This window comes from Mobula hypostoma, chromosome 6, assembly GCF_963921235.1.
Source record: "Mobula hypostoma chromosome 6, sMobHyp1.1, whole genome shotgun sequence".
Classification (NCBI taxonomy): Eukaryota; Metazoa; Chordata; class Chondrichthyes; order Myliobatiformes; family Myliobatidae; genus Mobula; species Mobula hypostoma.
In genome coordinates, this window is record NC_086102.1 from 188,273,047 (window position 1) to 188,345,135 (window position 72,089).

Here is a 72,089-nt window from a genome sequence, read left to right on the forward strand (position 1 = left end):
GGAGTCGTCGGGGTTGCATCATGACAAGCTTTGCACCAGTCTGTTCCAAATATGATCAGTAGACATGTTTTATATATGCAGGGCTATCCTACAGAATCCTGCCTTGTCGCCTCACCGTGGTGTAGGAGCGACACTGGCTGAACATCAGTGAAATACAGAGGAGACTCGTTCTCTGGCAGGTCTAACCTGGCCGTGAAGGTGACGTTCCATCGGTATACTACTAGACTAGATCTAGTAGTAGGATCGTGGCTAGCTGAGTCAAGGAGGTAAGCATGCCTTTGCTACTTTGTAGGTTATGCCCCTTCAGGCAAAGGCTGCACCCGACGAGGACGCCGGCAGCAGGGCGTCTGATGGTGTCTGTGGCAGATGGATCCAAAAGGGTCAGTGGTACAGCCACCCCGATGGCATGCGGAGGAACCAGAGTGCTGGACAATGGACGGCATCGCTGTATTAGTTAGTTATCACTGCGGGGCAGCGTCCTTATCTGCTAAGTCTGTTACACTCCTGTGTACCACTTAGCATCAGATCTGGAAGCCCAGAGAGACTGGATGGTGGGGGCACGACACTGTCTTATTACTGTGCAAGGCGTGTAGGAGTAGTTTCCAGATGGTGTGGAAAGCCCTGTGGCGATGGAGGTCATGTGATGGCAGCAGGCTTGAGGAGCTGGAAGCTGCTAGCATGAACTCTGCACATAGCCGGCTCGCATAAGATGGTCGCTACCTTGTTGAGTTGCCTGCAGACACTAAGCTCTCAGCACAGTCAACATCGAAACTGAAGGACAGCCGAAGAAGAAGACGCAGGGCTCCAGGTTGCTTAGAGCACAGAAAGTCCAGCATAGGAACAAACCTGTCCACCAATTCTGTGCCAAACATCATGCCAGATGAATCTAAATCTCTTCTCTCTGTACATGAATGAAAAAGCCTACATAAAGTGGTGGATACAGGAAAATCAGTCCCCACCAATGAATATTCCTGCAAGGAGCACTGCCACAGGAAAGCATCAAGGACCCCCACTACGGCTGCTACGAGGAAGGAAACTGTGCCCCCTCACCTTAAATCAGGGGTTTCCAATCCTTTTATGCCATGGACTAAAACCATTAAGCAAGGGGTATGTGGACACCAAGTTAGGATATCCTGCCTTAAATGCACATTCTCTTGTATTTGACATTTCTACCTGGAAAAACATTTCTGATCGTCAACCTAATCTATGTTTCTCATAATTTTATAAACTTTTGTGAGGTCTCTCCTACCATAAACTTGTTTATCTGATCACATTTCGGAACCGGTATTGTGAGACAATGCACAAATTAATGACAATGTAGAATTACATTTCTGGATAATTCATTTTGTCTGTCTTGCCTGCACTTGAACCTGAGACCCACAGATCAAAGGTCAGAATTTTTGAGCAACCAAGACCATATCATGTTTATTCCTGCACTACATTTTAGGCAGAATGGCATTGCTGAGGTCAGTATGTTGATCCATTGTATTTTAATTAAATAGTAATTATTTATAATGAATAAATTGTTACAGTAGGGTGGCAAGGTGGCAGATTGGAGATATGTCTCTACCAAATGAGGCGTAAGGTGCTCCTTCCCTCCCCTAGCCTGCAGGTCACCCTTGGGCAAGGTGTAGCACCTGCTTAATCCCCCGATCAGGGTCACGTGAAGCCATGGAGCAGCTGGTGCATAGCACAAGTCCTGGTTATGCGACCACTAACGCCAGGCAGACAACCTCTGAAGAATATTGACAATGCTGGTGTCAACCATCTTGTAAAGACATTGCCCAGAAGAAGGCAATGACAAATGACTTCTTCAGAAAAGATTGAGATGAACTGTGAGGTCAAGTCATCTTATCATCCTAGGGAACTATTTAACAGGCTTACAGCAGCAGGGTAGAAGCTGCCCTTGAGCATAGTCACATGCTTTGAAGCTTTTCTATCTTCTGCCCGATGGAAGGGGGAGAAAAGAGAATATCAGGTGTAGTTGGGGTCTTTGATTGTTTTGTTTGCTTTAGTCAAACAGAAAGAAGTATAGACAGAGTCTATGGAGGGGAGGCTGGCTCCTGTGCTCTGCTGAGCTGTGCCAATAACTCTGCAGTTTCCTGCAATCACAGGCACAGCAGTTGCTATGCCGAGCCATGTATTAATAAAAATTGGTAAGGAACAATGGCAATATGCCAGATTTCTTTATCCTCCTGAGGACGCAGAGTCATGGCTGAACTTTTTGGTCATTGTATCTGTATGGTTGGACTTCTACAGACAATTGGTGATATTCCCTCCTGGGAACTTGAGTCTCTCAGACCTCTCAATCTTAGCACCATTGGTGTAAACGTGACCATGGAACTGCCCCATTTCCTGAAGTCAATGACATAGGAAAATGGTCTATAAAAAGTATTCACCCCCCCCCCCCGAAAGTGTTCATGTTCTATTGTTTCACGGCATTTAATCTCAATAGGTTTAATTTGGTTTTTTTGATGCTGGTCAACAGAAAAGACTTTTCTGTGCAAAGTGAAAACAAATTTCTACAAATTGGTCTAAATTTATTACAATTATTAAACAAAATAATTGCATAAGTATTCACACCCTTCATGTCAGTATTTAGCAAATGCACCTTTGGCAGCAATTTTTGAGAACGACCTGCTCGAGGCAGATTTACAGCTGTGCCATATTCTTTCCATTTCTTGGTGATTGACTTAACTGTACAGTGACTTGGAAATGCTCTTGTATCCATCTCCTGACTTGTGATTTTCAATAAACTTTTTGTGGAGTTGCTTGGAATCTTCTTTTGTCTTCATGGTGTAATTTTTGCCAAGAAACTGACTCACCAGCATTTGGACAATAGACAATAGACATAGACCTTCCAGATCCATGAGTATTTTTACTACAATCAATTGAAACACATTGACTGCACGCTGTGATTTCCATTAACTAATTATGTGACCTCTAAAACCAATTGGCTGCACCAGTGATGTGTCATATTAAAGGAGGTGAATACTTATGAAATCATCGTTTTATATATCTGTAATTAATTTAGATCACTTCGTAAAGATCTGTTTCACTTTGACACAAGATGTCTTTTTCTGTTGATCAGTATCAAAATATCCAAATTAAATCCACTGTGATTTAATATTGTAAAACAATAAAACATGATAAATTTATCGGCGGGGGTAAATATTTTTTATAGGCACTGTAGCTGGGTGACCGTCAGAAGAGGGAGAAGGGATAGAGGGGATAGGCAAGTGCAGAGCACCCCTGTGACTATGCCCCTCCAAAACAGGTATACCACTTTGGTACCCTGTTAGGGGTGGGGGCAGGAGGAGAATGATCTCTCTGAGGAAAGCCGCAGAGGACACGGAGTTAGGTGCTATATTAAAGAATAGGACTTCCAGGGTTGTGATATCAGGGTTGTTCTCCCTGCCACATGCTATTGAGTTTAGAAAGAGGAAAATCACACAGTTTAACACGTGGCTAAGGAAATGGTGCAGGACGGAGGACCAGATTTTTTGAATCATTAGGCTCTATTCCAGGATAGGTAGAACCAGTAGAGGAGAGAGAGCTTACAATTGAAATGGAGACTAATATCCATGTGGGAGGGTTTGCTGGTGCTGCACAGCTGGGTGTAGGGTATGTCACCAGAGCACCAAAGCAGATTGGGCTGTAGTTGTGGAGAAAGATATTATTGATGCACACAAGCATTGCAAGATTTCAATACCTTTTTGCTGGCTGGATGTGTAAGCACTTGGTTCATTCATTATCTACGAGATATCAGCAGTTAAGCAGTCATGGGCCACTATTTTTTCTGTCAATGATGAAGCACTGATCCTTACCAATGAACAAAGAGTTTCCACAAGACCAAGTGATCTCTGTCCCCTACCCTTTGACATAAGTTTATTTGTTTCAGAGGCAGATATCAGAACTCTTCTCAAGAGGGTGAACCTCGCAAGGTGTCAGACCTCGAAGGTGCATCTGGAAGGGCATTGAAAGCCTGTGCCAATCAACTGTTGGGAGTGTAAAGGACATCTCAATCTCTCACTGCCACAGTTGGAGGTTCCCTCCTTCAAAATGGCAACAATCATACCAGTTCACAAGACGAACAAGGTGAGTTGTCTCAATGACTATCGCCTAGTTGTACCCACATTTACTGTGATGAAGTGCTTTGAGAGCTTGGTCAACTCTTAGCTGAGGAAGGAGATGGATCTACTACAAGCCACAGACATAAAAGTTGCTGGTGAACACAGCAGGTCAGGCAGCATCTCTCGGAAGAGGTACAGTCGATGTTTCGGGCTGAGACCCTTCGTCAGGACAGAAGGGTCTCAGCCCAAAACGTCGACTGTACCTCTTCCGAGAGATGCTGCCTGGCCTGCTGCGTTCACCAGCAACTTTTATGTGTGTTGCTTGAAATTCCAGCATCTGCAGGTTTCCTTGTGTTTGCGGATCTACTACAATTTACCTCTCACCATGATAGGGTTAAGTGGAGGCAATCTGATTGGCTCTCCACTTGTCCACGAATCACCCCTGGACAATAGCAATTCCTATGCCAGAATGCTGTTTATTGATTACAGCTCGGCATTCAACACAGATCATTTCCAATCAATAAGTTCCAAAGCCTGGGCCTCTGCAACGGGATCCTTGACTTGCTTATCGGGTGATTACAGTCTGTGCAGAATGAAAATAACATCTCCACCTCACTGACAATCACCACCAGTACACCACGGAGATATGCTTCACCAACTGCTCTACTATTTCCTCACCCAAAACTGTAGTTGGGCACAGCTGAAAAGCCATATATAAATCTGCTGATGACACAATTAATGTTGGCAGAATTTCAGATGGTGACGAGAAGGCATACAGGAGCAAGATAGATCAGCTGGTTGCGTGGTATTACAATAACAATCTTGCACTTAATGTCAGTAAGACCAAGGAATTAATTGGAGTCCACAATTAATTGTGATCAGCAGTGGAAAGAGAGCAGTTTCAGGTTTCTGGGTGTCAACATCTCTGAAGGTCTATCTTCAGCCGAGATATTGATGCGATTACAAAGAAGGCACAACAGCGACTATATTTAGTCGGAGTTAGAGAAGATTTGGTATGTCACCAAAGACTCTTGCAAATTTCTACAGGGATGTGTCACAGAGAGCATTTTGACTGATTGCATCAGCATCTGGTATGGAGAGGCTCCTGCCCAGGATCAGAAAAAGATGTAGAAAGCTATAAACTCACCCATTTCCATTATGAACACAAGCCTCCCCAGCACAGAGGACACCTTCAAAGAGCAATGCCTTAAGGCAGCGGTATCCATTATTAGAAACCCCAATCACCCAGGATGTACCCTCTTCTCATTGCTTCCAACAAAGGGAAGGAACAGGAGTCCGAAGACAAACATTCAATGATTCAGAAACAGCTTCTTCTCCTCTGCCTTCAGATTTCTGAATGGACAATGAACCCGTGAACATAACCTTACTATTTTGATTGTTCTCTTTCTGCACTACTTACTTAATTAATTTTATATATTTATATAATTCTTATTGGAATTTATAGGCTTTTTAAAATGTTAGGTATTGCAATGTACTGTTGCTGCAAAACATAAAAATTTGTGACATATGCCAATGATTCAGATTATTTCCGTGACATCGTGTCCAAAAGCAATAACAGCATCAAGCAGGTGCCTAAGAAGTAGGTGGTAACCTTCCTCAATGACCATCAGTCAGTAGCACTTACATCCACTATGATGAATGTTTTGAGAGGTTGGACAGAGCACAGCTCCAATGTCAACACCAATGACAACATCACCAGTCACAGGGCAAATCAAAGGTGGTGCTGAATCAGCATACAGGAGTGAACAATCTGGCTGAGTGGTGCCACACCAACAACCTCATACTCAATGTCCGCAGGAGCAAGCAGCTGATTATTCACTTCACAAGGAAACCAGAGGTCCATGAGTCAGTCGTGAGCAGATGATCAGTAGTCGAGATGGTCAGCAACTTTAAATTCCTTGCTGTAATTATTTCTGAGGACCTTCCTGAGCCCAGTACGCAAGTGCATAGACGAAGAAAGCACAGCAGTGCCTCTACTTTCTTAGAAGTTTGCGAAGATTAGGCACATCTACAACTTTGACAAACTTCTATAGATGTGTAGTAGAGAGTATATTAACTGACTGCATCACAGCGTTTATAGAGACAACAATGCCCTTGTGTGGAAAATCCTACAAAAAGTCGTGGATAGCGCCCAGTGCATCAGGAGTAAAGCCCTCCCCACCATCGAGCACATCTACACTGAGCTTTGTTGGAGGGAAGCAGCATCCATCATCAGTGATCCCCATCACCTAGGACATGCTCTCTTCTTGGTTCTGCCATCAGGAAGAAGGTACAGAAACCTCAGAGGCCACACCACTAGGTTCAGGAACAGTGGTTACTCCTCAACCATCAGGCTGTTGAACCAAAGGGGATAACTTCTCTCAACTTCACTTGTCCTAATACTGAACTGTTCCCACAACATATGGACTCTCTTTCAAGGACTCTACATCTCAGTTTGTTGTTTTTTGCACACTGGTTATACATCCAGTTCGTGCAGCCTTTCATTGATTGAATTATGGTTATTAGACTTAATGAGCAAGTCCACAAGAAAATGAATCCCAGGGATGTATACAGTATGGTGATGTATGTAGTTTGTAGAATAAATTTATTTTAACCGTGTTTATTGTTGTCACTTATAATAATTTTTATGCTGTACAATGTGCTGTTGCCAGAAAACAAATTTCATGACAGATGTGAGTGATAATAAACGTGATTCGGATTTTTAGATTGTTTCAAAATGTTCTGGATAGGCACAGCTTCAGGTGGTGCTGGCAGAATGTAAAGAGAACAAAATAAAATTTCCCTGTACCTCCCCTCTTCTTCTATTAACCACTCTGGAATAATACCTCTTCTCGCCTGCCTATCACCTCCCCCCAGTCTCCTCCTCCTTCCCTTTCTCCCAAGGTCCACTCTCCAATGAGATTCGTTCCTCTCCATCCCTTTATCGTTCCTACCCACTTGGCCTCACCTATCACTTTCTAGCTATTCTCCTTCCCCTCCTCCCACATTTTAATTCTGATGCCTTCCCCCCTCCTCCTCAGTCCTGAAGAAGGGTCTTGAGCTGAAACATTAACTGTTTATTCATTTCCATAGATGCTGCTGAACTTGCTGAGTTCCTCCAGTATTTTGTGTGTGTTGCTGCAGAAATCCTTAAGTTCGAATTTGTAGAAAGCCATCTATTCAATATACCCACCTGTGATGCCGTTGTTAAAAATGGTTGAATGATATCCAGACTGTTAAGCATGTTGCACTTAAGCAAGAAGATATCTAAAAGGGAAAAGATTTATTTTGTTTACAAATCATGACCATTTAACCCATTGTGATTTCTCCAGCTGTCTTGTAAATAGATCGACTCCCAGACATTGCCTTGTAAATTTTCCTTCACTGTACATTCCCCTTCCGAAGACCATAGCAGAACGTCCCTCCACCACATTTGCATTCTAGGTTCCAAGCACAGGTTACAAATAAAATTTTGCTTGTGCAACAATTAATTTTCTCTCCCTTTATTTTCTACTCAATTCTAGTTCACAATCCCTTAACTAAAGGATAGTTTACCACTATGTAATCTGTCTCGAGATGCGCATCATTTATAATCCTCTATCAAATTTCCATTCTACCTCTTCTTTGCTAAAGTTCAAAAGTTCAAAGTAAATTTATTATCAAAGTGCATATATGTCACCACTTACAACCCTGAGGTTCATTTCCTTGTGGCTAATCAGAATAAATACACAATTTAATCAATAAAAGTCCATACCTAACAGGGTGGACAACAACCAATGTGCAAAAGCAAAAGAGGAAAATGAAGAAATAATAATATTATTAATAAATAAATAAATAGCAATAAATATTGTGAACATGAGATGAAGAGTCCTTGAAGTGAGTCCACTTCAGTGAGTTAAGTTGAGTGAGAGTCTATTTGTTGAGGGGTAATAACTGTTCCTGAAACTGGTGGTGTGGGTCCTGAGGTTCTTGTACCTTCTTCCTGATAGCAGCAGTGAGAAGAGAGTATGGCCTGGATGGTGGGGTCATTGATGTTGAATGCTGATTTCCTGTGACAGATTTCATAGACGTATCGATGATGGTTAGAAGTGGGCGAAGTTGAGAATCGAGGAGGATAGCGGTCCTACAATTGAGGATAGGGTCAGGTAGTTTAGTGTTAAGTTAGGGGATTGATCAGACCAAGTGGGGTTTGAATAAAGGGAGAGTGAACAGGGAACATTTCAATGATGGGGAAAGTGAAGTCTAGTGAAATTATAACTGTTCTTGAACCTATTGGTGAGAGTCCTGATGCACCTGTACATTCTTCCTGAAGGCAGCAGCGAGGCAGAGCATGTCCTGGGCAATGGGGGGCTCCGATCATGGATGTTGCTTTCCTGCAACAGTGTTTCATGTAAATGTTCCCAGTGGTGGGGAGGGTTCTACCCACGATGGGCTGTACCCACTACTTTTTGTAGGATTTTTCCCTTCAAGGGTATTGGTGTTTCCGCTGTAATGCAATCAGTTAATATACTCTCCACCAAACAGCTGTAGAAGTTTGTCAAGTTTTAGATGTCATGCCAGATCTTCTCAAACTCCTGAGGAAGTGGAGGTACTGCTGTGCTTTCTTCATAATGGAACATATGTGCTGGATCCAGGACAGATCTTCTGTCAAGAAATTAGAAGTTGCTGACCTTCTCCACCTCTGATCTCCTGGATGAAGACCTCCAGTTTCCTCCACCTGAAGTTAATTATCACCTCCATGTCCTTACACTGATATGGAGTGAAAGGTCACTGTTGTGGCACCACTGAGCCAGATTTTCAATCTCTCTCCGATATGCTGATTTGTCACTCCCCTTGATTCGGCCAATGACAGTGATGTCATCGCCAAACTTAAATATGGCACTGGTACTGTGCTTAGCCTCACTTTATAAGTATAAAGTGAGTAGAGCAGGGAGCTAAGCACACAGCCTTGTGGTGCACCTGTACTGATGGATATTGTGAAGGAGATGCTGTTGCCAGTCTGAACTGAGTGGCATTCGCAAGTGAGAAACCCATGGATTCAGTTACAGAAGGATAGCTCAGACCTCTCTAATTTATCCCTGTAACCACTGGCCCACTTCAGGAGCATTCCAATAAATACTTTTGGATCACCACTCATGCCATCACTTCCATCTAATGTGTTTTCCGATGGTTCCGAATTTTGAACCACTATTGATGACACTAAGGATTGAATGTGCCTTATCGACAGTTTACTCAAGCAAGTCCACCATTTTCAATGACTTGTGTAGATGTAATAACCAATTCTTCTTTTCCTACATCACTTTTACAATGGTGGTCTTTCCTGAATATTGTCTTGCTTCCTTCTTTTTGCCATAATGAAACATCCTCACAATTCTCTGCACCTATGCAACTGGCCATATATTCTGACTGCATTCTCTCACTATCCTCTTCACAGTTCATAATACTGCCAAATTTTGGTGTCACCTGAAGTTTTAGAAATTGTAACTTGTACTCCAGAACACTCCTCCCTCACCCTCCAAGTCTGGATGCTTAGTGTAGACCAAAAGTGACGACCCAACACCAATGCAGATGAATGACTGTATTCTCCTTTAGTTAAAAAGGCCAATCACCACAACTCTATACTCTTTTACTTGGTCTACTTTGTATTCATGCTATCAATGTGCCATTTATGCCAATGTGCTTCAAACTTACAATATGTCTGCAATATGGCACCTTATCAAATGCCTTCTGGATGCAAGCCAAGAACTTAGCAGCAACTAACAAGCCAGATTTAGTTAAAGATCTTAGTTTTAAGGTACACTTACCTATGTACAGAACTGTACAAGAGAAATATCATAGCCAAATAACATGATACGAAGTAGGACTTGCTATTTAAATATATGTACATTTTACCTAATTTGCTGCCTGCTGTTAATTTATGGCCCTCAATGCTTTTCCTAATCATAAACACCAGACAGCATGTTGATGCTGGAAATCTAAAGCAACACACACAAAATACTGAAGGAGCTCAGTAGGTCAGGCAACATCTGTGGAAATGAATAAACACAAGAGATTCTGCAGATGCTAGGAATCCAGAGTAACACACACAAAAATGCTGGAGGAACTCAGCAGGTCAGGCAGCATCTATGCAAATGAATAAGCAGTTGATGTCTTGGGCCGAGACTATTCATCAGGAGGGTCGTTCCTTATCTCACTCTGTTTCATGTTTATACTGAAACCTGGTTTTCAAAGTAAAGTAAAATATCTAAGAGTATTATTTTTTGAAAAATAATAATCGGTGTACATGATGCACAAACTCTTGTTGGACTTCCAGCTGGGTCCGGGTATTGATTTTAACTGACGTTTCAATGACAAACTCTGACATCTTCATTTGGAATGATGCCTAGGCTTGTCTAGTCTGGAGCTATATATAACCATCTCTCGTCGTCCGTCCTTCCTGATTGGTTAATCCTCAATCAATCAGGTTTCTGCTGTCCTACCTTGTTTAAAATTGTATTCCAGTTCTTACTTGGAGAGAGACCTTTGTCTCTGTTGAAATTCTTATTCACTAGTCTTATTTCAATGGTGTCCTTTTTCAGGGAGTCCCCAAAACCATTGGCATGGCACAGTAGTTTTGTGCCATCTAAGTCAATCCAGTGGTCATTGCGTATGAATCTATGGAAATTAATAGGGAGTCGATGGATCAGGCCAAGACCCTTCTTCAGGACTTGGAAGGAAATGGGATGATGCCAGAAATAAAAGATGGGAGGAGGGGAAGGAGGCTTGCTGGAATGTGATAGTTGAAGGCAGGTATGTGGGAAAGATCAAGGGGTGCAGAGGAATGAATCTGATAGATTAGATTAGATTCAACTTTATTGTCATTGTGCCGAGTACAGATACTAAGCCAATGAAATGCAATTAGCATCTAACCAGAAATGCAAAGCATAGTGTTCTTTACAAAATAACTGCGAATAAAAAATAAGTGCTACAGCACACAAATATAAAAGTACTGAGACAGTACAATATGGGTGCAATACTGCTTAGCGCTGTGATGTGAGGTTCAGCAGGCTCACAGCCTCAGGGAAGAAGCTCTTCCTGTGTCTGCTGGTGCGGGAGCCGAAGCTCCTGTAGTGCCTACTGGATGGGAGGAGAGTAAAAAGTCCATGGTTAGGGTGAGATGCATCCTTGATAATGCTTTTCGCCCTGCTCAGGCAACGTTTACGGTAGAAGTTCTCAATAGAGGGCAATTGGGTGCCAATAATCCGCTGGGAAGTTTTCACCACACGCTGGAGTGCTTTGCGGTCCGATACGGGACAATTGCCATACCACACTGAGATGCAGTTGGTGAGTATGCTCTCAATGGTACAGCGGTAAAAGTCCGTCAGTATCCTGGGACAGAGGTGAGCTTTCTTGATGCTCCGCAGGAAATAAAGGCTCTGTTGCCCCTTTTTGATCAGGATGAAGGAGTTCAGGGACCAGGTGAGATCCTTGGAAATATGGACACCTAAGGAATTTGAAGCTTGGTACACGCTCCACTACAGCTCCGTTGATGTAGATGGGGATGTGAGTGTGGCTCCTAGCATGCCTGAAGTCCACAATGATCTCCTTGGTTTTCTGGGTGTTAAGCGCCAGGTTGTTGTTGGCACACCATGCGGCCAGGTGCTGGACCTCATCCCTGTAGGCCGTCTCATCATCCCCTCTGATCAGGCCAACCACCGTGGTGTTGTCTGCGAACTGGATTATGGAGTTAGAACCATGTACAGGAACGCAGTCATAGGTGAAAAGGGAGTACAGAAGAGGGCTCAGCACACAGCTTTGAGGCACACCAGTGTTCAGGGTGAGAGTGGAGGAGGAGAGGTTGTCTAACTTAATTGATTGGGGTCTGTTAGTTAGAAAGTCCAAGGTCCAATTGCAGAGGGATGGGCTGATACCAAGCTGGCGAAGTTTGGCAATCAGCCTGGAGGGGATCACAGTATTGAATGTCGAACTAAAGTCAATGAACAGCATTCTGACGTAAGAGTTGGGGCTGTCCAGGTGGGTCAGGGCAGAGTGAAGTGCCGTGGAGATGGCATCCTCTGTTGACCTGTTGGTGCGATAGGCAAATTGATGGGGGTCCAGGGTAGTGAGCAGGCAGGATTTCAGTTGTAATAGAACCAGTCTGTCAAAGCACTTTGCAATGATGGGGGTGAGTGCAACTGGGTGGAAGTCATTCAGGCCTGTGGCGGTGGAATGCTTCAGCAATGGCACGATGGTGACAATCTTGAAGCTTGTCGGGACAACTGCCTGGGACAGGGACAGATTAAGAATGTCCGTGAAGATCTCGGCCAACTGCCCTGCACAGACTCTGATCTTAAGAGAAAGGGAAGTCGGAGGGGACCCAGGAAGAAATAGTGGGCAGGTGAGAAGAGGTAAAATATTCAGAATGAGGAATAGAGGAAGGGGTGGTAGGGTGGAGAAAATCTGTTTACCAGAAGAAATTGATGATCATGCCACGAGGTTGGAGGATAACCAGACAGATTAGAAGATGTTGCTGCTCCACCCCGAGGGTGGCCTCATCTTGGCACACATCAGAACATGAATGAGAACTGGAATTAAAATGTTTGGCCACTGGGAAGTTAAGTCCCACTTGTGGCAGATGTGAAATTAGAGAGACCAAGACAGACTGAATCACACAATGAAGATGGTGTTATCTGAATTAGGCCATATTAAGAACGTTTGAGGTGGTCCCTGAAGACAGAAAGCGAAATATGACATACCAGAAGCTCAAAGCATGGCATCTTTTTTTTTCCAACTTGACATTTTATGGCTTTCAGGACTCAACATTGAATTAAACAATCTCAGGTGACCGGCCATCCAGCAGTCGCACATCTCCAGTGTTCAGATTGTGTCACTCGTTCACAGTTCATTGTCTCCCAGATTTCTGCCTTCGCTTCAAATAGCATTCATTACTCAGGAGCCTTTACCATCCTACAGTAAAGTAAGTACAGACTCAGACCTTTCTTGAGTACCATAGTAGAAGGTGAAAGTGGAACCTGCAATCATTTGCCAGCTGGACATCTGAAAAGTACTTTATAAAAAAGTGTATGATAATTGTCAATTATATTAAATAATCATCCAGATTTCAATAAAAACAACTTGATTTCATGTTTATATGTCTCAATTTAGGCTCCAGTTTCTACCATAACTCAGAAATAGTTCTTAAAGTCATAAAATACTTTCTGTATGCTTATATGCATTGTGTGTTACTTCCCTACCCCAATTTTGCCAGGTTAGGCATGACAGTCCACATTATTTACTTTTAAATCCCCTGCTTTGTTGTCCAACATCGAATTTCCCTGATACCATTTCTATAAACAAGGATGTTGTCGGGTCAGAAGGAGCTGAGTTATAAGGAAAGATTGGATAGGTCTGGACTTTATTCCTTGGAACATAGAAGATTGAGAAGAGATTTGATAGAGGTATACAGAGAATTATGAGGGGTATAGATACAGTTAATTCAAAACTTTTTCACTGAGGTTGAGTGGGACTGCAACTAGAGGTGATGGGTTAAGGGTGAATAGTGAAAAGTACAAGGGGAACATGAGAGGAAACTTCCTCACTCAGAGGGTAGTCAGAGTGTGAAGGAAGCTGCCAGCACATGTGGTGCATGCAAGCTCCATTTCAACATTTAAGAGAAGTTTGGTTAGCTGCATGGATGGTAGGGGTATGGAGGACTATGGCCCCCGTGCAGGTGGTTGGATGTAGGGAGTTTAACTGGTTTTGGTATGGACTAGATGGGTTAAAGGGCCTGTTTCTGTGTTGTACTGCTTATGACTCTGACTCTAAATGACTCCCATTTCCATGAAGAAATATGCTCCCACTGGTGTGCCTGAGGTTTCAAGAGGCTTGTAGCTATCCTGATTCACACGTTTTGAGATGCATAGGTTGCGTCAATCCAAATTCTAATTTATTAAAACAAATGATCAAACAAAATGTTCTCATCAGACATTTACATTAAATTAACAAGATGTTTTTAACAAACAGTTTTAATCCTTTGTTAATGATAGTTTAAACCAGATGCAGATAATCATCCTTCAAGGAGCGCAAGAACAAAAGGCCAAGCATTGCCAGAGTAAAGCGGAATACAGTGAATCATTAATTGGTTGAGGATAAATATAAAAGAATAAGAAGAATATTAATATGGCTTGCAGATTTGTATTCAAGGTGCAGCTGAGTTTCAAAAGTCGAGCTAATTAATTGGCCCAGTGAGGTTTGCCTGATGCCTGTCTCACATCCTATCAGGCATATTCCAGCTGTTCACTAGAGCTCACCCTAAGCAAAATTCTCACATGCATATATCTTTGACCACTCTACTGCAAACACCAAGATATTGTTAACTGTAGCTTTTCAGTACCACAATGGAAGAAGTAGAAATTGTACTGTGAACAAATTGTGTTATAAATACAGTATTTCCCCCCAAATTAGTGCTTAAAATTCATCAGAATAAACCAGCATTGGTTTCCAATGGGTTACAACTTACATGACCAATACCAGTGATTGTAAAATCTATCTACAGAGCTTATAAAAGATTCTGACAAGGAATGGGGTAAAAAGAAAAAAGAAGAAACATTTTAGTAAAAGTGTTAAACAAGCAAAAAAAAATTCAAGTAATAGTCATATCTCCCTAGAAGTTTTCCAGGGCCTCAATGGTTGGGAGGATGTTGGTGTCCATTATTAAGGATGAGGTTTCGGGGTACTTGGAGGCGCATGATAAAATAGGACAAAGACAGCATGGTTTCCTCAAGGAACAATCTTCCCTGATAATTTTTTTGAAATTCTTTGAGGAAATAATCAGCAGGATAGACAAAAGGAGAGTCAGTGGATGTTGTTTACTTGGATTTTCAGAATGCCTTTGGCAAGGTGCTGCACATGAGGCTGTTTAACAAATTAAGAGCCCATGGAATTATAGGAAAGATACAAGCATGGTAAGAAATTGGGTGACTAGCATGAGACAATGTGTGGGAATAAAGGGGCCTAGACTGATTGGTTGCCGGTGACTAGAGGTGTTCTGCAGGGAATGGTACTTGGACTCCTTCTTTATACATTATATGTCAACGATTTGGATGACAGAATTGATGGCTTTGTGACCAGGTTTGCGGACTATATGAAGATAGGTAGAGGTGCAGGTAGTGATAAGAAAGGAGGGAGGCTGCAGAAAGACTTGGACAGATTGGGAGAGAGAGTGAAGAAGTGGCAGATAGAATATAATGTACAAGATACAGAGGTATAGTCTATTAAGGTATAGTAAATATATAGACTTTTTCTAAATGGGGAGAAAAAATTTCAAAAATCAGAGAAGCAAAGGGACTTGGGAGTCCTTGTGCAGGATTCCCAAGGATATCTTGCACGTTGAGTCGATAGTTTGCACACTGTATCAAAGTACATACATGTCATTATATACAACCCTAAAATTTATTTTCTTGCTGGCACACTCAATAAACCTATTGAATGATAGCCATAACAGAATCAATGGAAGTCCTCGCAAAATGAACATTGGCATTGAAAAGGCTCCAGAGGAGGTTCACGAGAATTGTTCCGGGAATGAAAGGTTAAGTATATGAGGAACATTTGACGGATCTGGGCCCGTACTCACTTGAGTTTAGAAAAAAATAGAAGGCAAGGGGTGATCTCATTGAACCCTATCCAATGTTGTCCTCTCCCATCCATCCTAGTAGGTAGGCTGGATTAGTGTTTTGATGTTTTTGATTTGCTTTCTAGCTGTTCCGGCACAACATTGTGGGCTGGCTGGCCTGTACTTGTGCGGCTCTGTTCTATGTCCTATATTCTACTGAAAGGCCAAAACAGAGTGGATATGGAGACAATGTCCTGCAGTGGGTGAGTCTAGCACCAGAGGGTAGAGCCTCAGAATTGAGGGACATCCATTTAGAACAGAGATGAGAAGTAATTTCTTTAGTCAAAGAACAGTGAATCTGTGAAATTCATTGCCCTTGACATCTGTGGAGGCCAAGTCATTGAGAATATTTAGAATGGAGGTTGATAACTTCCTGATTATTTAGGGCCTCGAGTGTTACAGGGAGAAGGCAGGGAATGGAATTGAGATGGGTAATAATTCAGCCATGATGGACAGGTGGAGCAGACTTGATGGGCCACAAGTGGTCTAGTTCTATCAACACCTCTCTAACATTCAGAGCCTGTTACCGTCTATCAACACCTCTCTAACATTCAGAGCCTGTTACCGTCTATCAATACCTCTCTAACATTCAGAGCCATTTAAGGAATTGTTTTTAATAACGTAGAACAGTACAGTATAGGAATCGGCCATTCGGCCCACAATATCTATGCTGAATTAATCCAATTTCTATTCTGTCTGTACATGATCCACATCCCTGCATGTTACATGTTTGTCAAACAGCCTCTTCAATATTGTAATCAAATCTGCCTCCACAACTCCACCACCCTCAGCAGCCCCTTCCAGCACCCACCACTGTGTAAGTACAAGCTTGCTCCACATATCTCCTATAAACTATCCCCACCCCCTCATCCTGAATACATGATTCTAGTACTTGACACCTGTAGCCTGGGGGCAAAAATCTCTCTATAACTTGAGAAATTTGTACTACTTGATTTTTAATTGAAGTCAATATTTTAAATTAATACAGTTAATTAATACATACCTATAAATAAAATAATTAACATTATCTTGCCTTTATTTTTGTAACCTAATCTATAGTCTTAGAATCTCCATTAAAGTCAGTCCTTTACCTGGTCTAGTCTGGACAGAGTTATGTGTGGCTTTTGACTGGGCTCTCCATTGGGTTCCCTGGAGCCCAGCAATTGAGCATTGTGACAGATATGCCTCCATCTGCCACTCAGTTAGTGTCAATCTGCATGTGTTTAACTCCAGGACTTTTGCCTCAATGCTTCAACATCAGCTGTTGCCTTTAAAGCCATGAGACCCTGCCATCAAATTTTCACCTTCAGAAAAAGCACTGGGTCAAAGCTCAGGTCTTTATTTCCACAACAGTTAGAAGTGAACCAAACCATCAATACCAATTGCAAGGTTTAGCCAAGCACACTTTACTTATGTTGAAAAGTGCTCAATCAACTTACTGGACTTATCTACAATGACCCAGAGATGGTCCTAATTGGTCTCCATTATCTTCAGCACAGCCTTACTTCCATTAGGCGCCATTCCTACAGCCACACCAGTCTCCACTGCACAGCTCTCAGCTCCAAGGTCTCATTGCCAGAGCTGGCTCACAAAGCAGAGATCTACAAGCAGCAACTCGGTGACAATAGGATTCTGCAGATGCCGCAAATTTTGAGTCACACACACAAAATGCTAGAGAAAATCAGCAAGTCAAGCAGCATCTATGAAATGAATAAACACAAGAGATTCTGCAGATGCTACAAACCTTGAGCCTCACACACAAAGTACTAGAGGAACTCAGCAAGTCGGGCAACATCTATGGAGCGAAATATACAGTTGACATTTCAGGCCAAGACCCTTCATCAGGAGAGGCAATAACTCAGTCACTGGTAGTAGTTATTAAGAGCACATTGCCAAAACATTCTGGTTGTCAATTTAACAATTATGAATGTATGGCTATTTAAATTTCACTTGTTCTTAAATTCTCTATTAGTAGACATTTAATTTAATTAGTGATGGCGCATGGCCAAGTAGTTAAGGCGTCGGTCTAGTGATCTGAAGGTCGCTAGTTCGAGCCTCAGCTGAGGCAGCATGTTGTGTCCTTGAGCAAGGCACTTAACCACACATTGTTCTGCGACGACACCGGTGCCAAGTTGTATGGGCCCTAATGCCCTTCCCTTGGACAACATCGGTGGCATGGAGAGGGGAGACTTGCAGCATGGGCAACTGCCAGTCTTCCATACAATCTTGCCCAGGCCTGCACCCTGGAAACCTTCCAAGGCGCAAATCCATGGTCTCATGAGACTAACGGATGCCTATATAAAAAGTAGACATTTAAGAGCAGTTGAAATACATGTAAATAATTTAAAAAATTACATCTTAAACACTATATCTTGATCATTTAAAACTAGTTCATCTCATGAATTAAATAAAAGAAGGTATGCAATCAAATAAAGAAAAAAAAATCTAAGCTAAACTGACCATAGTTTGGTGACTACACTTTAATGAAAGGGACCTTGGTTGATATGTCAACTATAGAGACACAAAGTATTGCAGCCCCTCAGCTCAGTAGTGACCTCTTGGGCAGAACAATGGGTCAGTTCCACATGGTCAGTTCCCCTGATAAGCCTCAGGCTCACTCCGCTCGCTTCCATCTGGGAAGAGCAGCCTTCGGCCCCGCCAAACTAGGTAATCAAGTTTGGGTGGATGCTGTGTTGTATCCCCTGTGTAACATCAGTACCCCGATATAACATTCAGTCCACAATGTGCGGTTAAACGATTAAGATTTTATATTTAAGTATGGGGTTAGTAGAGAACAAAAGAAAAGGAAAACAAATAAAAGGCGCCAATAATCTCATAAACATGTCCAGTGCACAAACGTTGGCGCTCACGGATTCCCTCTTGCTGATCCTCCTTCACTCATCGTCGATCCCTGGGCTCCCGCCCCGAGCCCAGGCCCGGCAAGCGTCTCCTCAAGCCACCTCTTCTCTCTTCATCCTCTTCGCGCTTTCTCCCCCAAGCCCGCGCACACTAACAGCTTTCACACAGACAGAAAGAATAACATCTATCCCAATTGGTTAACAAATGAATACAAGTCCCGTTCTCACTAATTATAATCCAAACATACTTCTACAGAGAACCACTGTCTCAGCAGTTAATAGTACAAAGAAGCCATTTTATTCACCTTAGCAGTAACATAAAAGAAAAAACCCTTACACATGCAAAATGGGAATGTGCTAAATTGTAAGAAACAGCTTACTAGTGTCATTATCCCTGAATGGCAAGAACAAACTGTGATTTAAGACACCGTGTTTCACTCATTGAGTTGTTTCGGGAAGTGACAAAAGAAATTGATGAAGGTAAAGCAGTGGATAAAACCATAAGATTTAGGAGCAGAATTAGGCCACTTAGCCCATAGAGTGGGCTCCGCCATTCCATCACGACTGACTTATTATCCCTCTCAATCCTATTCTTCTACCTTTTCCTGTAACCTTTCACACCCTGACTAATTAAAAACTTATCAACCTCCATTTGAAATATACCCAATGACTTGGCCTCTACAACCATTTGTGGCATTGCATTCCATTGATCCACCATCCTCTGGCTTATCAAATTCTTCATTTTCTCTAAAGCAGGGGTTCCCACCCTGGGGTCCCTGGACCTCTTGGTTAATGGTAGGAGTCCATGGCATAAAAAAAGGTTGGGAGATCCTTGTATTCTGAGGCCTGGACTTCCCCACTGTAGGAAACGTCCTCTCCATGTACACTATCTAGGCCTTTCATTATTCAATAGATTTCAATGAGATCCCCCTCCTCACTTTTCCTAACTCCAGTGAGTACAGGCCCAGGAATACCAAACAATCCTCATATGTTAATCCTTTCATTCCTGTGAACATCCTCTTGACCTCCTCCAATGCTAGCACACCCTTTCTTAGATAAGGTCGCATATCTACTCACAATACTCCAAGTGTGGACTGATCAATGTTTTATAAAGCCTCAACATTACATCCTTGTTTTATCTTCTTGTCTTCCCAAATGAATGCTAACATTGAATTTGTCTTCCTTACCACCATCTCAACCTTTAGGGAATCCTGCACAAGGACTTGAACATCTGATTTTTTAATTTTCTCCCCATTTAGAAAATGGTGATTATAGTAAGGCATTTGGTAAGTTTCTCTGTGGTGGGCGTGACTCTAGGGCAGGCTCATCAGGGAAAGACAGGAGGCACAGGATCAGAAATGACTGCCCGCAGAAGGTGGAGGGTGGTAGCAGATGGAGCATATTCTTTATTGAGGTCTGTCTGGTCTGGGACCCTTGCTCTTTGTTATTTTATGATTTGGATGAGGAAGTTGATGGGTGCATTAGTAAGATGGAGGAGGGGAGGAGGGGAGGAAGCGAGGAGGGGATGATCCATTTTCCCCAGGGCTGTGATGGCTAATACAAGTGGACATAATTCTGACGTGATCTGCAAAATTATTGGGAGCAGGTGAGAGAATCTGTAGGTGTTATTCTGTTAACACAGAGAGTTCTAAGTGAGTGGAATCTGCAGCTGGGGGTGATGGTAAGAGGCAGATGCCTCAGTGACATTTAGGAGACTCCTCGACAGGCACATGGATAAGAGAAAAATGGAGGATTCTACAGCAGGGAAGGGTTAGACTGACTTTGGAAAAGGCTAAAAGGTCAGAACAATACCTTGGGTCCGTACTGTGCTGTACCATTGTATGGTATGTTCTAACTGCGTTGTGCCAAATTAAACCGATTCAGGTGATTACATTTCCAATATATAATTTGCTTAGGCCTGAAATCATCACCTCATATCTTCACACATCCAGACTGCATGCAGATGCTCTATTTCACCAGCTTTCTGAAGCTTTAAATTGAATGGCAATGTTAAACAAGGTATCGGAAGGCCTCACGCCTGATTGATCCAGAGAGCCTTAGAATGCCGGGACAGTCAGAAGTGAAAACGTACCACTTGCAAAGCCAACAAGGCATTTTCAGAGTTTTTAAATTTCTCTAACGTTCAGAAAAATTTTAATTCAATAATACAAAAAGTTAAAATAAAAATGATTAAATACACACTTAACAATAAAAAAATTTGAATCCCTAGCAAGATTACCAACTCCCAATGGGGCCTCAGAACCAAAATCAGGAGCACAACCTAAGATATGATTTCCAAAAAATTCCTGGGGAGTCCTATCCTATCTGAGCTCCACTGCATGATAGCATTGTGAAAGATTGGAAGCTATCCAGTTATTTAGTGAACGTGAGACTTCTGTGTTTCAACGTGTATATGTGGAGATCCACGATTCATCACCTTTCTAAGGCCTGAAGATCAGCAGTTCTCATTAGAACCCCCACTGTCAAATATCAGCAGGACCCAGCTTCAGTTCTGATCCACAGAAATGGAATTATCACTTTCTTAAAGTTCAGTTCATCACTTTAACTGATTGACATTCAACATACAGATGTGATCTATGCTTGGAATTTGAATTTGCGGTGCTAGAGAGAGGTTATTCTAATTTGAATCAAGCTAATAAAATTGGTCACATTTATTATCATTCTGACAATTTAAAATTAAGAAATTAGAAATGCTGTATTATGTTAGTCAATAACTGAATATATAAATAATTAGGCATCTATAATTGATCATAATGGTCTGTTATTTGAAAGTTGGGGGAGTGATTTCACAATCTCCCCAATTATTGACGAATGGAATGAATTAATAAAATCCATGATATGTACGGACAGAACAATCTATTACAATCATATGTGATCTAGTAGGACAAAGCTTACCACTAGTAACCTATGCTGATACTGTGTTCAAAAGAAATAGTGGTTTGTAAAGCCCCCCCCCCCCAATTTCACCATTCCCCATTCCCTCTCTCACCTTATCTCCTGCCTGTTCATCACCTCCCTTTGGTGTGCTTCCCTTTCTCTTTCTTCTATGGTCTCCTGTCCTCTCCTATCAGATTTCACCCTTCTCCAGCCCTTTATCTCTTACCAATCAACTTTTCTGCTCTTGATTTCATCCTTCCCCCCTTCCAATTTCATCTATCACCTACCAGTTTCTGCTTCTTCCTCCACTCCCCCCACCTATTGCTCTGACTTGGAACATAGAGCATAGAACATGGAAATCTACAGCACATTACAGGCCCTTCGGCCCACAATGTTGCGCCGACCATGTAACCTACTCACGAAACTGACTACTATTTCCCTAGTACATGGCCCTCTATTTTTCTAAGCTCCATGTACCTATCTATGAGGCTCTTAAAAGATGCTATTGTATGTTTCCACCACCATCGCCGGCAGTGCATTCCATGTACCCACCAATCTGTGTGTGAAAAACTTACCCCTGACATCCCCTCTGTACCTATATCCAAGCACCTTAAAACTATCCCCCCCTCATGTTAGCCATTTCAGCCCTGGGAAAAAGCCTCTGACTATCCACATGATCAATGCCTCACATCATCTTATACACCTCTATCAGGTCACCTCTCATCATCCGTCACTCCAAGGAGAAAAGGCCAAGTACACTCAACCTATTCTCGTAAGCACACTCTCCAATCCAGGCAACATCCTTGTAAATCTCCTCTGCACTTTTCTGTAGTATCCACATCCTTCCTGTAGTGAGGTGACCAGAACTGAGTACAGTACTCCAAGTAGGGTCTGATCAAGGTTTTATATAGCTGTAACATTACCTCACAGTTCTTGAACTCAATCCCATGGTTGATGAATGCCAACACACCATATGCCTTCTTAACAACACTGTCAATCTGCGCAGTAGCTTTGAGTGTCCTATGGACTTGGACCCCAAGATCCTTCTGATCCTTCACACTGTCAAGAGTCTTATCATTAATGTTATGTTCTGTCTTCAAATTTGACCTACTGAAATGAACCACTTCACACTTATCTGGGTTGAACTCCATCTGCCACTTCTCAGCCCAGTTCTGCATCCTATCAATGTCCCGCTGTAACTTCTGACAACCCTCCAGACTATCCACAACACCCCCAACCTATGTGTCATCAGGAAACTTACTAACCTACCATTCTACTTCATCATACAGGTCATTTATAAAAATCACAAAGAGGAGGAAGTCCCAGAACAGATCCTTGCAGAACACCACTGGTCACTGATATCCGTGCAGAATCCAACCCATCTACAACCACCCTTTGCCTTTCGTGGGCAAACCAATTCTGGATCCACAAAGCAAGGTCTCCTTGGATCCCATACCTCCTCAATTTATGAAGGAGCCTTGCATGGGGATTCTTATCAAATGCCTTACTGAAATCCATATACACTACATCAACTGTTCTACCTTCATCAATGTGGTTTGTTACTTCCTCAGAATATTCAATCAGGCTCATAAGGCACGACCTACCCTTGACAAAGCCATGCTGACTATCCCAAATCAGATTATGCCTCTCCAAATGCTCATAAATTCTGCCTCTCAGGATCTTCTCCAACACCTTGCCCACCACTGAAGTCAGACTCTCTGGCCTATAATTTCCGGGGTTATCACGACTCCCTTTTTTGAACAAGGGAACAACATTTGCAACCCTCCAATCCTCTGGTACTTCTCCCATCCCTATTGATGATGCAAAGATCATCACAAGAGGCTCAGCAATCTCCTCCCTCACTTTCTATAGTAGCCTGGGGTATACCTCATTTGGTCCCGGTGACTTATCTAACTTAGTCCTTTTCAAAAGCTCCAGCACATCCTCTTTCTTAATGTCTATATGCTCAAGCATTTCAGTCTGCTGTAAGTCATCACCACAATTGCCAAGATCTTTTTCCTTGGTGAATACTGAAGCAAAGTACCTCTGCTACCTCCTCCAACTCCATGCACATATTTCCAATATTGCACCTGATTGGTCCTATTCTCACACGGCTCATTTTCTTGCTCATCTCATACTTGTAGAATGCCTTGGGGTTTTCCTTAATCCTGCTCACCAAGGCCTTTTCATGGCCCCTTCTGGCTCTCCTAATTCCATTCTTAAGCTGCTTCCTAGCAACCTTGTAATTTTCTAGAGCTCTAACAGTACCTAGTTTCTTGAACCTTTCATAAGCTTTTCTTTTCTACTTAACTAGATTTTCTACATCCTTTGTACACCATGGTTCTTTAACCCGACCAACCTTTCCCTGCCTCAATGGAACATGCCTATGCAGAACTACATGCAAATGTTCCCTAAACATTTGCCATATTTCTGCTGTGAATTTCCCTGAGAATATCTGCTCCCAATTTATGCTCTCAAGTTCCTGCCTAATAGCATCATATTTCCCCCTACCCCAATTAAATGTTTTCCAAAATTGTTTGCTCATATCCCTCTCCAGCGCTATGGTGAAGGAGATAGAGTTCTGGTTACTCCCTCCAAAATTCTCCCCCACTGAGATATCTGACACCTGACCAAGTTCATTTCCCAGTACCAGCTCAAGTACAGCATCTCCTCTAGTTGACTTATCTACATATTGCATCAGGAAACCTTCCTGAACACACCTAACAAACTCCACCTCATCTAAACCTCTTGCACTAAGGAGATGCCAGCCAATATTAGGAAAGTTAAAATCTCCCATCACAAGAACCCTATGATTATTGGGGGAGGAGAAGGTGGCGGTGCGATGCAGCGCACGCGGCCGCTCTGAAATGATATCGTATCTGTAAGTAGGTACCGTGCACAATCCTGATTTGATGGAGACAGACGTGAGAAGCACAGAGCAACATCTGGAGAAACTTCTGAAATGCCCGCTTTGCTGCCGCTGCTGCGATAGAGAATCTCCGAAGAGGAAGGCCCCAAATCCTCGGCTTTGCCTGTTGCCGGGGCCGGGGTCGAAGCGCTTGGCAGAGATGGGCTCGGTGCTCGGTGTCGGAGGGCCGGTCGGAGGCTCGAAGTTTTTGGACGGACTCAAGAGTCGGACTGTGGTCAGGTGCTTCCAGGGTGCTGCAACGGCAGGATTGCAGCGCTGGAAGCTCATGGCAGGAAGAGTTTTCCTTCCTTCTACTGTCTGCATGAGATGATGTGACTTTTGAGAGACTTTGAGACATTTTTTTAACGTGCTCATGGTCTGTTCTTCATCAATCACGGTATTGCTTTGCACTGTTGTAACTATATGTTATAATTATGTGGTTTTTGTCAGTTTTTCAGTCTTGGCTTGTCTTGTGTTTCTGTGATATCATTTTGGAGGAACATTGTATCATTTCTTAATGCAGGCATTACTAAATGACAATAAAAGAGGACTGCATGTCCTCATAATCTAATCTAATCTATTATTGCACTGTTCCAGAATCTGCCTCCCTATCTGCTCCTCGATATCCCTGTTACTATTGGGGGGGGGTTATAAAAAACACCCAGTCGAGTATTTGCCCCTTTCCTGTTTCTGACTTCCACCCACACTGACTCAGTAGACCATCCCTCCATGACTTCCTCCTTTTCGGCACGATGACACTATCCCTAATTAGCAATGCCATGCCCCCCACCTCTTTTGTCTCCCTCTCTGTTCTGTTTGAAACATCTAAAGCCTGCCACACTCAGCAGCCATTCCTGCCCCTGAGACATCCAAGTCTCTGTAATCGTCACAATGCCATAGTTCTACGTATTGATCCACACTCTAAATTCATCTGCCTTGTTGATGATACACCTTGCCTTAAAATAGACACATCTCAAACGATCAAGCTGAGTGCATCTTTGCTCTAACATCTGCCTATCCTTCCTCCTCACAAACTCCCTACAAGCTGTCTCTACTTTTGCTCCAATCTCCCCATCCTCTGACTCTTCACTTTGGTTCCTAACCCCCCTGCAAATTGAGTTTAAACCCTCCCAAATAGCATTAGCAAGCCTCCCCGCCAGGATATTGCTCCCCCTAGGATTCAAGTGCAACTCGTCCTTTTTGTACAGGTCGCACCTGCCCCAAAAAGGGTCCCAATGATCCAGAAATATGAATCTCTGCCCCCTGCTCCAATCCCTCAGCCACGCATTTATCCTCCACCTCATTCTATTCCTATACTCACTATCACATGGCATAGGCAGTAATCATGAGATTACTATCTTTGAGGTCTTACTTCTCAGCTTCTTTCCTAACTCGCTGTGTTCTTTCAGGACATCCACCTTTTTTCTACCTATGTCGTTCGCACCAATGTGTACCACGACCTCTGGTTGCTCACCCTCCCTTTTCAGGATATTGAGGACGTGCACAGAAACCTTACAAGCCCTGGAACCTGGGAGGTAAACTACTATCCTTGTTTCTTTTTCGATCTACAGAATTACCTATCTATCCCACCAACTATAGAGTCCCCTATTACCACTGTCGTCCTTTTCCATTCCCTACCCTTCTGATAAACAGGGCTAGACTCAGTGCCAGAGGCACAGCCACTATGGCCCACCCCAGGGAGGTCATCCTCCCCAACAGCACTCAAAATGAAGTACTTATTGTTAAGGGAGACAGCCACACCAATGCTCTCTACTACCTGACGCCCTCTCTTCCCTATCCTGACTTCTCATCTTTTTTCCAGTCCTGATGACAGGTCTTGGCCTGAAATGTTGACTGTTTACTCTTTTCCATAGATGCTGCTTGACCTGCTGAGTTCCTCCAGCATTTTGTGTGCATTGCTTGGAGATCCAGCATAAAAACGTAGAAAATCTACAACACAACACAGGCCCTTTGGCCCACAAAGCTGTGCCAAACATGTCCTTACCTTAGAAATTACCTAGGGTTACCAATAGCCTTCTATTTTTCTGAGCTCCATGTACCTGTTCAGGTATCTATTAAAAGATCTTGTCGTATGCGCCTCCACCACTGTTGCCGGCCCCCCATTCCACGCACTCACCACTCTCTGCATAAAAAACTTACCCCTGACATCTCCTCTGTACCTACTTCCAAGCACCTTAAAACTGTGCCTTCTCATGCTAGCCATTTCAGCCCAGGGAAAAAGCCTCTGACTATCTACATGATCAATGCCTCTCATCATCTTATACACCTCTATCAGGTCACCTATTATCCTCCGTCGCTCCAAGGAGAAAAGGCCGAGTTCATTCAACCAATTCTCATAAGACATGCTCCCCAATGCAGGCAACATACTTGTAAATCTCCTCTGCACCCTTTCTATGGTTTCCACATCCTTCCTGTAGCGAGGTGACCAGAATTGAGCACAGTACTCCAAGTGGGGTCTGACCATGGTCCTATATAGCTGTAACTGTCATAGTCTCGTCTGGCTGTCCCCCATCCTGCTCCTATCGCCTTGATTATGCCTTAATTCCAGTCATTCGATTCCCAGTTGCTGCTAGTTCACTTAACTACAGCACACCTGGTTTCCATCAAAGACTGCAGGAGAAGAACTCTGGCATCAAAACCACCGGTCGCAGTTCGTTGGTCAATTCCCCTGTTTTAACCTTGTTTCCCAATCACTTAGGATCATTAGTTCTAAGTTCAGCTCCAGTCTCTAGATATTCTACGAAAGCTTTGTCTCCAGGTTAAGACTCCTCTGGTTATCTGTTCCATGTTCGCAACTGTGCAAGCACCTCTCAACCCTATCTTCGTGTCGGTGTCCTGCACTTGGGTTCGCCCCCAGTCACTCCTTGTAACAGCAACATTACCTCTCGGCTCTTAAATTCAATCCCATGATTGTTGAAGGCCAATGCACCGTATGCTTTCTTAACCACAGAGTCAAACTGCGCAGCAGCTTTGAGTGTCCTATGGACTTGGACCCCAAGACCCTTCTGATCCTCCACACTGTCAAGAGTCTTACCATTAATATTATATTCTGCCATCATATTTGACCTACCAAAATAAACCACTTCACACTTGTCTGGGTTGAACTCCATCTGCCACTTCTCAGTCCAGTTTTGCATCCTATCAATGTCCCGCTGTAACCTCTGACAGCCCTCCACACTATCCACAACACCCCCAACCTTTGTGTCATCAGCAAATTTACTAACCCATCCGTCCACTTCCTCATCCAGGTCATTTATAAAAATCATGAAGAGAAAGGGTCCCAGAACAGATCCCTGAGGCACACCACTGGTCACCAACTGCCGTGCAGAATATGACCTGTCTACAACCACTTTTGCCTTCTGTGAGCAAACCAGTTCTGGATCCACAAAGCAATGTCCTCTTGAATCCCATGCCTCCTTACTTTCTCAATAAACCTTGCATTGGCCTTGTGAAATGCCTTGCTGATATCCATATACACTAAATCTCCTGCTCTACCTTCATCAATGTGTTTAGTCACATCCTCAAAAAATTCAATCAGGCTCGTGAGGCACGATCTGCTTTCACAAAGTAATGCTGACTATTCCTAATCATATTATGCCTCACCAAGTGTTCATAAATCCTGCCTCTCAGGATCTTCTCCACCAACTTACCAACCACTGAAGTAAGACTCACCGGTCTATTATTTACTGGGCTATCTCTGCTCCCTTTCTTGAATAATGGAACAACATCCGCAACCCTCCAATCCTCCGGAACCTCTCCCATCCCCATTGATGGTACAAAGATTATCGCCAGAGGCACAGCAATCTCCTTCCTCACCTCCCACAGTAGCCTGGGGTACTACTCGTCCGTTCCTGGTGACTTTTCCAACTTGATGCTTTCCAAAATCTCCAGCACATCCTCTTCCTTAATACCTACATGCTCAAGCTTTTCAGTCCACTGGAAGTCATCCTTACAATCGCCAAGATCCTTTTCTGTCGTGAATACTGAAGCAAAGTACTCATTAAGTACCTCTGCTATCTCCTCCGGTTCCATACACACTTTCCCACTGTCACACTTGATTGGTCCTATTCTCTCATATCTTATCCTCTTGCCCTTCACATACTTGTAGAATGCCTTGGGGTTTTCCTTAATGCTGTCCGCCAAGGCCTTCTCATGGTCCCTTCTGGCCCTCCTAATTTCTTTTCTTTTCTTCTTGACTAGATTTACAACAGCCTTTGTACACCACGGTTCCTGTACCCTACCATCCTTTCCCTATCTCATTGGAATGTATTTATGCAGAACTCCACGCAAATATACCATGAACAGTTGCCACATTTCTTCCATACATTTCCCTGAGAACATCTGTTCCCAATTTATGTTTCCAAGTTCTTGCCCGATAGACTCATAGTTCCCCTTACTCCAATTAAATGCTTTCTTAGCTTGATTGTTCCTATCTCTCTCCAATGCTATGGTAAAGGAGATAGAATTGTGATCACTATCACCAAAATTCCCTCCCACTGAAAGATCTGACACCTGACCAGGTTCATTTTCCAATACCAGATCAAGTACAGCCTCTTCTCTTGTAGGCTTATCTACATATTGTATCAAGAAACCTTCTTGAACACACCTAACAAACTCCACCCTATCTAAACCCTTGCTCTAGGGACATGCCAATCAATATTTAGGAAGTTAAAATCTCCCACCACAACAACCCTGTTATTATTACACTTTTCCATAATCTGTCCCCCTATCTGTTCCTCAATGTCCCTGTTACTATTAGGTGGTCTATAAAAAAAACACTCAGTAGAGTAATTGACCTCTTCCTGTTCCTAACTTCCACCCACAGAGACTCCATAGACAATCCCTCCATGTCTTCTTCCTTTTCTGCAGCTATGACACTATCTCTGATCAACAGTGCCATGCCCCCACCTCTTTTGCCTCCCTCCCTGTCCTTTCTGAAACATCTAAATCCTGGCACTCAAAGTAACCATTCCTGCCCCTCAGCCAACCACGTCTCAGTAATGGCCACAATATCATAGCTCCAAGTACTGATCCACGCTCTAAGCTCATCCGCTTTTTTCATAATACAATTATGGAGAAGGATAGATCTGGACCCAGGGTTGAGATTTTTGATTGGAGAAAGGCTAACTTTAAGGAGATGTGAAAGGATTTAGAAAGAGTGGATTGGGACAATTTGTTTCATGGGAAGAATGTAATAGAGAAATGGAGGTCATTTAAAGGTGAAATTTTGAGGGTACAGAATCTTTATGTTCCTGTTAGGTTGAAAGGAAAGATTAAAAGTTTGAGAGAGCCATGGTTTTCAAGGGATATTGGAAACTTGGTTCGGAAAAAGAGAGAGATCTACAATAAATATAGGCAGCATGGAGTAAATGAGGTGCTCGAGGAATATAAAGAATGTAAAAAGAATCTTAAGAAAGAAATTAGAAAAGCTAAAAGACGATATGAGGTTGCTTTGGCAAGTAATGTGAAAATAAATCCAAAGGGTTTCTACAGTTGTATTAACAGCAAAAGGATAGTGAGGGATAAAATTGGTCCCTCAGAGAATCAGAGTGGACAGCTATGTGTGGAGCCAAAAGAGATGGGGGAGATTTTAAACAATTTCTTTTCTTCGGTATTCACTAAGGAGAAGGATATTGAATTGTGTAAGGCAAGGGAAACAGATAGGGAAGTTATGGAAACTATGATGATTAAAGAAGAGGAAGTACTGGTGCTCTTAAGGAATATAAAGGTGGATAAGTCTATGGGTCCTGACAGGATATTCCCTAGGACCTTGAAGGAAGTTAGTGTGGAAATAGCAGGGGCTCTGACAGAAATATTTCAAATGCCATTAGAAACGGGGATGGTGCCGGAGGATTGGCGTATTGCTCATGTGTTTCCGTTATTTAAAAAGGGTTCTAAGAGTAAACCTCGCAATTATCGCCTGTGAGTTTGACGTCAGTGGTGGGTAAATTGATGAAAAGTATTCTTGGAGATGGTATATATAAGTATCTGGATAGACAGGGTCTGATTAGGAACAAGCAACATGGATTTGTGCATGGAAAGTCATGTTTGATAAATCTTATTGAATTTTTTAGGAGGCTACTAGGAAAGTTGACGAGGGTAAAGCAGTGGATGTTGTCTGTATGGACTTCAGTAAGGCCTTTGACAAGGTTCCACACAGAAGGTTAGTTAGGAAGGTTCAATCGTTAGGTATTAATATTGAAGTAGTAAAATGGATTCAGCAGTGGTTGGATGGGAGACGCCAGAGAGTAGTGGTGGACAACTGTTTGTCAGATTGGAGGCCGGTGACTAGTGGTGTGCCTCAGGGATCTGTACTGGGTCCAATGTTGTTTGTCAAATACATTAATGATCTGGACGATGGGGTGGTAAATTGGATGAGTAAGTATGCAGATGATATTAAGATAGGTGGAGTTGTGGTTAATGAAGTTGGTTTTCAAAGCTTGCAGAGAGATTTAGGCCAGTTAGAAAATTGGGCTGAAAGATGGCAGATGGAGTTTAATGCTGATAAATGTGAGGTGCTACATTTTGGTAGGACTAATCAAAATAGGACATAAATGGTAAATGGTAGGGCATTGAAGAATGCAGTAGAACAGAGGGATCTAGGAATAATGGTGCATAGTTCCTTGAAGGTGGAATCTCATGTGGACAGGGTGGTGAAGAAAGCTTTTGGTTTGATGGCCTTCATAAATCAGAGCATTGAGTATAGGAGTTGGGATGTAATGTTAAGATTGTACAAGGCATTGGTAAGGCCAAATTTGGAGTATTGTGTACGTTCTGGTCACCAAATTATAGTAAAGATGTCAACAAAATAGAGAGAGTACAGAGAAGATTTACTAGAATGTTACCCGGGTTTCATCACCTAAGTTACAGAGAAAGGTTGCTCAAGTTGGGTCTTTATTCTTCGGAGCATAGAAGGTTAAGGTGGTACTTGATAGAGGTATTTAAAATTATGAGGGGGATAGATAGAGTTGACGTGGATAGGCTTTTTCCATTGAGAGTGGGGGAGATTCAAACAAGAGGACGTGAGTTGAGAGTTAAAAGGCAAACGTTTAGGGGTAACACGAGGGGGAACTTCTTTACTCAGAGAGTGGTAGCTGTGTGGAACGAGCTTCCAGCAGAAGTGGTTGAGGCAGGTTCGATATTGTCATTTAATGTTAAATTGGACAGCTATATGGACAGGAAAGGAATGGAGGGTTATGGGCTGAGTGCAGGTTGGTGGGACTAGGTGAGAGTAAGCGTTTGGCATGGACTAGAAGGGCCCAGATGGCCTGTTTCTGTGCTGTAATTGTTATATGGTTATAATACTCCTTGCATTAAAATAGGCACATCTCAAAATATCGGTCTGAGCGTGCCCCTTCTCTATCACCTGCCTATCTTCCCTTTCGCACTGTCTCCAAGCTTTCTCTATTTGTAATCCAACCACCTCTTCCTCCGTCTCTTCAGTTTGGTTCAACCCCCAGCTTTTGCAGATTTTCTTGTGTTAGTATTTTGTGAAACTTGACAGGTAAATATATTGTTCTCTTGCTGCTTTGATGTCCATTCCCCTTCCAATAACTGATAAATTACATTTAATATCCTTGTAACTTGGCAAGTGGAAACATCTTTCAAAGGTGCAAAGAATATATATTTTTTAAATAGCTACAGACAAGGCTTGGAAGTGCACAGCTGGAGCTGTTGCTAAGATGCAAGTCTTGTTACTTATTATGCCATTAGATACACTGATGGGTACTGTGAAGCCGCAGATGGAAATATGTAAAAAAAAACAAAGCTTCATAATCTCCTCCTCACTGACAAACAACACAGGCACACCTCAAGCACACGTGCTTAGCCAGCTCCCTGGCTAGTGCAGCTCAAATGGCATCTGCAGGTTTGCTGATAACACAATTGTCATTGGTAAAATCTCAGATGAGGATGAGGAGGCATATAGGACTGAGATAGGTCAGCTTGTTAAGTGATATCGCAGCAACAACCTTGCACCCAACATTAGTAAGACCAAGGAATTGGTTGTAGTTTCATCAAAGGTTGCAGGGAGAAAGCTGGGAAATGGGGTTGAGGAGGTGAAGAGAAAAAGGATCAGCCATGACTGTATGGCGGAGCAGACTTGATGGGCCAGATGGCCTAATTCTACTCTTATGTCTTATGGTTTTATGGTCCTATGAATGGAAAGATGGGAGAACACTCACCTGTCTTCATGGAGGGGTCAGCGGGGAAAGAGTGAGTGGTTTGAAGTACCTCAACGTCTCATAGAATCTATCCTGGGCCCAACATAATGATGCAATCACAAAGGCGGCATACCATCAATTATACTTCATTAAGAGTTGGAGGAGATTTAGTATTTCAACAAAGATGCTTTCAAATTTCTACAGATATACTGTGGAGAGCACTCTGACCAGTTGCATCTCAAGGCTCCAATGCACAAGATTTAAAGAGGCTGCAGAAGCTCGTAGATTCAGTTACTTCCATCATAAGTACAATCTTCCCCACCATCCAGGACCCTTCCAGCAGACAGTGGCTCAACAAAGGCTGCTTCCATCAGAAAGGCCCCTCGCTATCTCCCTAACACTACTACCAGGAGGAGGGACAAGAGCCTGAAGCTGCATACCTGATGTTTTAGGAACAGCCTTTTCCCTCTCCACCATCACATTTTTGAACAGTCCATGAACACTACCTCATTATTCCTCTTTTGCACTATTTTATTTCTTATTGTAATGTACAGTAATTTCGTGTCTTTCACTGTATTGCTGCCACAAATTTCATACCATATGTCAGTAATAATAGGCATGACTCTGATTATAATCATTGGTTAAGAGAATGCAAGGACTGGGCTGGTTCGATTTCCATTGGCTCCTGTGCATTCTCGTTATGCTGAATTTACTGTCCCATCAATCACAATCTGCTGCCCACTCCCCTTCATTGCAAACTAGAACTTTTTCTGGGTTGTTTTACATCTTGGTATCAAAAGTATTTTAAATATATAGTGAAATATGTCCATGGTTGCACGAACATATTATTGTATTCTATTGAGGCATCATCACCAAATTGGCGCTTTTCACATTTGTGGTTGTGAACTTCCCACTGTTTAGGACACTTACAGAAACAGGTGCGTAAAAAAAATCACTAGAGATCCAATGTTCCAGCTGCAACCATCTAGGAAACAGTACCACAGCATTAAAGCCAGGACCAAGAGGCTCCAGGACATCTTCTTTCAGCAGGCCATTACACTGATTAATTCACGCTGACACAATTGTATTTCTAAGCCATATTGACTGTTCTGTGGCATATCTTACTGTACATATTATTTATTACAAATTACTATAATTTACATATTGCACATTCAGATGGAGACATAATATAAAAATTCTTACTCCTCATGAGAAGGATGAAAAGAATAAAGTCAATTTGATTCAATTTACTAAATTGCTTCTGAGCTTAGCTAGATCAACCATATTAGCAAAATTACCATGAGCAATGGATTTCTAATGAATGGTTCACATACTGCTGCAAGTGTGTCGAGGAGGGGGTACGCTGAGATATTAACTAGGTAACTCTCCTGAATTCTAACCATAGCCGAGCTTGCATTTCAGCTGAAATGTAAACTCTCTGTAGTATTCATTGCAGCCACTTTTCAAAGTTATTACTGCAATGCCTTGCAGACTCATTTCCAAGAGGCTCATGCAGGGGAATCCTAACATTCAGGCTCCCATCAGGTTACACAGTATCTTGCTTTGGCAACACACCACTGGACCTTAATTATTGCAGAGTTATGTCAGGCAATATGGCCCAAATTTTGTCCAGGAAACAGTGCATTTTAATTCACCTCTGGCGATGAAAAATTGACCTATTGTGAGAAAATTTTCCTTTCATCCATGGGTTCAGTCCAAGGGACTGAGACATACTTTGTTTTTGAGAAGAGTTCTGATTAAAACTGCAGGGAAAATGCTCTGTGCTAGTTTGGCTCACTTTTACTAAAGTGCCTATGCTCTGCATCCAACATATTTGATCTCTGCCACTAGATCCAGCATAAAGGTCTGCAAAATCTGAAGAGGAACTCAAGAGATCAGCCATCACTGGTGCATGAAACATAAATCTTTTCCCTAAATGGAGTTTGGAATTGGGTTTGAAAATGCAAGTACAAGTAAATCACAAACTCAAAAAAGTTTGCAGATGCTGAAAATCCAGAGCAACACACACAAAATGCTGGAGGAACTCAGCAGGCCAGGCAGCATCTGTGGAATTGAATAAACACAAGAGGTTCTGCAGATGCTAGAAATCCAGAGCAACACACACAAAATACTGGAAGAACTCAGCAGGTCAGGACGCATCTATGGAAAAGAGTAAATGGCTGATGTTTCAGGCTGAGACCTTTCTACAGGACTGAGAGGGGAGATGCCTGAATTAAAATGTGGGGGAGAAGAAAGAGACTAGCTGGAAGATGATGGGTGATGACAGGTGAGTGAGAAAAGTCAAGGGCTGAAAAAGAAAGAATCTGATAGGAGAGGAGGGTGGACCACAGGAAAGGGAGTGGGGACCAAAGGGGAAGTAATAGGCAGGCGAGTAGTAGTAAAAGGTCAGATTTGGGAATAGAGGAGGAGGGGAATTTTATTCACTGGAAGGAGGAATTGATATTCCTATCATCAAATTGGAGGGTGCCAACTTGGAATATAAGGCATTGTTCCTCCACCCCAAGGATGGCCTCATTGTAATCATAAAATTATTTTTGTTTAGCAAAGGAGTTTCTATGGTTGATCCAGGAAAAAAAGGATGCATTTCAAAGCTGGGTAATAGTTCGGGAAAGGAATCTTGGGCATCTATGCAGCCTAGGTTTCCCTCTCAGCCTTTGACTTCCTGCAGACTAGTTTATTACAGGAGATAAGCAGACAGGGAGAAGTAGGGGGCAGACATTAAAATGCTATTTCCACAAAGGGGGTGTTGACAGAATATCAGAAATACATGAAAAATGGTAAATTGGAGAAATAAAAATCAGACCCATTTCCAAAGGACACTTTACTTTGAGCTGGAATTCAGAGTACTTAACCATTTAGGTTATTCAGGACACTTCAGGGGTGAGAGAATTTGATCAAGGCCAAAAAGTGAAGGAGGGAAATCAGTTGCAAAGCAACAAATAAAATTAGCCTCATCTAGATTCTTAGAAAGCCCAAGTTTATGGAAAAGCCCTGAGAGTTGGCATACAATGGGAAAAAATGTCTAAATTGGAGGTCCTGTGAAGTACTTAGAAGACTGATCTGTAAAATTGGAACTATATAGAGGCACAATGCATATTGCTCTATTGAAAATGAATTTAGCTTGCAATAGAAGTTGCATTTTCAATTTAACTTTTTCTATACCTACCCAATGAGTGTAAAATACCTGTGCCAAATGTTATAACATTTTTCAGTGTTTAGGTTTAAATGAGCATAAATATTAACAGGCTAGAAATAATCAAAGTAGCACTTACTTTAATAAATATTCAATGGAAAATAGTATGGCGGTTCTCTGTGTTATCAACATTTTATGCACAGAGGCTAATGGGATGTAATAATGATATTGATTGACGGGATGTCCCTACTGCAGCTTTTATGTGTTGATATGCACTAGATGGAACATGTTTTTCTTGATTAAAAAAAAAAGTTTTAGAGTGAAAAATATAAGACATAGCTGATGAGGTCATTCTCAATGAGCTGCTTTTGGCAAATCAGCCCCTCATCTTCCATTGCTCCAGAAGAAAATCAATTTAAGTTTATCTAACTTCTATTCAATGCCCCCCCCCCACCTCCATCCTCTCTGCTGTGCTCCAAGGATACCTTCCCTCTCTGCCACAATGGGTGCACACCCTTTCATACAATACGGTTCTGTTTCTGAGGCCAAACTCAGGCTGGGGGAGCAACACCTCACATACCGTCTGGGTAGTCTTCCGGTAATTCCCTCCCCTCCCTTCCCCCATCCCAGTTTCACTCTGCCCCCTCCCCCAGCTGCCTATCACCTTCCTTATGGTTCCGCCTCCTTCTACTACCCATTGTGATTTCCCCTATTCCTTCTTCACCTTTCCTGCCTATTGCCTCCCTGCTTCCCCTCCCCCACCCCTTTATCTTTCCCCTTACTGGTTTTTCACCTGGAACCTACCAGCCTTCTCCTTCCCACCCTCCCCCCACCTTCTTTATAGGGCCCAATGAAGGGTTCCGGCCAGAAATGTTGACCGATCTTTTCCACGGATGCTGCCCGACCTGCTGAGTTCCTCCAGTGTGTTGTGAGTGTTGCTTTAACCCCAGCATCTGCAGATTATTTTGTGTTTACGGTCCTGTTTCACCTGACAGACCTTACAGATCCAGATCTCTCTATGTGGCCACCAACAGCCACTTAAATCTAATTTAGTCTCTATTCACCAAAGTAATCCAATCACAAACAAAAGAAAATATGCAGATGCTGGAAATCCAATAAAAACACACAAAATGCTGCAGGAACTCAGCAGGCCAGGCAGCATCTATGGAAAAGAGTACAGTCAATATTTCGGGCAGAGACCTTCTAGGCTGGAAAATTCAACTGTACTCCTTTCAGTAGATGCTGCCTGGCTTGCTGAGTTCCTCCAGCAATTTTTTTGTTTTGCTCACCAAAGTAATGCTTTAATGCCAACGTTGATTCACCAAGAAGATCTTTCTATTTGTGGTAATTGTGGAGCAGAGAGGCACTTTATCACATTTATTATGATGAAACTTACACTTACAGGTAACAAAGGGTCCCTGTTCACTTCACTGAATACCAATCCATTAACTCCTCCCCGATCTACAATTCACTCCTTCGTACTAAGTGCAAGGAAATTGACAATCAACAACATTTTAAAACGTTTTTGAGCAATAGTAGATAAGTTCTATGTTATTTGTCTGGATATCCTATATTTCTGTGAACAGGCACATTAGGTCAACTTTCTATATTGTCAGATAGGTGCCAATGTTGGAAGTATGCAGGAGTTGTTGAGCTAGACATACCACAATACCTTCAGAGAACACGTTCAGTTCTATGGTTCCTTAAACATTGCTATATCAAAAAGTATGAGTAACTTGTTTAATAGGGTAGACTGGTTATGAGGCAGTTAGTGCTGATGCCACTCTGTTCCAGTGAACCAGGTTTAACAAGGTTTCAGAAGGGTATTTGTTGCATGGAGCTTCATCCTAACCCACTGTGCTCTCTACGTGAAGCTTCATCCTAACCTACTGTGCTCTCTACGTGAAGCTTCATCCTAACCCACTGTGCTCTCTACGTGAAGCTTCATCCTAACCCACTGTGCTCTCTACATGAAGCTTCATCCTAACCCACTGTGCTCTCTATGTGAAGCTTCATCCTAACCCACTGTGTTCTCTACATGAAGCTTCATCCTAACCCACTGTGCTCTCTACGTGAAGCTTCATCCTAACCTTCTGTGCTCTCTATGTGAAGCTTCATCCTAACCCACTGTGCTCTCTACGTGAAGCTTCATCCTAACCCACTGTGCTCTCTACGTGAAGCTTCATCCTAACCTTCTGTGCTCTCTATGTGAAGCTTCATCCTAACCCACTGTGCTCTCTACGTGAAGCTTCATCCTAACCCACTGTGCTCTCTACGTGAAGCTTCATCCTAACCCACTGTGCTCTCTACGTGAAGCTTCATCCTAACCCACTGTGCTCTCTACGTGAAGCTTCATCCTAACCCACTGTGCTCTCTACGTGAAGCTTCATCCTAACCCACTGTGCTCTCTACGTGAAGCTTCATCCTAACCCACTGTGCTCTCTACGTGAAGCTTCATCCTAACCCACTGTGCTCTCTACGTGAAGCTTCATCCTAACCCACTGTGCTCTCTACGTGAAGCTTCATCCTAACCCACTGTGCTCTCTACGTGAAGCTTCATCCTAACCCACTGTGCTCTCTACAATGAAGCTTCATCCTAACCCACTGTGCTCTCTATGTGAAGCTTCATCCTAACCCATGGGCCTCTCTACAAGGAGATTCACCCTAACCTACTGTGCTCTCTACTTGGTGTTTAATCCTAACCCACTATGCTCTCAGCAAGGAGCTTCATCCTAACCCACTGTGCTCTCTACAATGAGCTTCATCCCAACCCGCTGTGCTCTCTACAATGAAGTTCATCCTATCCCACTGTGCTCTCTACAAGGACCATCATCCTAACCCACTGTGCTCTCTGCAGGCTAGTAGAGAGAAGGCGCGCAATACACCACCTGTGGTAGGGACATATTTCCACTATGCCATCCATACAAGGATCATCATCCTAACCCACTGTGCTCTCTATGTGGTGTTTCCTCCTAACCCCCTGTGCTCTCTACATGGAGTTTTACACTAACCCACCGTGTTCTCTATGTGGAGCTTCATCCTAAGCCAGGGTGTGATCTATGTGAAGATTCATGTTAACGTAGGGTGTTTGCTTGTGAATTTTTGCATATTTTTCCCTTGAATTTCCTGTGGATGGGTCTGTAGGTTAATTGTCTGCAGTAAATTAAGCCTAGTAATGAGGGGTAGGAAATCTGCGGGAGGTGAGGTGTGTGGGTGAACATGAGAGTCAGAAGTTATAGAAACATACATGTGAGAATTGAGATGCTGAGAGCCCACAGAAGGTTGATGTGCTGAGAGTCTCCTTCTACGATGTTAGACAATGTGAATAATAACATGAATAATGATAAATCACTCGGAATGAATTGCAAAGGCTGAAAAATGACTTCCATGATGGAAAGATCTCAAGAGGAAATCAAAATGAATCATCCACTTAGCACTTATGGCTAAATGTGGCTTGGAAATATATTTGTTAAATCTGTAAACATACGATGTAATGTTAAAATTGCAGTGCTCTTCTCAGACTGAATACCAAGTACCATATTCCAGCTTTATATACCAAATGTCAATGGAAAAAAAGGATAATCAAATTTCAAATAAAAAAGGTATTTGTATAACTTAGAGAAGCTGAACTGGGCAGATTGGAAGGAGACGCTCATGTGCGAACCATGAACAGTATGTCACAAGACTTCTAAGCCAATAAACAATGAAGCAATTAGCAATAAATGGAGATATGGAATAAATTGGATTCTCCACACATTGTGAAGAAAACTCTGTCTCCTCTTCCCCTCTTCCCATCAAGGTACAAGATATAAAAGTCTGAAAGCACATACCTCAAAGCTCAAAGACAGTTTCTATCTGGAACATGAGAAAATCTGCAGATGCTGGAAGTCCAGAGCATCACACACAGAATACTGAAGGATCTCAGCAGATCAGGCAGCATCTATGGAAAAGAGTAAGCAGTCGACGTTTTGGGCTGAGACATTTAGCCAGGCCATTCATGTTCATTTGGAGTGCTGCATGAGGTTTTGGTTGTCCAGCTTCTTAGAAGGATGTAATTAAACTGGAGAAGGTGCAAACTACAAAGGTATTACCAAGGCTGGAGGGTTTGGTCATAAGGAGAGAAACTTTGAATCTGGAGCATGGGAGGCCAAGAGAGAGAGAAAAAAATGTCGGCCTTCACAAGACAGGTGACCCCAGTCATCATGAGTACTCTTCAGAGATTGTCTGCCCCAAGTCAGTGGTTGACTTGCGATCTGCTCCAGCTGCTCATACGACCATCCACCACCTGCTCCCATGGCTTCATGTGACCCTGATTTTTTTTTTTGGGGGGGGGTTGCGGAAGGCTGATCAAGTGCTACACCTTGTCCAAGGGTGAGCTGCAGGCTAGTAGAGGGAAGGCGCGCATTACACCACCTTTGGTAGGGACATATTTCCACTCTGCCATCCAGCCCCAAGGTAGTGGAGTCCAAAACAAGAGGGCCTAGATTTAGAGTGAGAAAGTAGAAGGTTGAATAGGGACATGAGGGGCAATGTTTTCCACTCAGCAGGGTAGTGCTATGTGCAACAAGCTAGCAGAGGAAACAGTAGAAGCAGCTGCAATTATATTTTTTAAAAAAGCATTGGGATAGTTCCATTTGTAAGGGAGAGATGTACATTTTCCTGCCTTTACTTCCTTGTGTTACACCAGGCTATATCCACCAAATTGACTCACACAATTCCTTTTCTTATGTACTCCTCTTCACCGATTAAGAAAGCATGTGGTTAAGAAGGCATACAGTGCATTGGCCTTCATCAACTGAGTGATTGAATTTAGGAGCCGAGAGGTAATGTTGCAGCTGTATAGGACCCTGGTCAGACCCCACTTGGAGTACTGTGCTCAGTTCTGGTCGCCTCACTACAGGAAGGATGTGGAAACCATAGAAAGGGTGCAGAGGAGATTTACAAGATTGTTGCCTGGATTGGGGAGCATGCCTTATGAAAATAGGTTGAGTGAACGCGGCCTTTTTCCTTTGGAGCAACGGGGGAATGAGAGGTGACCTGATAGAGGTGTATAAAATAATGAGAGGCATTGATCATGTGGATAATCAGAGGCTTTTTCCCAGGGCTGAAATGACTAGCACGAGAGGGCACAGTTTTAAAGTGCTTGGAAACAGGTACAGAGGAAATGTCAGGGGTGAGTTTTTTTTTAACGCAGAGAGGGTTGAGTGCGTGGTATGGGCTACTGGCGACGGTTGTGGTGGATACAATAGGGTCTTTTAAGAGACTCCTGGACAGGTACATGGAGCTCAGGAAAATAGAGGGCAATGGGTAACCCTAGGTAAGTTCTAAGGTAAGAATATGTTCAGCACAGCTTAGTGGGCTGAAGGACCTGTATTGTGCTGTAGGTTTTCTATTTTTCTATATTTCTATACTGTATACTTAGCAGCTTATCGATTCCAATCACACATTTATAGCTGCCAGTCTCAAAATAAGGTTCAAGAATATTCAAATTTTCACTTTCTCTTAAGAGGAAACTTCTCTAATATTGCAGACTCTTTCTTGGAGCTAAATTGCAGCTTGTTACACATCCCCTTTCTTTGCAGTAGGTGACCCACTGTTGTGAATGTGAATGTGAATGAAGTCACCGGAAGACACTGAAATCGGTAAAATAGAAGTCTTTATTCCACACAGCAGGCATCATACTGAGAGACACTCTTGGAAGAAGAAGCCCCCTGACCCAGTATTACATCACATTCTGTATGTTAAAGAACAAAGGGAAAATCAGGACAAATTCTATAGTTCCAATGCATTCATAATGCTTCCTTTGGGTTGCACGTAATTTTAAGCATCTAGATCCTAAAACCAACACACCCAAACTGAGTGTTAATCACCTGTCTAAGAGCTGCATTCATGCATATGTTGAAATCTCAGGTTAGTGGCGTGATTTGCAATGAATCCCAGTCTGCAGCTCCAGGAAGACAATTGTTCTGAGCTGCATTTTAAATACGATCTACAATCCACATTCAGATCTGAAAACTAGTTGCTGTTGAAATTAATGGTTTCAATATTCCATATGTCCAGAATATGCCCTAACACCACAAGTCCAAAAGTAGGATTGATGTCAATACATCAGTTGATTTGCTCCAGGTTTCTCAGCAATGGTGGCTGGGAGAAAGCAAGTAGAGTCCATTTTTCTATCTAACTAAGTTAGAAATACACAAATAGCATTGGGGTTTGCAAAACAATGAATGTCAGTGATGAATCAATGAAAGTCATGTTCAATGGGACATCTTGCTTTGAATCTCTAATTCAAACAATAAGTTAATGGATGGAAGCTCAGTCTACTCAAGCTTGTTGATTAATTGTCACAGCCTCGTCCATTTGCAGCATCTCTGTCTTCCATTTTACCTAGACTAATTGGGTTATTTAAAAAAAATAAGGGTCAAAGACCTGGAACACCAATTATTAGATTGGTGATTAGACAGGCCACACTTAGATCCCCTCCAGTTCGCCTACCAGCCCCGACTAGGAGTTGAGAATGCCATCGTCTACCTGCTGAACCGTGTCTACGCCCACCTGGACAAGCCAGCGAGCACTGTGAGGGTCATGTTTTTTGACTTCTCCAGTGCATTCAACACCATCCGCCCTGCTCTGCTGGGGGAGAAGCTGACAGCGATGCAGGTGGATGCTTCCCTGGTATCATGGATTCTGGATTACCTGACTGGCAGACCACAGTACGTGTGCTTGCAACAGTGTGTGTCCGACAGAGTGATCAGCAGCACTGGGGCTCCACAGGGGACTGTCTTGTCTCCCTTTCTCTTCACCATTTACACCTCGGACTTCAACTACTGCACAGAGTCTTGTCATCTTCAGAAGTTTTCGGATGACTCTGCCATAGTTGGATGCATCAGCAAGGGAGATGTGGCTGAGTATAGGGCTACGGTAGGAAACTTTGTCACATGGTGTGAGCAGAATTATCTGCAGTTTAATGTGAAAAAGACTAAGGAGCTGGTGGTAGACCTGAGGAGAGCTAAGGTACCGGTGACCCCTGTTTCCATCCAGGGGGTCAGTGTGGACATGGTGGAGGATTACAAATGCTTGGGATACGAATTGACAATAAACTGGACTGGTCAAAGAACACTGAGGCTTTCTACAAGAAGGGTCAGAGCCGTCTCTATTTCCTGAGGAGACTGAGGTCCTTTAACATCTGCCGGATGATGCTGAGGATGTTCTACGTGTCTGTGGTGGCCAGTGCTATCATGTTTGCTGCTGTGTGCTGGAGCAGCAGGCTGAGGGTAGCAGACACCAACAGAATCAACAAACTCATCCGTAAGGCCAGTGATGTTGTGGGGATAGAACTGGACTCTCTGACGGTGGTGTCTGAAAAGAGGATGCTGTCTAAGTTGCATGCCATCTTGGACAATGTCTCCCATCCACTACATAATGTACTGGGTGGACACAGGAGCACGTTCAGCCAGAGATTCATTCCACCGAGATGCAGCACAGAGCGTCATAGGAAGTCATTCCTGCCTGTGGCCATCAAACTTTACAACTCCTCCCTTGGAGGGTCAGACACCCTGAGCCAATAGGCTGGTCCTGGACTTATTTCATAATTTACTGGCATAATTTACACATTACTATTTAACTATTTATGGTTCTATTGCTATTTATTACTTATGGTGCAACTGTAATGAAAACCAATTTCCCCCGGGATCAATAAAGTATGATTAGGACTATGACTATTTCTCTTTCTACAGTTGCTACCTGATCTGTCAAGTTTTCCTGTTTTTTTTGTTTCAGATGTCAGGTTTTTGCAGTTCTTTCTGATTTTTCCCTTTCTCTGGGTACAAAAATGAATAGAACAATAAGCACAGGAAACGCAGGCAATGGCACAGAGAAAAACAAACCATTCACTTGGGCAAAATGACAGAGAGATTACTCTGAGAACATTAGCTTAATTGTCAGATCCATGTGCAAAGCAGAGCTGATGATTCTCAAGGCTCAGCCTTCAATGAGTAACTGCATAGATGAGAGGGCAAATCGTACCTTAGCAAAATCACATGTTCAAGAACAGAAGCAGCTCACTGTTAATGCCTCAGCCAGTGCAACTTAAGGAGAGGAATGCTTACATTCACAGAACACAGAGCATGAAGGAGTATGGGGAGAAGGCAGGAGATTGGGGCTGAGGGGGAAAATAGATCAGCCATGATGAAATGGCGGAGCAGACTTGAGGAGCCAAATGGCCTAATTCTGCTTCTTGTGGTTTTATGGTCTTAACATGAGCTCATATTTACCTGAAGTAATTTACCACAAAATGGCTGCTGATCCTACTGTTTCAGCAGTATGTGCATCCCCAGTCCATAGCAACACTAATGAAAACACAGCAGAAAATAACCCGACAAGGCACTCCCATTAGGCTCCACTGCAGAGATCCCAATACTTGTACAATCATACAATGAGATTTCAAACCACCTTTTCCCAATTGCATGACTCATTTTTAAAGTGACAATTATACTTCAGTTTTGGGCTCATTGCAAAGTGAATCAAGGTCAGCCTGGCGACATAATTACAACAGTCAGGCTTGAGAGCAAGGTAAGACCAGAGGTTTGATTGATTTAAGCTCAAGGCCAAAAGGGAAAAATTGGCAATGGGCAGAATCCAGGCATCGGAGCCCAGGTCCAAAAGCACATCGAAGCAGCAGAGTCTTGGTCCAAGTGTGAGGAACAACCTGAGGCTTGGACAATCTAATTGCCAGGCCAGATTGAAAAGGCCAGGATGTTGGGGCCAGAGGCAAGGGACAGGCCAGTGTTCAGCTCATCATTCTATGAGGGTTACTCATCCCTGCACTGAACTGAGGCTGTGGCCTGTAACTAACAGTCTCCTGGATTTGGCTGCAGTGATGACTGGCTTCGTGGCTGTGAACTCACTTTCCTGAATCTCAGTCGTTTGCACAATTTGTTTTTTTCACCTGCACATTGGCTGCTTGACTGTTTTTTTAAAATGGTTCTGCTGGGTTTCTTTGTTTTGTGGCTGCCTGTAAGGAGAAGAATATCAAGGTTGTGTATAGTATACATTGATAATAAGTGTACTTTGACTTTTGAGGCTGGTTTGACAGAGTCAACGATTGCATCACTCACAGTCACCAGCAGTTTGGAGAGAGCAGCAGGCTTTCAGCAAAGTTTCGGAATTTAAATGCCTCTTGGCACACTCTGCTAAGGATAGTCATGTGTATTTCACCTCAAGTTTGAACTGTCAAGAGCACCAGCTGCAGCTCCTTGAATTTCCTGCCCCATTATTCTTCTTCGTTGTCTACAAGTAACTGAGTGATTGTAGCATGTGAATGCCAAATTAATGTGACAATTTCTCACTAAGTTATGTTGGCCAAAGCTTTAACTGATGATCAGTGGGTGAACAGAAGGAATTTTAAGCAGGCATATGAAACATTTTTAGGCTAACATTCAATGTTGTAATTTCAGGGCCTTGAAAATGAGTTCATTTAGTATTACAGCAATAAATCCTAGGAAGATGAAGTAAAAAAAAGCAAAGCCCTCTAATTTGATACCAGACAAGTTAAAACATACTATTGATTGTTCTCAAGTTTATTTTAAAGAATTTAGTAATGAGGAGGTGTTGCATACAATTGCAGCAGCTGGGTAAAATTGACTTCGAGTCCAAGGTATACAACTGAATGTCTCATTAATAGATAACTATATGGAGAAAATTAGTCCCCATTTCACAAGGGGAACATGTCAAAACTTAACAAGAGCACATACATAATCATTACTGAGGAGATAAGGTGCAGAGTGGTGCAACTCATTTGTCATTAATGGTCAATTAGGATAAAAACTGACACATGATGGAGGCTTGAGATTATGAGTAATTATGTAAGTGCACGGCCTCTCCCAAACCACTCAGGCGAGTGGGGAGAAAAACAAGTTGAGCAATGATATTTGATTAACTTTATTCTGTTGCTAATTGCAAAGCATGGCCTTGAACCTGTACCACTTGTTTTTAGTTCTGCTATTTTATTAAATCACACCATGTTTAGGAAAGTTTATCATATCATCACTTCAGTCAGAACATAACGTACAAGGGTCACCTTATCCATTATGCAGCAAACATTAAAATGTCTGGTGCGGCGATAGCACAGCGATTAATACAACACTATTACAATTCAATTCTGGCACTGTTCTTTAAGGAGTCTCTGCACATTATCTCCATGAAATACATGTAGTTTTCCCCAGGTGCTCTGGTTTTTTTCCCCACAATCCAAAGACGTATTGGGTAGGTTAATTGGTTGCTGTAAAATTGTCCCGTGATTAAGTTAGGGTTAATCAGGTTTGTTGGGGGTTGCTAGGGTGGCGTGGTTCAAAGGGATGGGAGGCCTACTCCATACTGTATTGTTAAATAAACAAAAATATTTACATTTACTACATTGTAATCTTTCCTTTTAGAGATTTACAGCAATATTAAATTTAAGGAAATGAAACGTGTTTACAAATTGTGTAGTGGCTCAGCTAGTAAGGTACTGCCTCATCTTCTGTGACCTTGATCACTCCTGACCTCCAAAGTTTTGCAGCATTAGAAGAACTGTTTATTTCTTCCAGGTACTCTGGTTTCCTTCTGTATCTCAGAGATTCAGATGGTATCTAATTGGCCATTGTAAATTTCCCCACATGTAGGTGAGGCGTAGAACATGGGGACAGTTGATGTGAGTGCGGCAAGAATAAAATATGATCAATGTAGGGGAAGATTCAATGTTTGACGGTTGGGTTGACTCAGTGGGTCAAAAGGCTCGTTTCTTGTTTTTCCACAATGACTCATACAGCATAGAATGAAGCTCTTTGGCTCATGACAACCAACAAAGATTTTTCAATGCATCGCACTTACTAAAGCCTTCTGTGTGTTGGCAATTCAAACAATTGTTTAAAAATTTGTGTGCCTCCCATACCCAATCAGAAAGCAGATTATAGATGATATAGCTAACAGCTAAATCTTTGGGCAGGTTGGGACAAGTAAGTCAGTTCTACTTGAATCACTCTACTTCATTAAGAGACTGAGGAGATTTAGCATGTCGCTAAAGACTTTAGCAAATTTCTACAGGTGTACGGTGGTGAGCAGTCAGGCTGGTTGTATCACTGCCTCATACTGGAATTCAGAAGAATGAGAGGTGAACTCATTGAAATCTATCGAATGTCGAAAGGCCTTGATTGAGCGAACATGAAAAGAAGTTTCCATTTGTGGGGGAATCCAAGAATAAAGAACACAGCTTCAGAATAAAGGGACATCCTTTTAGGGTGGAGATGAAGAAGAATTCCTTTAGCTAGAGAGTGGTGAAGTGGAATTCATTGCCACAGGCAGCTGTGGAGGCCAAGTATTTATGTATATTTAAGGCAGAGGTTGATAGTTTCTTGATTAGTTAGGGCATGAAGGGATATAAGGAGAAGGCAGGAGATTGGGGCTGAGGGGGAAGATGGATCAACTATCATGAAACGGAAGAGCCAAATAGCCTAATTCTTCTCCTATATCTTATGGTCTTGTATGGAGGTTCCAATGCACAGGATGGAAAGAGGCTGCAGAAGATTGTAGACTCAAACAGTTTCAACATGGGCACAAGCTTCCCCACCCTCAAGAACATCTTTGCAAGTTAGTGCCTCAAGTAGGTACCCATCGTAAAGTCTCTCATCATCTGGGACCTGCTCCCTTCTCATTACTACCATCAGGGAGGTAAAACAGAAGCCCAAGGCACACACATTCAACACCTTTGGGACAGCTTCTTCCATCGGATTTCTGAATGGTCCATGAACGCTTTCTCCCTATTCATCTTTTACACAATTTTATTTCTTATTGTAGCTTATTGTAATTTTTTTATCTTGCACTGACCTGCTGACACTAAACAAATTTCATGACATATTATGATACTGAATTTTTCAGAAAAAGAATCAGCTTTACATTAACTCTCTAGCCTTGGATAAATTGAAAGTAGATAACCTCCTCAGCTTACTAAGCCAATTATGAGAGATTGCTAAATCACGATAGATCACAATTCACTAAAAAAACAATTGGGGAAAAATGTGTTCCTACTTATCAAATCCTTGAATGAATCGAAACAATACAGACCTTTCAGCCCACAAAGCTGTGCCGAACATGTCCCTACCTTAGAACTACCTAGGCTTTACCCATAGTCCTCTATTTTTCTAAGCTCCATGTAGCCATCCAGGAGTCTCTTAAAAGACCCTATTGTTATTGCCGACACCTCCACGGCTGGCAGCCCATTCCACGCATTCACCACTCTCTGCATAAAAAACTTACCCCTGACGTCTCCTCTGTACCTACTTCCAAGCACCTTAAAACTATGGCCTCTCGTGCTATTCAGCTCTGGGGAAAAGCCTCTGACTATCCACACGATTGGGATTCATGAGGGATATGGTCAGGGGCATTCTATAAGATCAAAAGATCTTCATAAATGCAGGGCCATCAAGGAGACTACATGAACTATAGTGACTGGAACTCCACACAATACTCAACTTCTACCTTAAACGGACCCACAGGCTTGGCCTCCTTGGCTGCTTGTGGCAAAGGATTCCACAGATTCACCACTGTTTGGCTGAAGAAATTCCTCTTTGTCTTTATTCTAAATGGATGTTCCTCTATTCTGAGGTTGTACTCTCTGGTCTTAGATTAATAGGAAGCATCCTCTCCACATTTGCTCTGTTGAGGCCTATCAACATTCAATAGGTTTCAATGATTCCCTCTCATTCTTCTGAATTCTAGTGAGTAGAGGCCCAGAGCCACCCTCCTATGATAAGCCTTTCAATCCTAGAATCATTCACATGAATCTCCTCTAGGTCATCTCTATGTCCTTTCTTAGATAAGGGGACAAAACTGCACACAATACTCCAAGTAAGTCCTCTCCAGTACCTATTATTCAGATTCCCTCTACTTTTCCAAGGTACAATGGCAATTTAAAGATATTCGATCTATAAAGACATTCTTTAATGTATCTGCAATTTCTTCAATGATTTCTTTTAAAACTCCACAGAAATCTAGTCACGAAAGCTTAGGTTTCAAATCCACTAAATTCATCTCCTTGAATTTTTGAGTTTATTTGTGTGAGCTGGGATTTTTCTTTTTCACCCACAGTGAGAGAAAATTAAGGATGTTTTTTTAACAAGCATCTGTTGTTTAAAGATGGGTGCAGATAAAACAAGCCATATTCTCAATTACAAATCCCACATTATTAATACATTTACAGTATTTTTGTTGTCAGCTTTGATTTTCCACTGCTTAAAAAAAATCTATCCTTTTTATTTCAAACACACAGAAATACGATTGAGATAAATCAATCCTCATTCTTTGCAGTAAGTTTAGATACTAACAGTTTATTTTTCATATCATTCGAGCTTGCTTTCATTCCTTAAGGTAGTCTGTGGCGGAGGAGCTATGGGGGATAAGCTCCCACTATCTGTTAAATCCTCTAAAGGATTAGAGGAACCATTTCTACTGACAGGATAAGAGGCAAAGGCGGGTTTCGAATGCCTTAAAAACCAGTCATCTCACGCAGGTGGGGCTCGCTAGCTGTGGTTTGCAGCTCATCTAGGAGAAGGAAAACTCTGATCTCAAACCTCCATTACCTTGTGGCTGTACCTGCTCGTGGGGAAGACTTTGAGAGTAGATCCCAAGGAAAAATCTGGAGCTGGAATCCTCAAGGCAGTTCTACGTTGAGTTCAAGGCTGACTGACAACTCCTGTGATGCTGCTGGTGCCAAACTGCATCAGTCTTCGCTTTCATTTGGATTCATCCAATACATGGAGAGGGAGAGCTTGCTACATGGGCAACAGCTTGCTCTCCATATTGTACTGCCCTGGCTCGCATTCACAGAGAGCTGAGATGCAACAAGCGTGGTTGACCTGACCAGTGGAAGGCCTCTCAGCGTCTGCTTTGTTTAAATTTGATTATGATACTTACCCACCCTGTCCAACAAACGAACTTCAATCAGATTCCATGAGATCCAGTTTTAGTGGGAGTCTGCTGGTGCTGGACTAGGAGATTTTCCCAGCTATTGAATGTTATTCATACTAATACACAATACACGTACTTCATATTAAAGTATTAGTGTTTTTATACAAACCAGGCAGGTTTAAAGGAAACATAAGAAAGGAGTCCTGGTGTTTTACAAAATGAATGTGGGTAACCAAATCTGTTGAAGCAGATGCTGAAACATCAGGATTTCTTATCCATAGGATTATGAATTATCAGATTTCTGCTGTACTAGCACAACACTACCTGATTTATTCATTAATTCTGGTTCACTTATAATTCCAGTATACAGATAAATACACAGTTCAGTCAGCATCCTTGGGAAGGAGAAACAGCGTGCTTCAGTTTGATAAACTGATCAGAACTGATGAAAAGTTATCACGCCAAATTTTTCCATATGTCGCCTGACCTGCTGGATAATTTAAAACAGAGGTTGATAGATTATTGATTAGTCAGAGCATGAAGGGATACTGGGAGAAGGCAGGAGATTGGGGCTGAGAGGGAAAACGGATGAAATGGTGGAGCAGACTCGATGGGCCGAGTGGCCTAATTCTGCTCCTATATCTTATGGTCTATGGTTTTTTGACTGGAATTTATAGTGGTAAACCTTACCAAGGGAATGACATCATTGGACACAGAGATCCTTGTCAGAGAGGAGGGGAATGAACCAACTTAATGATCTGAAAACTTCTTGAGGTAGATCTACAACTAGGTCCTTTTGGTTGAATTGGTTTGAGATAATTGAATGCCCAGTAGCTTTTGATGCCCCCTGAAGTACTGTACTACTCAGATGTAACTAGTTATAAACTGGTAGTAAATTGAAAATCCACCTGCAATAGAATCAGACAATTTTGGACTCTCAGGTCTGTGGATTTAATGCTTCAGGTAGTTGCCACTGCAGTTTGAGCATCTGTGACTTTTATTTTGATTTTCATTGAAGATTAACCCACGCGACCACCATAATGATAGAATGGAATAAAAAAAAACGAAGGATCTTTTTCCAAGTGATTATAGAGCCATAGAAAAGTACAGCACAGAAACAGGCCCTTTGGCCCATCTAGTCTGTGCTAACACTATTTAAACTGCCTATGCCCAATGACCTTCACTGGGATCATGGTTCGCCGTATCCCTACTGTCCATGTACCTTTACAAAGCTTCTCTTAAATATTGAAATCAAGCACACATGCACCACTTGCGCTGGCAGTTCATTCCACACTCTCACAACCCTCCAAGTGAAGACGTTTCACCCCCTTATTCCTCTTAAACTTTTCATCTTTCACCCTTAACCCATGACCTCTGGTTGCAGTCCCATCCAACCTCAGTGGAAAAACCTACTTGCATTTACCCTATCTCAGTGGTTCCCAACCATTTCTAGCCCAATGCCCCCCAAAGCACTTTCATACAGAAATGGGTTAATCACCCAGTCCAGAATTTCCAGATCATTCAAATCCTTGAATTGATTCTGAAAATCCTTCAGTGACTACAAGTGTAAGCAGTACTCTTGCAAATCACCGCCTGTGAAAAAGAATGCCATATTTTTCATCCTGGGAAATTTTCCGATAAAAGTGGACACTGCACTTTTTGTTTGGATTAAATTGAAATTCTCATCCTGCAGTTTCATATTTAGAATGTTCATTTTGTTGTATAGATCAGCTAAGTAGGCCACATCTCCATGTAGAAGTTCAATCTTGTTTTCCAAGCTCTTGTAGATTTTGAACAAAAATTCAACCAGGTGTCAATAGGATCAAAGGAACATTTTAAGCAGCAGAATTTTGACAGCAAATGCATTTCAGTGTGAAGCAAGCATACAAACACTTCATCATTATCTTGGCATAACTGAGAAATATTCTGCTATTTAATAGATGAGCTTTAATTTTGTTGATAGCAGATATTACAAGAGTCGTGCTTGAAAAAGGTCACAGCCTGAGGTTTTTGGCTGTGAGATGTTGATGATGAATTACACGGTGGATTGCAAACAGACTTGGAATTTATTTTTTCATAAATACAAATAAACCAGCATGGTGACCTGTCATATATGGTGTTCCATCTGTTGCACAAGAAATCATGTTCCTAATTGGAATACTTTTATCCTCAATATACATGTTGAGCTCACTGTAGATTGATTCTCCATTGATGTTGTTTAACTTTTTAAAAGAGAATCTCTTGATAAACTTTTTCATTTTTGATAAGCCGTACATATGCCATTATCAATGCCTCATTGTCTCGCACAGTTGACTCATCCAGATGTATCCCAAATTTTGTTTTTTGTAGCTCTGTGCATAGTTGATACTCAATGTCTTCACTCATTTCATCAATATGATGAGCTACAGAGTTATTACTCAGAGGTATTGATACTAAAATACTGGTATTCATTTTGAGAACAATGGTGAGCACTTCTGATACAGCAGGCATTATTAATCTTTCACTGATTGTATGAGCTGAGTAATACCATTAGTAGCGAGTTGACACGGGTGGAACAATGGTAGTGGTACGCAAAGGAATCATGAAGATGATCATAACAGCAGAAATTACATTGACAAGGACTCAGATTGAAAAAGATTCATATTGTATGTTAGTCAGGATAGAGCTTGTGTTCAGCAAACTACCTTTATACTATTCTAGTTAGCGTGATTGACCAATCACGCAAGGTCTCATAATCATCAAAGATGGCTCCTGATGGCACACATGAAGCCGAGGTCACGTTGAACACCTCAAGAGGAATCCTCGGAGTCAGCAGGTTCACTGATTGGCTCTATTTCTATGTTCCATTCTGGCCAGCAATGTATCGTTGTGACCTGTTTTCCGCAGATCTGTAGAGAAAGCTGAGAGGGTGTACTTGACTTACCAACTGTTAAATTGCTTGTACTCATTCTGTGCTGTGAGTCAAAAGGAACCGTTGGGCACCCTGGTTGCTAAATAATGTCTGTTTGGTGGGTAAGATTGGATGAGATTGCTGAGTTTCAGACACACTGTGAAGACGGGTGCTCAATGCGTGCAGAGATGTGGTTCTTCTTGTGTTCCAGTGCTTCATCTTTTTTTTTTGGAAGCGCCTGCTCGACTAACAGTCAGTCAGGTTTTGTACCTCAAGTTAGGGTACCGCTTACGGCTCTCTTCCCCAAGAAACTTGAATGCCTTCCATTTCCCCCAACACCCCCTTAGGATACACAACCACCCCCCACAGGGAATTATTGTCCTATTTACACCCCTCTTGATTAAGTATACCTCTATCAAATCTCCTTTCAATCTTCTACACTCCAAGGAATAAAGTCCTAACCTATTGTTTAAAGTTTGAAATGTTAATTGTCTTGGAATTTCAAAATAATCACTAATCTGTGAAAGTCTTTGCCTCAGACAGCTGTGTAGGCCAGGTCATTGAGTGTAATTAACGCAGAGGTTGATAGATTCTTATTTAGTTAAGGCGTGAAAGGTTATGGGGAGAAGGCAGAAGCTTGGGGCTGAGAGGGAAATAAATTAGTCATGATGAAATGGCAGAGCAGACTTCACGGGCCAAATGGCCTAATTCTGCTCCCGTGTTTCATGGTCTTACACATTTCCATGTCTGTTTAGGCTAGCTCTGGAGTCGGTGCCTTCAGAGCAGGAAGTGGCGAGGAGGATATTAAAAAATTACAAAAATGTCGGTTTTTGGCAAATTCAGTAAGGAAGCAACTAACGGAAGGGTACAGATATATCAGCTCTTTTTTTTATTTTCACAGTTATCAGATTCAAAGTACATTCATCAAAGTATGTACACAGAATACAACAGAAATTCATCCTCCCACAGGCAGCCACAAAACAAAGAAACACCATGGAATCCATTCAAGAAAACATAAAACACTCAACATGATAAATAAGAACAATTTGTGCAAACGGCAGAAAGCCAACAAACACCACGCAGAATATCAAACAACAAACTAGTAGTATTCCAGTTAGTTCGGTTCAGCACCGGGCCACTAGCCAACGAAGGCCAAAGGGTCATTCTTCGCTTCAGCGCATTCACTCTGCATCGATCGCCCCAATCACACCGCTGAGAAACAGCAGGGTAACCAACATCCAGGAGCACAATACAACATGCCTACTTTAGAAAAAAGACCCAAAATTGCTCTATGTTTGAAAGATCCACATATCACATTGAATCCAAAGGACAAGTACAAACTGATTTATTGCAATTTTCTACAAGAGGGAAATAGAAGACAGTAATTGGAAGATTTCGTTAATGACAGAAAGGTAGTGATAAAATCGGAATCAGAATCAGGTTTAATATCACTGGCATATGTCATGAAATTTGTTAACTTAGTGGCAGCAGTACAATGCAATACGTGATAAATATAGAGAAAACTGTTACCTTAAGTATATGTCTATGATATAGTTAAGTTAATACAAGTAGTGCAAATAAAAACGTAAAAGTAGTGAGGTACTGTTCAATGTCCATTTAGAAATTAGATGATAGAGGGGAAGAAGCTGTTCCTGAATCGTTGAGTGTGTGCCTTCAGGCTTATGTACCTCCTTCTTAACGATTACAATGAGAAGAGGACATGTTCTACGTGGTAGTGGTCTTTAAGGCACCATTCCCTGAAGATGTCTTGTATACTATGGAGGCTAGAGCCTATGATGGAGTTAACTAATCTTACAAGATTGTGCAACTTACTTCGATCCTGTGTAGTAGCAACCTCCCACCCCCCATACCAGACAGTGATGCAGCCAGTCAGGATGCTCTCTGCGGTACATTTGTAGAAGTTATGAGTGTTTTAGTTGATAAATCAAATCTCCTCAACTCCTAATGAAAGGGTTGGAGTTCTGCAAGGTTGAGCAAGGTGATCAGAGCTGCAGCCTGGTAAATTGAGTGGTTTGGTTAAGTACCTCAGAAATGTAAAGGAATGAACATTAAAATATTGTCTGATTAGTAGATATAGATACAAAACCTTTCAGCAGTGATGAGTGAAATCAGAGTGGTGACTTCTACACGAGAAGTTAGTAGTGCATTGATTTGACAAAACGTGAAAAGTTCAAAAAAGTTATCAAGGTTAGCACAATGATAGGAGAAGGTGTGTTAATATGCTGATATAAGATGGAATATTTTTAGCCATAGGAAGTTAGACTGAAAGGAAATAAGGGAAGGCCATTAGGGATAATCAGAATAAACAAGGGCAGATGATATGGTTGTGTCACAGTGCCAGTGGGACCACATCACAATGCATTGCATGAATGATGCAGTGCAGTCAGCTAACCTCACAAGCTCAACCATTTGAATACTCTGAATACACACTCCACGGAGATGCAGAGAGTGTGATGTATGCATAGGTCGAATTGTCAGAGAACATCACTTAAAGGGCAAATGTTTACACTGAAATGGCTTTCTGCTCAGCCCAAAGCACACGGAATGCAGATGTACGGGAACAGTACCAAGACGTGCTAAGTACCTTTTAGATACTTTCTTGATTCTTTCCCCATCAGTGGTCCGCAAAATTGATGATTTTGATTTTGTCCCCACAAAAGCCAAACTTTGAAGTCATATAAACGTATGCACCAATGTAACAATAACAGATCTTTTATCACTTAAAGTTTCTTTTTAATATACAATAAAACCTTAAGACATAGGAGCAGAATTGGGCCACTTAGCCCATCAAGTCTGCTCCAACATTTAATCATGGTTGATCCATTTTTCCTTCTCTCTACCCCATTGTCCTCATTTCTCCCACGACCCGACTAATCAAGAATCTAGTAACCTTCACCTGAATTATACACAATGACCTGGCCTCCACAGCCATCTGTGGCAAAGAATTCACCACTCTCTAGCTACAGAAATTCCTCCTTATCTCCTTTATAAATCGACGTCCCTCCATTGAAGTTATGCCCCCGGTCCTAGACTCTTCCACTATAGAAAATACCCTCTCTACATCCAGTCTATCAAATCCTTTTGGGATTTGATAGGTTTTAATGAGGTTTCAATGAGATTCCCTTATTCTTCCAAATTCCAGCAAGTATAGGCCCAGAGACATCAAACACGCCTCATACCATAACCCATTCATTCCAAGAATTATTCTTGTGAACCTCCTTTCACCTCTCTCCAACATGAACACATCCTTTCTTAGATTAGGGCTCCAGACTGCTCATAATACTTCATGTGAAGCCTCACCAGTACCTCACAAAGTCTCAGCATTACATCCTTATTTTTATATTCTAGTCCTCTTGAAGTAAACAGTGGACCCATCTTTGTATCATCTTCAAACTTACCATCAATTCTGTCATCCAAATCACTAGTATACAAGTAAAAAGAAGTGGTCACAATACTAAGTGCTGCAGAAGGACTGTTCACCGACAGCCAGTCCAAAAAGGCTCCCTTTATTCCCACTCTTTGCATCCTGCCAATCAAACACTGCTTTATCCATATGAGTATCTTTCCTGTAATACCATGGGCTCTTATCTTGCTAAGCAGCCTCATGTCAAAGGCCTTCTGAAAATCCAAGTACACAACATTCACCGATTTTCCTTTGTCTATCCTGCTTGCTTCCACGAAGGAATTCCAACAGATTTGTCAAACAAGATCTTCCCTAAAGAAAACCATGCTGACTTTGGCATATTTGATCATGTGTCCAAGTACACCGAAACCTCATCCTTAACAATCGACTTCAATACCTCTTCAACCACTGAGGTCCGGCTAACTGGTCTAATTTCCTTTCTTCTGATTCCTTCCCTTCTTGGTGAGTAACTTTCCAATCCCCTCAGGAACCATTCCAGAAACCAGTGATTCTTGAAAGGTAATTTTGAATGCCTCCCCAATCTCTTCAGCTGCCTCTTTAAGAATCCTGGGTTAATCCATCTAGCCCTGGTGACTTATTGATCTTCAGGTCTTTCAACTTCCAAGCACCTTCTCCATAGTAATAGCAATTGCACTCACTTCTGAGGTCTAACACTCTCGAACTTCCAGCATACTGCTGGTGTTATCCGCATAGAAGACTTAATAAGACTGTTTGAAGAGTTCGAAATACCTTTAAATATCAAGGAGCATATAGAGCTATAGTTACCATTAAGATTCACTTTAGTTAACTTCAACAACATCCTGGTCTATTATAAGAACCATTCACACTGATCAAGGCAATATCTACAAAGGGGAATAAAGGGTCAACGTTTTGGTTGGAGACTCTTCATCAGTTCTGGAAAGGAAGGAGGCAAAAGCCCAAATAAGGTGAGGGAGGGGAAGCCAGGGAGTAGAAATTGTCAGGTGATAGGTGAGACCAGATATGGGGAAATGGGGAAACATGGGTGAGTGAACAGATAGCTGGTGCTCCTTCCCCTCCTCCCAACTTATTCTGGCTTTGGCCCTCTTCTTTTCCAGTTCTGACGAAGGATCTCTATCTGAAGCATCGACTGTTTATTCCCCTCCATGGATGTTGCTTAATCTGCTGAGTTCCCCTAGCATTTTGTATGTTTCTCCAGATTTGGCTCATCTACAGAATCTTCTGTGTTTAAGATCAAGACAATAAATTACTTAGCCATTAACCAACTTTTCACCAAATGAGAACAATTTGCACTTGTCAGTGTTGCTAAACACAAGGGCCTCAATGCATTTTGTAGCATCAAAATTCAGATTAGAGCCAGTGATGATAATAATAGTAACAACACACTGATAAAAGGGTCTGGATCAATAATTCCAATGTAAGGAGAATGACGTTGATACCAAGAATGGACACCATTTTCTACATATCAGCTCTCCGAACATACTGCATATGCCAGGATGATCAACTACCAGTAAAATGCATTGACCACACGCTGAGATGTTACTGATTCGTTATACATGTTTAGCACAACTATACACTCAATGGACACTATTATGAGCTCCTGTACCTAATAAAGTGGCCATTGACTGTATGTATGTTTTCTTGAACTATCAGACCATTCTTCTCTGACTGCTCTCATTAACAAGACATCTATGTCTGTAGAACTGATACCCAATGGATTTTTTTTTTTGTTTTTTGCACTGTTCCCTATAAATTCTGGAAATTGTTGTGTATGAAAATCCCAGAAGATGAGTGCCTCAGGAAAATGCTGAAGCCATTCCACGGTCAAAGTCACTTCTATCTCATTTTTTCCCCATTCAACAACTAAATCTTTTGACCATGTCTGCATGGGTGAGTCCAGAACCAGAGGCCACAGTTTAAGAATTAGGGGTAGGCCATTTAGAACGGAGTTGAGGAAAAACTTTTCCACCCAGAGAGTGGTGGATATATGGAATGCTCTGCCCCAGAAGGCTGTGGAGGCCAAGTCTCTGGATGCTTTCAAAAAAGAGATGGATAGAGCTCTTAAAGATAGTGGAATCAAAGGATATGGGGATAAGGCAGGAACGGGATACTGATAGTGGATGATCAGCCATGATCACAGTGAATGGCGGTGCTGGCTCGAAGGGCTGAATGGCCTACTCTTGCACCTATTGTCTGTTGTCTATTCCCTGTAGATCTATGATTATTTGGCCAACTCTATCATTAAGTTTGATGATGATACCACAGTTATTGTCTGCATCTACACAACACATGAAATAAATTGTGAACTTTGTGCCTTTGGTGTCAGAACGGAGTGATAGAACGCACTACACTGTCCTCATAGCTGGTCTGAAAAGATTTGAATAGTCCGCAAGATCGCTCTGTATTGATAAGCATTCTGACAGGTTACATTTCATTCTGGTACAGCGACTGTTCTGCTCTGGACCAGTGAAACCAGCAAAGAGTGGTAAACAGTCCCCCATTCATATCAGACATGTCCCTTCCTTTTATCCAGTCCGTCTTGACTGTACGTTGCTTCACAAAGGCCGAAAACATCATCATGCTTGCCTACCACCCGTTTCTTTTTTCCCTCTCACTTTTACCTTCTTCCAGAAGCTACAGAAGCGTGAATGCACAGGTGACAAGACTCTGGAACGGTTTTCATATTCCCTCACTGGTGATGCTGTCCTGTTCTCAGACTCTTTCTTCTGCATCGGTTAGTCTGGTATTGTCACTTTAGTGTTTCTTTTTGCACAACTTCGGACTGCATGACAGTCTTCTCATCCTTCCATTGCCCTGCATTTATTATTAGCAGATTTACTGCTTATTTGGTGCTCCATATGAGAAAGAGATTTCATTGCCCACAGGCGTATGTGGTAATAAACTAAGCTAAATTTGAATAGAAATCCAAGTATGCAGACCTTCACAATAACTTGTAACTTTTTTCCACAGCAATTTTTTTTAAAGACAGTTTAAAAATTAGTTTGTTTATCATATGTACATTAAAACATTGAAACGTACACTGACATACATTGCCTTGTGTCAAATCAGATCAGTGACGACTGTGCTAGATACCCTGCAAGTGTCACCACAACGTAACGGACCCTCAACTCACTGACCATGACCGCAAGTCTTTGGAATATGAGAGAAGATCAGAGCACTCGAAGGAAATCAATCTGGTCACTGGGAGAACATTAAAAAAAAACTCCTTACAGATAGTAGTGGGAATTGACCCTGATCTTATAGCTGGCACTGTGAAGTGTTGCATTTATTTGTATTCAGTCAATTTGGCTTCCACTCCCTGTTTTTAAAAAAAAGTTTCCATGTTCTTTAGCCTTATCGAACACTGATAAGGGTAAACTTGATAGTTCAAGTTGTGACATGAAATATTATCGAAGGAGATTGAAAAACTGGCTGAGTGATGCCATAACAACAACCTCTCACTTAATGTCAACAACACCAATGGGGCTGAATATTGACTTCAGGGGAGGGAAACTAGAGATTCATCAGCCAGTCCGCATCAAAGGATCAGAGGTGGAGAGGGTCAGCAGCTTCAGATTCCTCAGTTTTATTATTTCGGATAACCTGATCTGGGCACAGCACACAAGTGCAATTACGAAGAAAGAACGTCAGAAACTCTACTTAGGAGTTTGTGAAGATTTGGCATGACATCTAAAACTTTGACAAAATTCTTTAGCTGTGTAGTGGAGTGTATATTGACTGGCTGCATTACAGACTGGTATGAAAATACAATGCCCTCGAGTAGAAAATCCTACATAAAAAGTGCTAGATTCAGCCCGGTCCATCACAGGTAAAACTCTCCTCGTCACTGAGCACATCTACATGAATCACAACTGCGAGAAAGCAGCTTCCATCGTCAGAAATCACCACCACCCAGGACATGTTCTCTTCTCGCTGCTGCCATCAGGAAGGTGGTACAGGAGCCTCAGGACTCACACCACCAGGTTCAAGAACAGTTATATCCCTCAGCCATCAGGCCCTTGAACCAAAGGGCATGACTTCACTCAACTTCACTTGCCCCACCATTGAAATGTTCCCACAACCAGTGGACTCACTTTCATGGACTGCATCTCATGTTCTCGTTACTTATTTCCTATCTATCTATCTATCTATCTATCTATCTATCTATCTATCTATCTATCTATTTATTTATTTATTTATTTATTTATTAGTACTTATTTCATTTATATTTGCACAGTTTGTCGTCTTTTGAACTCTGGTCAAATGCCCAAGTTTGTGCAATCTTTCACTGATTCTGTTACGGTTATAATTCAATGCATTTATTGAGTATGTCCACAAGACAATGAAATTCTGGTTTGTATACAGTGATATACATGTACTTTGATAATAAACTTACCTAGAATTTTGAAGATTTAATAGCTACTTTACTTTCCACACAAGGGGAGAAAAATCATCTGGTTCCTCAAAACCAAGACTCTCAAACCATTTTTTTTTTGGGTTTAGTTGCTGAGTTTAGGATGTTTGAGGAGAAGGAAACTGATAATCTTTCAGAATACAGTTGAGTTGTTTACAATGATTACAGAGAGTTATGGAATGATATGTTTTACTACTGTAGTAATACAAGTAGGCAATACTCAAGTCCCATTAGGAGGGAGAATGCAAGACCTCCAATAAGCCTCAAATCTTGTTTGTTGTTTACTAAAATCTAACATTTATAGCAGTTCAAGCAGTAAGATATTAGAGTGTATGCAGTTTATGGCATGTTAAACAGTGGCAAATTACATTGCTAATTTTGATAAAATCATTTTCAAATCTATTACACTGTTCTAAATTGATTTAATATAATTTTTTGGAAAAGGATTATAATTGCAACCGAAATCTCAGATTTACAAGTCAAAGTAAAATCTTTTTGAAAACTTTAGCTGCCGTTAAGGTAATAACAGGATCAATATAATTAAAAATGAATTCTTGGTCTTTAAGCAATATCAATCACAAAGCTATATTACTGGACTCTAGACAAAAAAGATTTACTTTAGGTTAAAACTCAAAGAAAATATGTTTTCGAAATATAAGGTGAACATAGGCAGATATTGCTTTAACATGCACATAGCTTCCAGTGAATCATCCTAGTTATGGGACTGACAGGGAAAATGGAACCCTCACTGTGCTATAAAAACCATCACTTATTAAATGCGATAATTCAGAAGTGGGCTTGAGGAAAGAGTTTATCAGTCCATGGCACAAATAATATTGGTTGTATACATATTCTTACTTGGAACCAGCATTACCTAAAAAATACAGAAAACTAATTAAGTACAATCGTGTTCAACAATAATGTGTGTTCTGCTGAAAAATGGGCATAAATTCTGTCTGATTGAAATACTTTATAAATGTTTTTTCAACTGATTTATGTGATTAACTTATTTAATGAGGTAGAAAGGTGGTATGATATATACTGTTTAGTCACACGATTCAGTTCTGAATAAACAAGAATTGCCTATACATCTCTCTGACTTTTCAATATACCACAGAACGAAAACAAATTAACATCTTTTCATCCTCTCCGTACCATTAAATTTGAACACCCTTAACTAATCATATGCTAAAAATTCAGAAAAAAAATAAAGCACTTGTAAATCACCACTCTGGTATCTTTCACTAAATGAATTAAATGTCTTTCCCATATTTATTTCTGCTACAGAAGAGAACAAAGAAATAACTACATTCGTCATTTACAAGGGTTTCAAAGATTTAAATATAACTGGGCTGCCTGCAGGCCAAATTAAACTACACATTTAAAAGGTTAATTAAAATAGCCAAGTTAATCACATTATATGTGGACTTTAAATCATACTGTATATCTTTAAACACAATTTTTAAATTCTTATGACATGCTGGAAATGTTAGCAACATCACATGTTAAAATGATTCAGACTCTACTTCTTAAGGGATTATACATTCATTACAGTCTCAGTCCAAATGGATCATTTGTCTCTGGGGACTTGATAAATTAACCAAAGCACAAGGCCTACGATAAGTCTAATGTCTAAACATTATGTGAGTTGAGTTGTGATCTGATAAACCACAACAAGAAATTGTGGAAAAATAAATTTAGTACATAGAGCCCATTCTAAACCTCCAAATCAGGTTTATAATCACTGTATTATATGATGTAAAATTTCTTGTTTTGTGGCAGTAGGAGTGTACAAAGTCTTAAACAAATGACAAATCAAGTAGTGGAAAGGAATAAAGATGTCTTCATGAACTCACGCACCGTTCAGAGATCTGATAAAAAGAGAAGAAGATGTTTCTGATCTTCAGTGTGGGTATTCAGACTCCAGTAGCTCTTTCCAATGGTAATAACAAGAAGAGGGCACTTTCTGAGTGGTGACAGCCCTCAGTGATGGATGCTCCCTCCTTAAGGCATTGCCTGACATTGGGGTTCATGTTCTATATGTGTGTGGCGTATAACACCTTCCAATTGATCACTATCATCACCGTTATGTGCTGTGTCGTATGACATGCTCTTGGCAATTTTCTACAGCAGTAATTTGCCATTGTCTTCTGTGCAGTGTCTTTACAAGATGGGTGACCTCAGCTGTCAATACTCCCCAGAGACTGTCTGCCTGGCATCTGTGGTCATGTAACTAAGACTTGTGATGTGCACCAGCTGCTCATATGACTATCCACCACCTGTACCCCTTGGCTTCACGAGACCCTGAGCGGGGGGTAGGGGGGAGGAGGCTAAAAGGTGCTACACCCTGCTCAAGGTGACCTGCAGGATAGCTGAGGGAAGGAGCCTCCTTTAGTAGAGACGTATCTCCACCCCACAATCCTTTCCAATTGTTAGTTTTTCTACAATATTCATATTTCTCTCTACGCACTCAGTTACTTAAGCATGTGGAGCAAATCCTGCCTGGCCCATTCTGTACATTCACACAAATCAATTACAGAAGACAAGTCTCTCTTGGAGATGCCGGGAGAAAAAATGCCCTCAACAACAATGAGCAACAGTTGTCTCTTAAAAAGAAAACTGAAAATACTGGAGACACTTAGCAAGTCATGCTAAATGAGAAAAGATACAGAATTAATGTTTATGGTCAGACACGTCTGGAAATGATTCCAGTTTCTCCTTTTTTATTTCAGATTTCCTGCAATCTCTCATCATATATGTAAGAGTTTTCTTTTTTTATGTCACTGCTTAGTCTACTTAAAATGGCTTCTTTGTTATGTTAACTGCTGAGAAAGTCCTTCCCACTAGCAGTTGGTTTTGGATTATCTATTGATAAGAGGACGATGAACCAATTACGATAGTTGTTATGCTTTTGCTGTGTCTGTAAGATATTGTATGCGCGGGGTTTTGGGGGGGAAGGCGGGAGAGAGAGAGACAGAGGATGGACCAGGTGCTGTGAGTCCGCTAATGGGGTCGGACCCTGAGCGGGGTGTTTGGCGAGGAGAGGAAGCAGAGACGGACTCGGGTGGAGCGTCTGGTCGACCACCATTGTTGGTTCCAGGCGGCCGGTTGAGGTGGTCCGAGGGGTCGCAGGGTGAAGAAGGAGGGTCCTGAGCTCCAACTGTTTGTGCACGAAGAGATTGAACTTTGATAAGTGTGGCGCCTTTGATTTTCCTTTTCTATTTTATTCTCTATTAATTATATAGTTCCAGTAATATCTATAAACTGTAAATCATTTAATCGTATCTGATGTATTGTCTGTTATTTGGGCGGGGTGGAGTACATCACACAGCCTCCACACAAACTGATTACCCAGTCTGGCGGGGCCAAGGGCTGTTTCCCTAGACGACAGCGAGCCGAGTGACCCTGAGGCTGGCCGGGGGGCTACATATGCAAGAATCCACCTTTACCCCATTCCCCTACTGGATTGTGACAATATCAGTGAAATTTTCAGACAAGTTATTTTAGCTACACAGTCTCATGGTTCAACTTCCCAGGAGCACACAGTCACAGGAACCACACCTACCCCAGCCCCATCCCGCACACGGACACAGGGACCTACCTACCCCAGCCCCACCCCGCACACAGTCACTGAGACGTACCTACCCCAGCCCCACCCCCCATGAACACAGACACAGGGACCTAACTACCCCAGCCCCACCCCGCACACAGTCACAGGGACCTACCTACCCCAGCCCCATCGGCCATGAGCACAGACACAGGGACCTACCTACCCCAGCCCCACCCCGCACACAGACACAGGGTCCTACCTACCCCAGCCCCACCCCGCACACAGACACAGGGACTTACCTACCCCAGCCCCACCCCGCACACAGACTCAGGGACCTACCTACCCCAGCCCCACCCCGCACACAGACACAGGGACCTACCTACCCTAGCCTCATCCCGCACACAGACGAGGGACCTACCTACCCCAGCCTCACCCCGCACACAGACACAGCGACCTACCTACCTGAAGCACCTTCAATTACTCCAAAAGACTGAGGTTTGGTAAAATACTGAAAGGTTTTTATTTGCTGTACAATACGACCTCCACAGTGAGTGTCTGCCCTGAGGGGGAAGGGCAAGGCGAACACCTTTATACAGGACTCTGTGGGAGGACAGAGGGCAGTCAGCAGAGGGGTGTGTCCAGACAGGTAACCCAGTTACAACATATATACATGGTTTACCACATTCACCCCTCCTTTTTTTAAAAAGAGTCCTGTGGGGTGAAGTGACTGACAATATTTACAAGAAGTGTATTTACAGGTTAAGTCTATCAGGCCGTCGAGTCCGTCGCTGTGATTTACGTAGCACCGGCGATGGCGGTTGTGCTGGCTCCGGCCTAACTTCAGGTGCCAGCACGTTAGGCGTCGGTAATCCCTCGTGCGTGTGCGTCGCGCCCGGTATGGGAGTGTCGTGTGGTGTCTGTATAGAGTTTGGGGTGCACGGTGTCTCGTAGGTACATACATTGGTGGGTACTGGGTCAATAGTCACCATGGAGTGTTCAGGGTAGGGGCCCGGAGCTCCTGCGGGCGCCAGGTCGCGGATGGAGACCGTGTCCTCCCGCCCATCAGGTAAAACCACATAGTCATACTGGGGGTTCGCATGAAGTACGTGAACCCTCTCGACTATCAGGGAGTATTTATTGCTCCTCGCATGTTTCCGGAGCAGCACTGGCCCCGGGGACGTCAGCCAAGTTGGTAGGGTGGTTCCAGTGGTTGATTTTCTGGGAAAAGAAAAGAGCCGCTCATGAGGGGTGGCATTGGTGGCCGTGCATAACAGGGAGCGGATGGAGTGGAGTGCCTCGGAAGGACCTCCTGCCAGCGGGAGACCGGCAGTCCCTTTGACCTGAGGGCTAAGAGTGTGGCTTTCCACACCGTGCCATTCTCCTTCTCCACCTGTCCATTCCCCCAGGGATTATAGCTCGTGGTCCCACTGGTTGCAATTCCCCTAGCCAGTAGATATTGGCGCAGCTCGTCACTCATAAACGAAGACCCTCTGTCACTGTGGATATAGCATGGGTATCCGAACAGAGTGAAGAGCTTGCGCAGGGCTTTTATAACTGACGTGGTAGTGGTGTCGGGGCAGGGGATGGCGAAGGGGAACCACGAGTACTTGTCGATAACGGTAAGAAAGTACACATTGCGGTTGGTGGAGGAGGGAAGGGGGCCCTTAAAGTCAACACTCAATCGCTCAAAGGGGTGGGTGGCCTTGATGAGTTATGCCTTTTCGGGTCGGTAGAAGTGCGGTTTGCACTCTGCGCAGACTTGGCAGTCCCTGGTCATCATCCTGATCTCCTCAAGGGAGTAAGGCAGGTTCCGGGCTTTCACGAAGTGGAAAAGCCGGGTGACCCCCGGGTGGCAAAGATCTACATGTAGGGCGTATAGCCAGTTGATCTGGGCGCTGGCGCATGTTCCCTGGGATAGGGCATCGGAGGGCTCGTTGAGCTTCCCAGGCCTGTACATGATGTCATAGTTGTAGGTGGAGAGTTCGATTCTCCACCTCAGAATTTTATCATTTTTGATTTTGCTCCGCTGCTGATTATTAAACATGAATGCGACTGAGCGCTGGTCAGTTAGCAGGGTGAACCTTTTGTCAGTGAGATAGTGCATCCAGTGCCTTATAGCTTCCACTATGGCCTGGGCCTCTTTCTCTACCGCAGAGTGCCGAATTTCAGGGCCTTGAAGGGTACGGGAGAAGAACGCCACTGGTCTTCCTGCCTGGTTGAGGGTAGCAGCCAGCACAAAGTCGGAGGCGTCACTCTCTACTTGGAAGGGAATGGCCTCATCCACCGCATGCATTGCTGCTTTGGCAATGTCCCCTTTTATGCGGTTGAAGGCCGCGTGGGCCTCGGCAGAGAGGGGGAATGTGGTGGACTTGACCGGGGGCGGGCCTTGTCTGCATAGTTAGAGACCCATTGGGCGTAATATGAAAAGAAGCCCAGGCACCTTTTGAGGACTCTGAGGGTATTGGGAAGAGGGAGTTCCAACAAGGGGCGCATACAGTCGGGGTCAGGGCCAATGACTCCATTCTCCACGACACACCCAAGGATAGCAAGTCGGGTGGTCCCAAATACACACTTGTCCTTGTTATAGGTGAGGTTGAAAGATTTAGCTGCTTGGAGAAATTTTTGGAGGTTGTTGTCGTGATCCTGCTGGCCGTGACCGCAGATGGTGATGTTATCCAGATATGGGAATGTGGCCTTCAGTTGGCACTGGTCCATCATCTGGTCCATTGCCCTCTGGAAGACAGATACACCATTCATGACACCAAAGGGGACGCGCAGGAATTGATAAAGCCTGCCGTCCACCTCGAAGGCAGTGTAAGGGCAGTCCTCCCGGCGGATGGGGAGCTGATGGTAAGCGGATTTTAGGTCTATGGTCGAGTACACCTTGTACTGTGCTATCTGATTGACCATATTCGCGATGCGGGGTAGAGGGTACGCGTCGAGCTGCGTGAACCTATTGATAGTCTGGCTATAGTCCACGGCCATCCTATTCTTCTCCCCGTTCTGAACAACCACCACTTGCGCCCTCCAAGGACTTGTGCTTGCCTCAATGACCCCCCCCCGAGCAGCCGCTGCACCTCCGACTTAATGAAAGCTCTGTCCCCCGCGCTGTACCTCCTGCTTTCAGTTGCCACAGGTTTACAGTCGGGGGTCAGGTTGGCGAACAGCAGTGGGGGAGGGATCCTGAGGGTGGAGAGGCCGCAAGTGGTGTCGGTAGTGTGGCAGTTGGCATGATGTTGGGTGGGATGCGCGGGTCGGTGTGTGTGTGTGGTCAGTAGCGGGGTACATGACATATCTCTACAAAACAGGGGATTTATGACAGTAATTGGCGGGAGGGGCCCATCATACTTCATTGTCATGCTTTTCAGGTGGCTCTGGAAGTCCAACCCCAACAGCACAGGGGCACACAGTTGAGGCAAGACTAGTAACGTAAAGTCCCGATATTCTGTGCCCTGCACCACTAGGGTCGCTACACAACCCCCCCGGATGTCTGTTGTATGCGACCTGGAGGCCATGGTGACCCTCCGACTTACCGGCCGTATCATGAGTCCACAATGCTGCACCATGGCCGGGTGGATAAAACTCTCTGTGCTGCCTGTGTCAAACAGGCAGCTTGTCCTGTGCCCCTCCACCAGGATGTCCATCATTGACCTTGCGAGCTGGTGGGGAGCGCTTTGGTCGAGGGTCACGGAAGCCAGGGTGGGGTCGCTGTCTTGGTCCGGCGTGGTGGGGTGCCCCGTGAGCACCCGTTGGTCATAGGCGGTGGGAGGTGGCGCCGACTAAGATGGCCACCCCCATGTCTCGCACGTGGTGGCGGCGTGCAGGGAAGATGGCGGCCCCCATGTCTCGCACGTAGTGACAGTGTGCAGGGAAGATGGCGGCCCCCATGTCTCGCACATGGTGGCAGTGTGCAGGGAAGATGGCGGCCCCCATGTCTCGCACGTGGTGGCAGTGTGCAGGGAAGATGTCGGCCCCCATGTCTCGCACGTGGTGACAGTGTGCAGGGAATATGGCCGCCCCCATGTCTCGCACACGGCGCTGCTCGATCCCGCTCGCAGTTTTGACTTACAGACCTTGGCGAAGTGGCCCTTCTTTCCGCAGTTGGAGCAGGTAGCTTGTCGGGCCGCGCAGCGTTTCCGGGGGTGCTTCTCCAGTCCGCAGAAGTAGCACTTTACGGACTCACGACTGGCGGCAGCCGAGGTCGATTCGCCGGCAGGTTGCGGCGTCTGCGGCACCCACGAGGCCATCGGGGGATCGCGTGCCTGGAGAGCCTCAGAGTTATGCAGAGCGGCCTCCAACGTATCAGCCAGCTCCATCGCTGAATTTAGGGTAAGATCGGCTTTTTCCAGCAGCCGCTGGCGCACGGACACTGACCTGGTGCCCGTAACGAAGGCGTCTCTCACTAGGAGTTCTGCATGCTGCGCCGCCATCAGCTCCTGGCAATTGCAGGCCCGCACGAGCGTCCGTAGGGCCTGGACAAGCTCAGCACTCGATTCCCCGGACCGTTGTTGCCGTGTCGCTAAGCGGTACCGAGCATAGACGCTGTTTATCAGCCACAGGTATTGTCTTTTGAGTGTGTTCATTGCGCCGTCGTAGTTCGGCTGGTCTCTGATCAGTGAATAGACCCGTGGACTGACCCTGGAGAGTAGAACTCTGCGCTTCACTATGGGGTCGGTCGCTTTAATCTCCTCTAGATACGCTTCGAAGCAGGCCAGCCAGAGTTCGAAAGCATTTCCAGCTTCAGGTGTTTGCGGATTGAGGTCTAATTTTTCTGGTCTCAGGGCCTGTTCCATGTTTTAAAACGTACAGCGAATAAAATTGAAGCACCTTCAATTACTCCAAAAGACTGAAGTTTGGTAAAATACTGAAAGGCTTTTATTCGCTGTACAAAACGACCTCCACAGTGAGTGTCTGCCCCCGGACTGAGGGGGAGGGGCAAGGCGAACACCTTTATACAGGACTCTGTGGGAGGAGCCACAGGGGCAGTCAGCAGAGGGGTGTGTCCAGACAGGTAACCGGGTTACAACATATATACATGGTTTACCACACTTGCAAAAAGATTGGAAGCCATATTCAAACAACAGGAATTCTGCAGATGCTGGAAATTCAAGCAACATACATCAAAGTTGCTGGTGAACGCAGCAGGCCAGGCAGCATCTATAGGAAGAGGCGCAGTCGACGTTTCAGGCCGAGACCCTTCGTCAGGACTAACTGAAGGAAGAGTGAGTAAGGGATTTGAAAGCTGGAGGGGGAGGGGGAGATGCAAAATGATAGGAGAAGACAGGAGGGGGAGGGATGGAGCCAAGAGCTGGACAGGTGATAGGCAGAAGGGGATATGAGAGGATCATGGGACAGGAGGTCCGGGAAGAAAGACGGGGGGGGGGTGACCCAGAGGATGGGCAAGAGGTATATTCAGAGGGACAGAGGGAGAAAAAGGAGAGTGAGAGAAAGAATGTGTACATTAAAAAGAGTAACAGATGGGGTACGAGGGGGAGGTGGGGCCTAGCGGAAGTTAGAGAAGTCAATGTTCATGCCATCAGGTTGGAGGCTACCCAGACGGAATATAAGGTGTTGTTCCTCCAACCTGAGTGTGGCTTCATCTTTACAGTAGAGGAGGCTGTGGATAGACATGTCAGAATGGGAATGGGATGTGGAATTAAAATGTGTGGCCACTGGGAGATCCTGCTTTCTCTGGCGGACAGAGCGTAGATGTTCAGCAAAGCGGTCTCCCAGTCTGCGTCGGGTCTCACCAATATATAAAAGGCCACATCGGGAGCACCGGACGCAGTATATCACCCCAGTCGACTCACAGGTGAAGTGATGCCTCACCTGGAAGGACTGTTTGGGACCCTGAATGGTGGTAAGGGAGGAAGTGTAAGGGCATGTGTAGCACTTGTTCCGCTTACACGGATAAGTGCCAGGAGGGAGATCAGTGGGGAGGGATGGGGGGGACGAATGGACAAGGGAGTTGTGTAGGGAGCGATCCCTGCGGAATGCAGAGAGAGGCGGGGAGGGAAAGATATGCTTAGTGGTGGGATCCCATTGGAGGTGGCGGAAGTTACGGAGAATAATATGTTGGACCCGGAGGCTGGTGGGGTGGTAGGTGAGGACCAGGGGAACCCTATTCCTAGTGGGGTGGTGGGAGGATGGAGTGAGAGCAGATGTACGTGAAATGGGGGAGATGCGTTTAAGAGCAGAGTTGATAGTGGAGGAAGGGAAGCCCCTTTCTTTAAAAAATGAAGACATCTCCCTCGTCCTAGAATGAAAAGCCATATTCAGCTGCATTTCAACATACTGTTTCAATCTTGTTGCAATGTTTGATAGCTGAAACTGTTTACGTTTAAATTCAAGTCGCTGACCCCAATGTCCAACTGCTTCAGTGACTTCTCAGAACCATATACTGTATCATGTTATAAAGAAACATATTGTTATTTATTCATTCTCAGTATGTGGCAGAGGGACTGAAAAGCAGAATTTATTGCCCTGCCTCAGTTGAGCTGTGAAGTTTTGTATATCTGCTGCTCTGAAAAGAAAACTAAAATCAGGAACAGAAAATTAAAAGCATTTTTAATACCTTTGTTTCATAAGGTTAATGATGTTCTGCACTTTAACGTGCCAACTAATAATATTAATCCATAAAAGGTTATTCTATTTGGATTCTAAGGAAATTGCTATTATGGAGTCCTATTATAAACAAGTACAAAGGATATTCTTCCTGAGACTTTCAAGTTCCTCCATTGCATACGTCCATTAGTTTACTCTGAGTTGTTCAGTTATCGAAGCAATTCTCCCATCCGGTTTTAAAAAGCAGGTTTGGGCCATAGTACCTGATAAAAATGTACCTCCGGAGAAGTGCTTTCTTAATCCTGCTTCTAAAAGGTCATGGAAGATGAAAAACCATGTGGAACCAAGCATCTTTGCTTCAGGCATATCTGCACAATTATTCCAAAATGATGTGAGATATCCAGGTGACTGTGTCCTCTGGAGAAATCACAAAATCATTTCAAGAGCTTTTCAGATTCGCCGCAAGAAAATGGATTATCAATGAGATCTGAATCTGAAAAATCTTCCTAAAATTTATTTTACAAATATGTACTTCATAATGTATTAGTAAATACAGTACAATGCAGAAGTCTTAGGTGCATATATGATGTCTGAGACTTGTACACTGCACTATAAATTTGCTCTGGGCAAATTTTGACCAGGACCACTGCACACCGTTTTCAAATCTTCTTAGCAAATCATCTCATCCACAGCGAGTACAGTATGATTGAAGCATGAGGGATCGGAGGAGCAGGGAGCCGCTGAAACCGTGGCTCTTTTTGAAGATTCTAGTGATGAGACATCCTGTGAAATAGCTGTTTACCCCACTCCACCAGCTTCTACTCCCTCAGGGCTTCCAGGACATCCACACCTGCCATCCCTTAATCCCTCAGGACATCCACATCCACCATCCCCTAATCTCTCAGGACATCCTCATCCATCATCCCCTAATCCCTCAGGACATCCACATCCGTCATCCCCTAATCCCTCAGGGAATCCACATCCATCATCCCCTAATCCTTCAGGACATCCACATCCACCATCCCCTAATCCCTCAGGGTCTCCACACCCACCATCCCCTAATCCCTCAGGACATCCACATCCGTCATCCCCTAATCCCTCAGGACATCCACATCCGTCATCCCCAATCCCTCAGGACATCCACATCCACCATCCCCTAATCCCTCAGGACATCCTCATCCATCATCCCCTAATCCCTCAGGACATCCTCATCTACCATTCCCTAATCCCTCAGGGAATCCACATCCATCATCCCCTAATCCCTTCGGGTCTCCACACCCACTATTCCCTAATCCCTCAGGACATCCACATCCACATTCCATAATCCCTCAGGACATCCACATCCACCATCCCCTAATCCCTCAGAGAATCCACATCCACCATCCCCTAATCCCTCAGGACATCCACATCCACCATCCCCTAATCCCTCAGGACATCCTCATCCACCATTCCCTAATCCCTCAGGACCTCCTCATCCGTCATCCCCTAATCCCTCAGAACATCCTCATCCACCATTCCCTAATCCCTCAGGACATCCACATCCACCATCCCCTAATCCCTCAGGACATCCTCATCCACCATT